The following is a 72,089-nucleotide window of genomic DNA, read 5'->3' as shown; positions in this document are numbered from 1 at the left end:
GCATGCATAAGAATATAAGACAATTATATTCTAAATGAAGTAAAGGGACATAAGGTTTCCACATTTCATCCAAACTGAGGAAATGTTGATACCAATAGACTGTGATAAGGTATGTATGTGTAATACTTAGAGAAAAAGCCTTCTCTATCTAAATAGGAGAGACATACTGTTTTCATAGGTTGGAAGACTCAACATATTACAATTATCAAATATCATATATATGAAATTTATAGAAAACTATACATAGAACAACCACATGACCCAGTAATCCCACTCTTGGGCATATATCCAGACAAAACTTTCCTTGAAAAAGACACATTCCCCGTACGTTCACTACAGCACTATTCACAATAGCCAAGACATGGAAACAACTTAAATGTCCATCAACAGATGAGTGGATTAAGATGATGTGGTATATATACACAATGGAATACTACTTGGCCATAAAAAAGAACAAAATAATGCCATTTGCAGCAACATGGATGGAACTAGAGACTCTCATACTGAGTGAAGTAGGTCAGAAAGAGAAAGGCAAATAACATATGATATCACTTATATCTGGAATCTAATATATGGCACAAAAGAACCTTTCCACAAAAAAGAAAAATTATGGACATGGAGAACTGACTTGTGGTTGCCAAGGGGGAGGGGGAGGGAGTGGGACTGGGAATCTGGGGTTAATAGACACAAACTATTGCCTTTGGAATGGATAAGCAATGAGATCCTGCGATATAGCACTGGGAACTACATCTAGCCACTTATGATGGAGCATGATAATGTGAGAAAAAGAATGTATACAGGTATGTGTGACTGGGTCACCTTGCTCTACAGTAGAAAATTGACAGAACACTATAGACTAGCTATAATGGGAAAAAATAAAAATCATTTTTAAAAAAAGAATGCATGGTATTGGCAGGGAAATATATCAATGGAAAAGAATAAAAATCAATGATAAAGAATCAAGGATCGGTGAAATAGAATTGAGAACCTATAAATAGACCCACAGAAGAATGGCCAACTGATCTTTGACAAGGTATGAAGGCAATCCAATGGAGGAAGGACAGTCTTTTCAACAAATGGTGCTGGAAAAATTGGATGTCCATAGGCAAAAACAAACAAACAAAAAACCTCCACCTAGAATGCAAACCTTATACAAAAATTAACTCAAAATGAATCATAGATTTAAAGGTAAACTATAAAACTATTAAAAGAGGAGAAATCTTCAGGCCCTAGGGGTTGGTGAAGAATTCTTAGACATAATACAAAAAGCATGACCAAAAAAAATGACAAATTATACTAAATCAAAATAAAGACTTTTGTAAAAGTCTCTTAGGAAAATTAAAATACGCATTACGAACTGGAAAAAATTATTTGCAAACCACATATCTGGCAAGGGACTCATGACTAGAATAGATAAAGAACTCTCAAAACTCAACGGTAAAAAGGAAAATCCAATTAGAAAGCAGACAAAAGAATTGAAGAGATAGCTCAACAAAGAGGATAAACAGATGACAATAAGCATATGAAGAAATGTTCAGTATCATTAGTCATTAGGGAAATGCAAATTAAGACCATAATGAGATATTATCATATACCTGTTAGAACAGCTAAAATTAAAAATAGTGACAAGACCAATGCTGGTAAGGATGCAGAGAAACTAGAGCTCTCATACATTGCTGGTGGTAATGTATAGTCCCTCTGGAAAATACTTTAGTAATTTCTTAAATAACCAAAATATCATATGACCCAGTAGTCTCACTCCTAGGCATTTATCCCTGAGAAATGAAAACTTATACCCAGACAAAAATGTGTACTTGAATGGTCACAGCAGCCTTGTTTGTAACAGCTAAATTTGGAAAGAACCAAAATATCCTCTAATAGGTGGAGAGTTAAATTGTGGTGTATCCATACCATGGAATACTATTCAGCAATAGTAAGACAAACTATACACACAATACTTTGCATGGATCTCAAAGACATACTGAGTGAAAAAAAAATCTCAAAAGATCACAAACTGTATGATTCCATTTATATAACATTCTTGAAGTGACAAAATTAAGAGATGGAGAACAAATTAGTGGTTGCCAGGGGTTAGGGATGGTGGATGGGAGGGGAGTGGGCGTGAATATAAAAGGTAGCAGGGGAGTTCCCGTCATGGCGCAGTGGTTAACGAATCCGACTAGGAACCATGAGGTTGAGGGTTCGGTCCCTGCCCTTGCTCAGTGGGTTAAGGATCCGGCGTTGCCGTGAGCTGTGGTGTAGGTTGCAGACGTGGCTCGGATCCCGCGTTGCTGTGGCTCTGGCGTAGGCCAGTGGCTACAGCTCCGATTCAACCCCTAGCCTGGGAACCTCCATATGCCGTGGGAGTGGCCCAAGAAATAGCAACAACAACAACAAACAATAACAACAACAACAAAAAAGACAAAAATAAATAAATAAATACATAAATACATAAAAAGGTAGCAGGAAGATCTTCGCAGAGATGTAACAGTTCTGTCTCTTTATTGTGGTGGTGGTTACACCAATCTACATATGATGAGAGGACACAGAACTATGCATACACATTGTCCCAATGCCAATTTTCTATCACACAGATATAAATTTGGGGGGAAATGGGTGAAGGTTATATAAAGCAACTATAATCTCTTGAAAAAGGAATTTCAAACCAAAACAAGAGGGTATTGAATTCTCAACAATTTGCTATCATGTTGTTTTTAATTAGAATATTAAGGTTTTTTTTCCCTGAATGCAGAGGTGCACAAGCATCTCCAGAGGCTCTAATAAAACTGACCCCAGAGTGTCTATGTGAGAACATGTTCTCTTCTGCTCCCCTGGGCAACACTGGTGGAATACAGAAAGCCCAGGCCTTCATCCAGGACCACAGCTATAAGAGGGGCCCTCAGCATCATGTCGCTGGACATGTCTCCACAATAAAGAGACTCAGCAGACTGACTCAGTTGTCTTCTGTTCTCTAGACCATAGGCCTCCAGCTAAGTCAGAGTAATCCATTTGAGGTTACGCCTCCAATCCAGCATAACCAGTGACTGGTGAATACTATATCTTTTTCATTTGAATATGCTTATTCATTTACACAAAAGTGACTTGTATTTTTCTTAAAAAGTGATTTGCATAAATTAAATATAACCCCACGTCTGCTATCCTGGCTGGTACTCCGCTATTTCTTGGCCACCGTGCTGTCCTGCTGGGAGGGATGAAGTGGGGAATTGGTTTATGAGGTCACACCATAGCTGAGCTTAAGCAAGGTATTTAACCTGGATCTCAAGAGCTGGAGTTGAGAGCGGAGTAGAAGGTCCAAGGGCTGCTCTTTCTGCCTATCATCATAAAGGTCTCTGTGACTTTTAGTTTACTTTTTTTTTTACTTTTAGTTTAAAAGACAACAACAAGAATTTCATTTACGTCATTATATATTCATCTTTTTAAAACATTATTTTTTTGAGTGGAAACAATAGTGGCAGCAGAACAGAACCAGGCAAGCCCTGAGTCAACAAATATATCACAAGGAAGACTTCCCATAGAATTGGAAAGATCTCTAACATCTTCACACTGTCATAGATTTGGGGAGCCCTAAGTATGCCAGAAAAAAATCTGCTGCCAAGAAATGTGACATGGAAGGGAATTCAGCATCCCGGGGGAATTTTGGAGTGTTTCACTAAGAGAGATCAACTGGAATGGGGTTTCTTAAGAAAGACTTATTCTTAGGATGAGCTCACCTGACTTAGGAGTCAGATCAAGATAGATTGCAGAGAGATGGGCAGAAGATTCTGGATCTCTTGGGTGATGACCATGTCCCTCGTGGAGAGGGAAGAAACCCAGGAAGGTTATAAACAGAGCAAGGGATCACCTTACCAGAATTTGTAACAGAGCTTACTCTTTCCATGAGGTAGAGAGAGGGAGCATGAACAAATGGAATAGAGCATAGTACAATACTGACTGATTTTTGTGGCCAGATGAAAAGTGACAGGCCAGTCATTTTTCAGGTTTTGAAGGTCAAAGGGCAACAGCGCTAACAAATGGAGAGAAAATTTTGAGGAGCTAGAAAGACAGTCTCAGTGATTCACTAGCGATTCCACCCTAAGAAATAAATGGAAAGAATTTGTCTGAAAGCGATGAGGTATTTGAAGAATGCCAAGGTAAGGGACAAATCCCTTTGATTATGGTGAACCCACCACCAGTTGTGCTTCACTAAGAGGGCAAGTCTGCACATGCATCTGTCAAGGTGAATCAACAAGGATTGCAAGGCACACAACAAACCTGCAGGAGGGAGGGAAGGACAGACCAGCCTGGGGCAAGCCCCCAAAACCCTACTCTGCTCTGCCATCCACCCACACTGAAGTGGACATTTATCACTGAAAACTTTGGAAGACCAGTAAGTCTAAGGTTTTCAAGGCCAGGGAAGGTGCCCTAAGAACTGAAAAGCTTCCCAAGTGGCTGATGGAATGAGTTAAGGGATGGGGCAACATAACACTAGAGACAAGGGGAAGTTGTGGGGGCCTTTGCTCAGACCGTTGGTTTGGAGATCTGTAGATGGAGGTCAGAGAACATATAGGAAAAATTTAGGAACTGTGTCAATTACAAGACAATGGTGAATCAAGAAAGAGATCCTCATGGGAAAGTCTTTTTGCTGGTCATCACAAGGGCTAGACACTGGACAGCAATTCCATTCAATTACAATGGAACCCTTGATCCCAGGAATGGCAACAGACATGCAAAACAAACAAACAAAAAAACAAACTTGAAAATCCAGCACTTGGTGCCAGCGAAATATGGAAAAACCATATGACTTTCCAACGATTACAACCAGAAGAACCAGAAAGTCAAAACAAATGGTTGATACCGATTACGTTCTAGAAGCCTTCTACAAAACACATTTTTGGTGGTGGAAGGCTTGGGGATGGTGAATCCCTGCAACAAACCAACAGTAGTTACTTTTTTAGAGCGGAATGGGCAGATACTAGGGAAGAATAAAAGGGCGTTAAGTTTCTTATAAAGTCAAATATACACTTACTGTGTGGCCATGCCACCCACTCCAAGGTATTTACCCCAGAGAAATGATAATTTATGTTCACACAAAAACTTGTACATGAATGTTTGTAGAAGTCCCAAACTGGAAACAACCCAAATGTTCTTCATAGTGAATGGAGAAATTGACTTTGGTATGTCCATAAAATAAAAGGACAAAAACTGTCAGCAATAAAAGGGAATGAACTATGGACACACACAATAACATGGATGAATCTCAAATGCATTATGCTGAGTAAGAGAAACCAAAATCAGAAGGCTACATGCTGTGTAACTCTATTTATATTCTGGAAAAGGCAAAACTATGGAGATATAAAACATGTTAGTGGTTGCCAGCTTCTGGGGGAAGGAGAGGGTCTGATTATCAAGGGGCACAAGGGAACTTTTTGTGATATGGAAATTTTCTGTACCATGACTGTGGTGATTATATAACTATATAAGTTTGTCAAAAGTCATGCCCCTAAACTTCTAAAAAGGGTGAGTCTTATTACATATAAACTATATCTTAATAAACCTAAATTTAAGAGATGCTGAGTTAAAACATATTTTAAACTGATTATCCAAAGAGGCTACACTGGATCAAATAGGCAAGCCTGGTTGGTTCCTGTTTGCACCCAGTTTCAGATCAAAGGCAGAGCCCCAAACCCAAAACCCATATGAATTCACCTACCATCTCTGGGAAGAGACCAGTGTCTCTACTCTTCGGGGAGAATGGGTATATTCTGGAGCACTATGATAGCAATACATTTTGCCTCCCTGTTGTTGCAAATTACACATGGGACTCTACACCTGGAGGAAAATGGAAGTAGTTGTTTTGGTTCAGAGCCAAGAATATTCAGAAACATCTGAACATCCAGCCCTTCCAATTTTCAAACTAAGAAGGCAAGAATAGTGGGTTCTCAGCACATAATTACTTCCCAAGGTCACGAGGGGTTTGTTGGGAAGAATACAGAAGGGAAGAGATACCTGGACCTTCCCACTGAATTTTGGGTACAGATGTAATTTATGTAAATCTTCTCAGTTGTAGGCATTGTTTATGGGATGGGAAAATTGGCAGGAGTACCTGAAATCCCATAAGCAGCACCCAAGACCAAACTGGGCTTAAAGTGGGCATGTCTTAGGAACCTCATGGATTTCTTTTCTCCTTTTTTTCCCTAACCTAACAGAATCATCAATTTTTGTATTAGGATGTAAAGAATGAAATTGCCACAATGCAATTAATGTTGATGGAGGAGTCAGCTGGATGGTAAGTCATGCATTCATACTTGAGCTCAAGTTGGTATAAGGACTATGGCTACCCCAACGCCAACAGATACATAACCCCAGTGTTGTTAATGTCATCAAAGAAATGAGGACAATAGTCCCAGAATTGTTGGCTTGGAAATGAAGCTATTACCAAGGTTCATTCATAATCATTCCTGCCTGGTTTGGAGGCCAAATGGTACTTGGTGAACAACTATGCTCTATTATGGAGGTTTCAATTTGTTCATAAAACCTCTGGCACTAGTACTAGCCTATAACCATTAATTGAGTGGAGAAATTCTTGGAGAAGCCTCCAACTTCTTCATGGGAAATAGCTATATCAATATCAATTGATGTGTATGTTTCTCTAACTTTTATTTTCTCAATAATCTTAAGTTAGTAGAGAACTACTAACTGCAAGGGAAAGCAAATTATACATTGAGGATGACTTCTCTGCATAAGGAAAAGGTGGATTGGGTGTCCAGGGACCTGGGATCCAAATAAGCTACCTTGGAAAAATGGAACTGGGTCTGGGAGGTTGAAATTGTGGCCTTTGGGCTTCCAAAAGAGCCATCCATTTTGAGGATGTCAGACACCACAGTAACAAAATCGGCCTATTTCTTTCTGACAGCCGATAGTTTGTTGGACTACTGAAACATCCAGCACTTAGTGAATTCTATTTGCCACCACCTCTGCCGTGCTTCCCACTAGAGGAGGAGGCAGTCTGGCCTAACAAGTGCAGTCTGTGGAGCCATTGTTACCAGTGTTCAAATCCTATCTCTGCCATTTCAGTTTCTCCATCTGTAAAAGTAGATATAGAAATATCAATGACTCCATTTTAGCATTGTTGTCATTAAAAGCAATCACAACAAGCAAGAGTTCTCATAAGTATTATCTAGTAGTATTACTATTTTCATCTCAGGGCCCCAAAGAGTCAAAGCAAGTGGAGAAATAAGAATTGGAAACACTGGATACCTTGGCCAAGTGTGCAGTGCAACTTTTAACTAGTAAGAAGACATAAGAACCAGAGACCTAAGCTTGACCTTTTCTCTGCGTTTTTGTTCCTGGCTAAGAAAACTTGGAGGGCCAGGAGCATCAAAGTATTACCTACATTCCTCTCTGATGGGTAGGTCCCAACTTTCCCCTTTATATTTCTGGAAACTCCTACCACGACGAACCAAAGTCAGTATACGGATCTATATTAGTCTCCTAGGACTGACATAATAAATTAACACAAACTCAGTGGTTTTAAACAATAGAAATTTGTTGTCTCACAGTTATGGAGCCTAAATGTCCACAATCAAGGTATCAGCAATGCCATGCCTTCTCTGAAGGCTCCAGGGGAGAATATGTTCCATGCCTTTCTCTTAGCTTCTGGTATTGCTGGCAATCATTGACATTCCTAGGCTTACAGACACATCAATCCAATCTCTATCTCTGTTGTCACATGGCATTCTCCTTGTGCGTCTCTATCTCTGTGTCTCTTCTCTTCTTATAAGGAGGCCAGTCCCACTGGATTAAGGGCCCACCCTAATGACCACATCTAAACTTGATTACATCTGCAAAAATCCTATTTCCAAGTAAGGTCGCCTTCAAATAATATACTGGAAATTAAGACTTCAACGTATCTTTTTTTTTTTTTGGCTGCACCCAAGGCATACAAAAGTTCCCAGGCCAGGTCTCGATCCCATGCCAGAGCAGCCACCTGGGCCACAGCAGTGACAACACCCGATCCTTAACCTGCTGAGCCACCAGAGAACTCCAAGAATCAACATATTTTGTAGGGGGACACAATTCAATCCATGATAAGATCTAAGATAATAAATATTTTAGTATACTTGAAACAATTATTGCCATCACACATACTGGATGGTGGAAAGAAGTAAATACTGAAGGGCAGGACTGGTTTTTCTGCCTGCCTAGAATGCTCCCTACGATGGCCCCAAACCAACCTAAGAGTTCCTTTGGGGCAACCTCTAGTTGGGGTCATAACTTTAGGTAATCTTTGAAAACTACTGTTCTTCACGATCGCTCATAGCCACTCTTGTTGAGTTGAGGCCATTCTAACCACAAAGGAGGATCCCCACTCCGGTAACCATCCTATTAAGATATTTTGCTGCTAAAGCAAGGATATTTTCAACTAAGAAATGGCCTGATAAGCCTGATAAAACATCAAACCTCATAGAAATGGACGCACAGTCCCACCTATCTCACATCCTCAGATCCATGGGCATTGCAGAGAGAATGAATCAGGTCTAAAGTTGAGCTGCCTAAGGGCTGTAATGTCTTAGGGTTTAATTGGGCCAAAGCCATTTCTTTTAGGTTGATGAGCCTGAGGAAGCAAAAACTACATATTAAGGCCCGACGCACCATCTTGTATGGAGCCCTTAATACACGGAGGGTCCCAGAGTGGCAGTCAGAGGTAAAACATAGTTTGGCAAGAGTTTCAAAAGTTTGTCCAGTGTTTTACATTTTAAAGCAATCAGCTGTATGATTAGAGTCTAAGGTCTGGGTCTCTTCTCAAGCCAAAGAGAAGGCTCTAAAATGACACAGAATTGGTCATGGCACATTTCCAGGTCCCATTCCTGTTTCCAAACTTGAGTGAGGGGTGGAAGAGGAGGGAGCCTTTCTTGGTAATGTGGAAGATTATACTAGGGGTATTCAAGTGGGACGAAAAGATCAATCATCCCTGGTTTGTCCATGGCTTGCTGTTAAAGAGGCATGGACAGAAGCCCTCAACCCTTCCCCACAGATCAAAACCAGGGACAGATGCAAGGTTTGCACCTAGAATGCCACCTTTAGCGATCATAAAAATGTACCACTGAGGTCTTCTACTGCAGGAAGCACAGTTAACTAATAGCTCCGGCTGTCACCTGACTTGGTCCACTACCAAGTTTGCATCAAGACCATGCTTCGCCCAGGCTGCCAATAGCACTAACTGAGCATAGTGCAAAACTAGTGCTGGCCCATTCTTGTGGGACGAAATATTTCTCTAACCCATCTGATGAGCTCAAACTTTCTTTGAACTGTGCTACAGACTGGAACTCTCTAACCAATCCTTTTACCTTTCCCTTCTCCTTTCACAGGTGTCAGACCTAGACTGGAATCTGGAAGCTCTCCCTGCCTACTTCTGCTTCTTTCTCTTTATCACCCACATGCATTTCTCCCAATAAGTTTCTTGCATGTCTAATCTCATCTTGGCATCAGCTTCTTGGAGGTTTTGGATAGACATAAAGTGTACTATTAATGCGATCCAAGAAAGTGGATGGTCAGATGGGTTTGGGGAGCTGGATCACTTACTACCTGCTGGGCAAAGAGGATGCCATCCTGAGTTGTAGCTGGGAACAGATGTTACTTTCTACAAGCTGGTAAAACAAATGCTGATGATTTCACCAGTAGCGATCTGGGAAAATGCCCAGTGGAAGGGAACACTCTTGCAAGTATGATATTCTGGCATTTGAAAGAAAGGTCAGCAAAGTTGGCTGGTTATTACTAATTTGTATTGATGCCCTACAAAGGGATAATGTGATAGAGGGCTGTTAACAAGCAATTAATGGCAAAGTGTTAAAAGCCAGAGGATCTTGTCGATAGCTTATAAAAACACTTTCTCCTTCGATAGAAAAGTATGTAAAAGGGAAGAACAAATCTGACTCCATATTGGATCTGTTTCTTTTACATTAACCTTTGTATTGTATTACTTTGCTGCAAATGAATCTAAAGGAATGTTGCCTATAGCTTTAAGTATACATAATGCCATATCCAGCAACCCTGCTTTCCCATGCCTGAGTGTTAAGCTGAAATACCTTTGTTTGGCTCACAGGAAACATCCTGACAGGGGCCACCTGTGAAGGGCTACCCGAAAGAAGAAATTAACACGTTCCCTCCAGAGTCTGGCCTGAACCAGGAAACATTTGCAACAACTTATCGCCTTTTTAACTCTATCTCCTCACCTCCCCATCTTTGTTCTGTAAAAGAAACTAGCATCCAAACCCTGGATAGGATGGTTCTCTGGGACACTAGCCTACCATCTTCTTTGTCTATTAGTTTTCGAATTTTCCAACTAAAGTCACTATTCCTTGCCCTAACCACTTGTCTCTTGCGTTGTTGGTCTGTTGTGTGGTGAATAGTACAAGCTTGGATTCAGTAACAAGTAGACATTTTAGAGGAACAGACTCAGGACTGGATAGTAAGAGCCTCAAGATGAATAAATGCTCATCCTGTAAGAACAAATCTGACTCCATACTGTTTCTCTTCTGACTCCATTTCTGTTTCTTTTATTTTAACCTTTGCATTCTATTGTCTTTGCTACAAGAAAGTTGGGTATAGTCTGAAATACACAGGATAGCCCATTCTCAAGGCTCTGACCTTTAAAGGTATAACACTTTTCTATTCATATGGAGATAAAAACTTGCAAAACAGGGAATAACATTTGTCTTGTTGGAGGTTTACAGGAACATCATGACCTGATACATGAACAGATGCAAAAACGAAGGATTCTGACACCAAAGACTTTTGCAACAACCAGCCTCACCTCCCCCCCTTTTACAATAAAAGAAGCCTGAATTCTAACTTGGGTAAGATGGTTCTTTGGGCCTTTAGTTTACCATCTTCTCAGTCTGCTGGCTTTCCAAATAGTCACTATTCCTTGCCCCAACAACTCCTCTCTCAATTTTACTGGCCTACTGTGAGCAGTGTGAACTTGGACTTGGTAACAAGCCTAGGCAAGTCTGATATGCTAAAGTCAGAACCCTGGCTGGAAAAACCTGGGACCTGAAAAAATGGGATGGAGATGTCTGGATGGATAGTCCTAAGATGTTGGCCCTGTAGATTTACCTGAACTCTCAGAAGTTGCAGAGGTAGCCCACCCTAGTAAGAGCTAGCATGTCTGTCATGCTGGAAGATGTTAGCAAGGCCTCACCCCACAAAACAAATGGTTTCTCTTTTAGGAGTTACCCCGATCTTTTCTCCTGGCTGCCAGGTTAATAACCTGGATTCAATAACAGAATAACCCCAGTGGAGATGTGCTGGTCCTGATAAGGAGGGAAATAGACTGTATTCTGAAGGAGCTGTAAGGATTAGCTAACACAAACTGGCATGAGCCAAGTGAGTACCCCTGAGATTGGAGTTTAAGGTGCTTGATCGAGGTAGTTAGAACATAACATTGAAAAAGCAAGAATTTATCAATTTGAGGGTACTTTCTTGGGAGGTAGATTTTAACACCCTGGCAAGGATCCCAGGGATGGGGCAGACTCACTTCTAGGGTGGCTCTTAGAAGCCTGGAGTAGGCAAAGACCCATGCTGAGTAAAGCAGAAATGCCTGTGTTGCCTGGAGGATGACAGAAGAAGGACTAAAGAAGCTAAAGGAATTGGATGTATTGAACTAGGTATACCACATGAGGTCAGAAATACTACCAGAAGATTCTGTTCCATGGGTGGGGTGGCAGGGGGCGGGGGGGGGGGGGGCAGAAAAATCACCATTCACTAAAGCCATCAGGAATGTACTGGTGAGAGGGAAACCAGCATCACTAAGAAGTTCAATGGGGAGTTCCCGTCGTGGCGCAGTGGTTAACGAATCCAACTAGGAACCATGAGGTTGCGGGTTTGGTCCCTGCCCTTGCTCAGTGGGTTAAGGATTTGGCATTGCCACAAGCTGTGGCGTAGGTTGCAGACGCGGCTCGGATCCCGCATTGCTGTGGCTCTGGCGTAGGCCAGTGGCTACAGCTCCTATTCGACCTCTAGCCTGGGAACCTCCATGTGCCTCGGGAGCGGACCAAGAAATAGCAAAAAGACAAAAAAAAAAAAAGAAGTTCAATGGTGGCTCTCACTTGCTGGCTAGGGCTGAGGGTAGAAGAGGTGGTCACGGCTCATTAATGTCCATGGGAATCATGGAGCCTTGAAGTAATAGAGCCAGGCGTCAGCAATTAACTGCCAGAAGCCAGGAGGCTGCAGTCACCATAATGACTAAAAACAATACTTTTAAGTCAGAAGAGTAGCCAAGGGGGTTAGGATCTAGGCTGTTATGGAGACGGTTAATAGAACATGGCATGCTTAGGAGGCAAAAATAGACAAGAATCCAACAAGCGCACTGCTTAGCATCCACAACCAGATAAAGCCAAGAATGGAGGAGGCGGCAGCTGAGGGTGTTTGCTCCAATGAAAAATGTAAAAGTGTGATTACCAAGGGGTAACATGAGGGGAATCTTTGTAGTGACAGAATACTTTTTTTTTTATTGTTGCTCAATGAATTTATTATATTTATAGTTGTACAATGATCATCACAATCCAATTTTATAGGATTTCCATCCCACAACCCCAGCGCATTCCCCCCACCCCCCCCAAAACTGGTAGTGACAGACTACTTCTGTATCTTGATTGTGGTGGTGATTTTATATATATATATATATATATATATATATATATATATATATATATACACATGTGATTAAATATCATTAAATGATCCACAAACACACAAAATAAATAAACACATGCAAAGACTGGTAGACTATGAGTTAAGATCTGCAGTTTAGTTAATTGTGTTGTGTCATCCGGTTTCCTGGTTTTGACTTAAGCTTATGTAAGATGTTACCATTGATGGAAACTGGGTGATGAGTATGTGGGACCTCTCTGTACTTCTTGCAACTTCTTATGAGCCTATAAGTATTTCAAAAATCAAAAAAAAAAAAGAAAAGAAAAGAAAAGAAAAGAAAGAAAGAAGGAGCGAGCTTTGGAGCAAGGTTCAACTATCAGAGGCATATTAGCACAGGGTAATAGCCACCCTCTGGCTAGAAATGGTGATCTGTGTAGCTGAGGTTTGTTATGAGGCAATAGATATGTGAAGCATGGAGGAATGATTGCAATTACAGATTTTCGTGCAGGACAACAACAAAGTGTATTTTGAGTCCAAGACAAGGAAGACACTTACAAGTAGCCGAAACTCTTGTGTTTTGTTGTTGAGATATGTTCAACAAGATTGCTTTTCACAAGTGGAACAAGTAAGCCCATGTCTAAACTTGTAGCTTGGAAGCAACTTGCAAGAAAATCCCCTGGACATTTCGTCTAAGAAATTCTGTATCTTGGAGTTCCTGTTGTGGCACAGTGGGAACAAATCCAACTAGGAACCATGAGGTGGCCGGTTCGATCCCTGGCCTCACTCAGTGGGTTAAGGACCCGGCGTTGCCTTGAGCAGTGGTGTAGGTCGCAGACACGGCTCAGATCCCAAATTGCTGCGGTTGTGGTGTAGGTTGGCAGCTATAGTTCCAATTCAACCCCTAGCCTGGGAACTTCCGTATGCCGTACGCCGTGGGTGCAGCCCTAAAAAGCAACAAAAAAAAAAAAAAAAAAAAAGCTGTATCACCAGCAATCTTGATGGCACACAGGACAATACTGTGTGGAAAAACATGGACAATTCCAACTCCGAGCTGCAAAGTGATTCAGAATAGATTATGGATGTGAAGAAAGTTTAGAAGTACTTTAAGCAATTTATATTGTTTATATTTTTAAGCACACATAAGAGTGACACATGAAAAGATACTATGTCTATATAAGAGTAAAATAACTCAGTAAGTAAAAATTTTAAATTTTTACTTGCAAAGAAAACATGACATGGTTTAATCGGCAGCCTTTTTACTTTCTTCATGTAGCGATACATAAATAGTACACTTACATCTTAGATTTGATGAGCTACAGTATCTGGGAACAGCCCTTAACTAGACCTGGGTGAATATCTTTGCCCCCTACAGCCCTGACCAAGTCACTCACCTCTGCCCTTTACACCTTGAGGATGCTCAGGCCTAGGTCAGGACCCACATATCAGCCACACCTGGAATGAGGCAGCCCACCCCAGATGACCCTCACTCACCTCAATGTGACAGCTCCGTTCCTCCAGACCAGAGCCCTGCCTTCTGCTCCTCACAACGTAAAGCACTTGTCCTCTTCGACCTGCTCTAAGCCCCAGACGAGGTATATCACCTTTTCTCCATCTACACTCCACCCAATTGATCCAGCCTTTTTGGCCTGCAGACAGAAGACATTCACAGCAAACAAAAGAATCTACAAGTCACCTCCAGGAGCCAACAAAGGGGAAAAAGGCCAACGTTGACTATCACCACCCAACTGCAACAGCCATCTGGGAGCCAAAGCAGATAGGATTTTCTTCCCATCACGTTAGTATGACCAGGCACTGCCACAGGCTATGGACAAAGCTCCTTAGTTCAATCCAGGTAGAAAGAATGCTACTGAGGTGGGGGAACCCTAGGTCTGTTTGGAAACTCTTAGGGTCTCTCTAGGGTCTTGCTGTGGACAAAGGCTATTTCATGATGTGAAGAGCAGAGCTGAGAGTTTGGGTTTGGCCAAGTTATATCATGGTGTGAAAGGCAGAAGCAAGAGCCCTGACCTTTGTGTGGAGGAAGGCCTCCTGGCCTGCTCAGCTGCCTAATTGTGTCAGGGATTTAGTTTGAATAGAATACAGGGGCACTTGGGAAAGAAGAAATTTTAGGGTATGGCATGGTACAATTTAGGCAATATTATAAATTTTTTAATTGGCTGGAAATGAAATGTTTCCAATCAATAAACAGGATCTTTCAGTAAATGTGAATGGTTTGGGGTTTGGTTTTCAATGATTTGATGAGTCAAGTAGATTTGTTTTAGGTTTTTGCAGAGCTGTTTCCTTGTTGTGGTTCTTTTGATATTATTATTTTTATTTGAATTTAACTCTAAGGTAAATAATTTTATCATTTGGTTTCTGAAGTTTTCATAAGCCTTTTAAGTTTACAAATTGGTTCAAAGCAAGTATCTCCCAACATGGGTTAATAAGACTTCTGTACCTATTGACTATATTCATTTTATTTTTATTTTTGTCTTTTTGCCTTTTCTAGGGCCGCTTCCGCAGCATATGGAGGTTCCCAGGCTAGGGGTCCAATCGGAGCTGTAGCCACCGGCCTACACCACAGCCACAGCAACGCTGGATCAGAGCCGCATCTGCAACCTATACACAGCTCATGGCAACGCCGGATCCTTAACCCACTGAGCAAGGCCAGGGACCGAACCCGCAACCTCATGGTTCCTGGTCGGATTCTTTAACCACTGCGCCACAGCGGGAACTCCCTGTATTCATTTTAGGTTACTGTTCTGGTATGAAAACATTTTTTTCATGTGTGAATTCTTAAAATTTCATTTAAAATTGAAACGATGATTTTGTGCTGTATGTTTCTTTCCTATTCGATAAGATTTTCAATTGTACAATTTTTATCAGTCTATATTATTTTGATACCATACACTGTGCTATCAGAATTGAGGATGCGCGCATTCCTCGGCTTTCCATTTGGACATTTGATTAATTTGTAAACCCTGTGTGGAATCTTCTAAGCTTCAAAAAATTATATATTTGCACGTATCGCTGAATTTGGGGAGTGATTTTAATTTTTAAAATTGAGATATAACTGACAAGTAACACTGTGTAAGTTAAAGGGATACAATGTTGATTTTATACGTCTATATACTGCAGTATCGCTGGTTAGCTAACACCTCTACCACCTCACATAATTTGTGTGTGTGTGGTGGGAATAATTACGATTTAGTCTCTTAGTAAGTATGATAATCATAATACAATATTGTTGTCCATACTTACCATACTGTACTTTAGATCTCAAGGACTTATCTACCAGTTGCAAGTTTGTACCCTTAAACAACATCTCTCCTGTTCCTCCACGCCCTAGACCCTGGTCACCACCATTCCACTCTGTCTTCATGAATTAAGCTTTTTTAGATTGTATGAGATCATAACAGTCTTTGTCTCTGACTTACATCAGTTGGCATATGTCCTCGAAGTTCATCCATGTTGTTGCAAATGGCAGGATTTCCTTCTTTCTCACAGTTGAATAATATCCCATCATACATATATGATATATACCACATCTTTATCCATTAATCCACTGGTGGGCACTTAGGTTGTTTCTGCATCTTGGCTATTAGGAGTAATGCTGCAATAAACACGGCAGTGGAAATATCTCAACGCCCTGCTTTCATTCCCTTTGGAATGAAAAGAAGTAGAATTGCTGGCTCATAGGGCAGTTCTGTATTTAATTTTTGAGGAAACTCTATACTGTTTTCCATAGTGACTGTACCAATTTACATTCCTACCAACAGTGCACAAGGTCTCCCTTTTCTCTATATCCTCACCAACCCTTATCTCATGTGATTTTGATGACATCTATTCTAAAAGGTGTGAAGTGATAGCTCATTGCGGTTTTGATTTGCATTTCCCTGATAATTAAGTGATGTTGAGCATCTTTCCATGTACCTGTTGGTCACCTGGATGTCGTCTTTGGAAAAATTCTTGTTTAGTTTCCCTGCCCCTTTATTAATCCAATTGGGGATTCTGTTACTTTTTAATAGTTTATATTTTTTAATGATTTTTATTGTTTCCATTGTAGTTGGTTTACAGTGTTCTATCAGTTTTCTACTGTACAGCAACGTGACCCAGTCACACACACACACATATGTATATACATACATTCTTTTTCTCACATTATCCTCTATCATGCTCCTTCACAAGTGACTAGATATAGTTCCCTGTGCTATATAGCAGGATCTCATTGCTTATCCACTCCAAATGCAATAGTTTACATCTATTAACCCCAGACTCCCAGTCCATCCCCCTCCCTCCCCTTCCCCCACATTTTGTTATTGAGTTGCATGGGTTCTTTACATATTTTGGATACTCACCTCTTTCTGATATATGATTGGCAAATATTTTCTCCCATTCTGTAGGTCGCAATTTTTATTTTAAAATCTAACTGATTTAAGTCATTTAGTCCTGCTCTGTTTGGCAGTGTTTTCATGAAATTTTCAGTTGCATATTAATTTAAAATGCGTGCCTCCAATCACCAGTTAACATTTTTTGGTAACTTTTATGTATCCTATTTAGACGTTACAAAAGCAGGAGTTGAATTATTCATATCACACAGATTATAGCACACTTTTATCATCAGTCAGTACAGGCTATTCTCTTTTAAATTTTTATTTTATTACTTTTTTTCCTTTACCGCAAATCCCTACTGTCATTCCCTCCTCTCTACCATAGACACTCGGCTCATGAAACGTATCCTGGATGTGTTTGCATCTTTCAAAAATACACCGTGTTGCCTGACATCACAACTCTTCGATGCATTTTTTTTCTCAAAAATCATTTTTCAAATTTTAGTTTTTTCCAGACAGTAATATTTTTATAAATTTAGGTTTGTTATAGTTTTGATTGTATCATTTACGTCAATGCAGGCTTTACTCAACATAATGTCCCTAGCCCGATGACATTATATTGCTACTTTGTTTTGCTTTCAGAATTGAAGCTTTTATCTCATTGGGCTTGTTTCACATCATGAAAGGCCAGAGTGTCAGGGGCAGGGATGAGGGCTTTTTTTCTGGGCAGGGAATGACTGGTAATGAACTCTATAGATTGGCTTGCTGAATATCTCTGCTAACCCCTCTCTAGCGCACCTTCCTTTATGATACAAAATAGAGCTAAAAGCTCTATTTTCTTACTCCTTTGAAGCAAGGAAATGGATGTAATTTAGGTTCTTCTAATCAGATATACTCCTGTGAGAATTATCTTTGAGAATTTACTCAAGTGGAGAGAGAGGTGGCAATATGAGAAGGTTCCATTCTGCTGCTCTGAATCTAGCAGGCGCAGGTGGCTCTGGAACAGATGTGATGGCAGCTTCCTGATCTCAGGAGCACAGCTAAGGTAGAATATTCCTAGAGCCAACAGTCGTGATGACAGATTCCTGATCACAGGACTGTGTGATCCTGAACCCAGCTGTCAGGAAAGAAACTTCCTGATTCCCCAGCTTCCTGACTGTGGCAGAGGTAGCAGTCTTCCTAGTGGAACAATTCATTTTGTTGTTCTAGTAGTCATTCCTGGCAGCTGAGCCCACAAGTTGCTCCTTCAGCCCTTCCAATGATTCCATAAATTCCTTATTCCCTCTGTTCACTCCATATCCTGTTAAAGTAACTCCAGTGATTTCTGTTATGGGCAACTGAACTTTGACTAATACACATGCTGATCAAAATAGTTCTCCCACACCTGTGTCCACCAATGGATGAATGGATAAAGATTTGGAGTGTGTGTGTGTGTGTGTGTGTGTGTGTGTGTGTGTGTGTACATATATATGTATACACACGCATATATATATACAATGTAATATCACTTAGCCATAAAAAAGAATGAAATTTTGCCATTTGCAGCAATGTGAATGAACTTGGAGGGTGTAGTGCTAAGTGAAATAAGTCACACAGAGAAAGAAATAGTGCAGGATATTACTTATATGTGGAATCTCAAAAATACAACTAGTGAATATAACAAAAAAGAAGCAGACTCAGAGATATAGAGAACAAACTAGTGGTTACCAGCAGGGAGACAGAAGGGAGAAGGGGCAAGATAGGGGTAGAGGAGTAAGAGGTACAAACTATTAGGAATAAAATAAGCTGTAAGGATATACTATACAACACAGGGAATAGAGCCAACATTTTATGACTATAAATGGAGTATAAACTTTAAAAATCATGAATCACTATATTGTACACTGGTAACTTGTATAATAGTGTACAGCAACTATACTTCGATACAAATTAATTTTTTTTGCAGCTTCTCAAATCTTTAGTTTCTGCCATATCTATTTCACATCACTTTTTAAAGAAACAAAACAAAGCAGGTTTAGTAGAAGCACCCTGAGTATTCCTTCCCTTACCTTAGGGAAACTACTATTCTGAATTTGGCTTTCATCATTTTGGGGGAGTGTTTTATATTTTACATATGTGTCCATGAACATACATACTTACCCATAAATAGTATACAGTTGTCCCTCAGTATCTGCAAGGGATTGGCTCTAGGATACACCCTGCCCCACAGATACCAAAATCCAAGGATGCTCTTTTCACTTGAGCATCAAATGGTGACAATACAAATTAATTTTTTTAAAATTAAGTTCTTCTGGGAGTTCCTATTGTGGCTCAGTGGTAGCAAACCCAAGTACTATCCATGAGGACATGGGTTGGATTCCTGGCCTCATTCAGTGGATTAAGGATCTGGTGTATCCATGAGCTATGGTATAGGTCACAGATATGGCTCAGATCTGGCATTGCTATGGCTGTGGCATAAGCTGGCAGCTGCAGCTCCAATTCGACTCCTAGCCTGGGAACCTCCATATGCCACAGGTGCAGCCCTAAAAAGAAAAAAGAAAAAAGAAAAAAAAAATAAGTTTTTTCAATAGGAACACTCTATTAAGGATACTAAGACCAGTTCCTTTCAGATCACCACTCCTACCACTTGTTCTTATTTTTAGGGACTTTCATTAAGGCATTGCAGGTACAGGGCCTCTTTCATTGCTCACAAATCCCAGACTAGTGACCCGATAAAAAGAGTCTATCACGTGTTGGTGGAGAAACGCCTTTGCTTGGGCAATTAGAATCCCTTATCCTCAATGGAATTTTCATTGTTACTGCATCTCCCCTCTCAGAATAAATTGACTGAATAGGGGAATGTCTCACTCTTTTTTTGCCCAGAACCCTGACACCAGAGGCTTAGTCCAAAACGGGAAGAGGTGAGGGGAGAACAGTGGGATCTACACATCATTTTTAGCATTTTAAGCTTTAAGGACTTAAGCTTTTAAGATGTGGGAGCTGGGCAGACCAGGCTCCGCCCATCTCACTGGGGCCACCTGGAACTAACTGCACAAGCTCTGGAAGGGTCAGTCTGCTGGGCCCTTCTGGGGTGACTGAGGCTGTCTACTCACCAGCCCCGGTCCCTGCTTGTCTTTCATCCTCTCACCCTCAAGTGTGTCCTATCAATCTGAGGATGAGGAAAATGCCCTGCTATGTAGAATGCTTGTTTGTCTGTGCAGTGTTTCCAGGTGTTCGCTAAAGGCTCGGTAGATTGGGAGGCCCCTGGGTGGCCCAAAGGAAAATACACAAAGGGTGCTAGACCATGCTGAGGACTCTAAAAATGGCAGTTCCACCAAATCAGCCCTCACCAGCTCTTCTCCACCTCTGCATTCATATCATCCCCAGCTGTTTTGTTACTTATCTTTCTTTTGTCTTTTTAAGCTTTGTCTAAGCTGATACCCCCGTTTAATCTATACTCTGAATTTTCTACCTTTTGATGGAATTTCCTAGACTCCTATTAACCACCTGCCTGTTAGCATTGTGTCTTTTCCAACTGATAAATTCCTGAACACCTTCCTTTGGGGCCCAGTCCTGGGTTCGCTTGTCTGTGGCCTTTCCTGCAAGAAAAAGAATTGTCACCATCACCCCAGGTGTTCTTTTTGTATGGTTTTCTGAAATGCCTTTAGTTCAAAGGTGGAGACTTTGGAAGGGCAGAGTGTATTCCCAAGGTTATGCTCTGTGTACAAGATTGATGATTGACTGGAGAAACCCTTGTACTGGTTAAAGTAATGCTAACTACTATAATAGATAAACCCTGGAATGATTTCAGTGGCTTAACATGATAGATTAGATTCTTGCTCCATTAAACCCAGTGATGTTTTTCTTGCCTGACGGTGGCCTCCCTCTAGCCTGTGACCTTCACTCTTCCCTAGGGCCCCAGCGTTCCCTCCACTTAGCTGGCAGATGAGGAAAGAGACCATGGAAAAGGCACAGCCCTTTATTTGGCCATGTGGTAATTCTCAAATTCTACTAGCAAGTACTAGCCACTTGGGTGGAGTAGAGGAATGGGGGCACTGAGAACTGAAATCCCCGACTGAGCAGCTGCTCCTAGCCACAATTCCATGGCAGAGAAAGAGTGAATGGATCTTAGGTGGCTCACCGAGCCATCTCAGCCACACACTCCCTATTCCTTTTCAAAGAATTGGCTTCTAAATGAATGAATTTTAGCTGAAGATAAACTGTGAAAGTCCATAAAAAAGGTAGTAAGGCAAAATTTCCTGAAAATAAATTGGAAATAAACCCTCTGGAGTTCCTGTCGTGGCGCAGTGGAAACGAATCTGACCAGGAACCATGAGGTTGCAGGTTCGATCCCTGGCCTCACTCAGTGGGTTCAGGATCCGGCATTTGACGTGAGCTGTGGTGTAGGTCGCAGACACAGCTCAGATCTGATGTTGCTGTGGCTCTGGTGTAGGTCAGCAGCTATAGCTCCGATTAGACCCCTAGTCTGAGAACCCCCATATGCGGCGGGTGTGGCCCTAAAAAGACAAAAGATCAAAAGAAAAAAAAAAAGAAAGAAAGAAACCCTCTTAGTATCTGAAAATTGGCCCAAAATGTAAAAGTGGACCCGAAAAGTTTTAAGACTTTTTCAAAAAAAAAAAAAAATAGCATGCTCACTCCTTGTTAACATTGAAATAATCAGGCACGAAAGGATGAAAGATAAAAACTGTTCAGAGTAAAGGTCCCCAAGCTCCTTGATACACAAGGTTTTCAAACATTTGGAAAACATGAGTGATGAAATAACTGTTGTCTCTTTGTGTTTTTTTAAGACAGAATGTATGCTTATCCGTGCTGATAAGCTGCTCTTCCAGATCTGACAAGACTATCCCCAGCAGGGGTCTGCCCCTCCTGAGTATACCTTTGGGGACCATGAAGCTTGGACCTGTTTCTGGGTGGTCAGCTTGAGGAAGAGTTTCACAAGCCTGTAGGCTCATTCAAGGAGACTCCGTACTCCTCATGCCTCTCTAGCCTGTGGTCTTCCAGCGAGGCACACTAAATACCCTCTACCCTGGCCTACCAGTGGGTGGTGAAAACTAGGTTTGCAGTTGCAGCATATGGAGGTTCCCAGGCTAGGGGTCGAATCAGAGCTGCAGCTGCCACCTACACCACAGCCACAGCAACGAGGGATCCTTAACACACTGACCAGAGCCAGGGAATGAACCCGCATCCTTATGGATACTAGCCAGGTTCATTACCACTGAGCCACAACAGGAACTCCCCACTAGATCTTTGCATGCAAGGATGTCCCTTTATTGACACAAGAGTATATATAAGCCACATGTCTGCCACCCTGACCCACAGGCTCTTTTTATCTCCATATCTAAACCTTGAAACCAGACTTTTGTTTATATGCACCACAGGCCATCTATTCCCATCAGACAGCAAGGTTTGTAGAATTAAATTGTAGAAGATTTCTGATATGTGGGGGGTGGGGGTTTGCTCCCACAGAATTTAACTAGAAAGTCCCCATTAGACATTATTTCTTCTCCCAAGACCTTTCTTTTTTTTTTTTTTTTTGCTTTTTAGGGCCGCACCTGCGGCATATAGAAAGAGGTTCCCAGGCTAGGGGTCTAATCGAAGCTACAGCTGCTGGCCTAATCCACAGCCACAGCCATATGAGATCCAAGCCACATCTGCAACCTACACCACAGCTCACGGCAATGCTGGATCCTTAACCCCATTGATCAAGGCCAGGGATCGAACCTGAAACCTCATGGTTCCTAGCCGGATTCGTTTCCACTGCGCCACGATGGGAATTCCCCCAAACCTTTCTTTTTAGTCTCTAGCTCCCAGTTCCCCCTCAACCCACCACTTGTACCGTCTCCCAACAGCCTTCCATTTTCCCTGGTGTCCTTCTCTCCTTCAAAGGATCTTGCCCAGGTCCTCTGAATCTCTCCTCTTGCTCTTTCAGGGAAATTATTGTCTCCTCTAATTTTCCCCTCCAAACTCGTACACTCCACCCACTACTGAAAGTTCCCCTCACTCCCTGTGACAGGCCATTAATTATATTAAGGTTAATGACTTTGTACCTAGCTCCCTCCCCCAAAATCTTCTGTTATTTGCCCTACCCCCACACCTGACAAAGTTGTGCGGCATTCTATCTAATTTTCTCTCCTGCTACTTGTGCAGCATAAACATCTTAGTATTATTGTTCAGCTGACCTGCAGGGGACACACTGTGTTTGGGGCTACTGTATCTGCAGAAAGCATTCGACTGGACACTGTCAGACATTGAGAGGGGAGGAAATACGAATTAGGGACCAAGTAAAATGTAAACCACAGACAACATATTTTCACCAGAAGCTGGTCAGTGTACCTACTCTTGTGACTGAAAATCAATGACTGACGCCTGAAATCGATCAGGCCATAAGGGAATTCAAACCCCCACAGTTGTTTGTTTACTCCAGCTCTCAGAATCAGACAACCACACTGATGTGCTACTAGATGAAGAAATGGTATGGTGGCACAGATTTATTTTAAAGGTGATTAATTTTAAGACTGGTTGGTGACTCATATAAAAATACTAAGGTTAATATACATTATAGGACGTGACTAAGACTATGAAAGACTATGACCAGGGCAGCATGTTTGAGTTGGGTTATGTAAAAAAAAGATCAACAAAGATAACTTTGAAACAAGAGATTGCCTCAAACAGGACATTCGCCTAGGTGTTTCCTGAGTCCCAAGTCTTCTATGGATCCTGGGAAGGTCATGGGGTCCTGGTCCTGGAGCAGAAAGGTCACAGGGGCCAGCCTGTAACAGTGGGGGCTGGGCTGCACAAGAGACTTCCTCAGCCATATCCTTCCAATCTGGGAAAACTGAAGGCCAGAAGAGCAGTCTTAAGAACTGATCTCCCTAAAGTGCTATAAAAACATACAGGAGGAGTTCCTGTCATGGCTCATGAGTAATGAACCCCACTAATATCCATGACGACTCAGGTTCGATCCCTGGCCTCGCTCAGTGGGTTAGGGATTCGGTGTTGCCATGAGCTGTGGTATAGGTTGCAGTCGAGGCTCGGATCCCACGCTGCTGTGGCTGTGGTGTAGGCTGGCAGCTACAGCTCCGATTCGACCCCTAACCTGGGAACTTCCATATGCCATGGGTGCGGCCCTAAAAGGACAAAACAATAAAAAATAATTTAAAAAAACATACAGGAGCTTATTGGGGATGCCCAGCAATGAGAAAAAACCAGGAAAGCTGCCCTTAGGGGAGGAATTAGTTCTGTACTAGAGCAGCTTCTAAAAGGCTCCTGAGAGCGGATTGTAGGCATTTCTTTCCAACTCCACATTCTGTTCATCACTGAACAGAATGAAATTATGTGCGTTCTGTTGTGTTGGCAGCCTGAAATCAGCCCCAGTAGGAGTATTTACACCATGGAAATAGGCAAATGCTACAAATTAGGGGTTTTCTCTCCCTGAGAGCCATTTTACCAGTACACCACTGCCTGCAGACACGTGTTTGTCTAGGGGAGGAGATGGGTCTCCTCCATGCAAGCCCCTCTGAAGACATAGCACCTACCCATCTACTACCTAGAGTGGGCATCTTCTATTGATATCTTCTGTCTGCTGAATCCCTACTTGTTTCCTTTTGGTACCAACACCCCCTGTTCTTTCCCTTGGTCCTGATTATTTCCAAATTCCTGTTTAAATCCATGGATTTGTAGTGGGCCCACTCATTCTATGCATAAAGCAAAGTGGAGCATAACTGTACAAATGAAATCCAACCTGACTGTGACATCAGAACATTTTACAGCAGAAGAAGGAAAGTTATAGTCCTAGCACCTCCCATCACCCTTATTAGAATAGGTTACAGGAGTTCCCTTGTGGCATAGTCGGTTAAGGACCTGGCATTGTCACTGCAGAGGTTTGGCTGTGGCATGGGTTCTATCCCTTGCCCAGAAACTTCCACATGCCGCAGGTGTAGCAAAAAAAAAAAAAAAGAAAAGAAAAAGAACAGGTTACAGCTACTGAGCCCCTACTGTGTGTAGGTGCTTTATATGGATTTTCTCCCTCAATCCTCACCAACCACTCTAGGAGCTGAATGTAATTATGCCCACTTTACACATGGAGAAACTGAGACTCAGATTGGCCTAAGTGACTAGCTAAAGGATGCATCGAGCCAGATCCCAAGCCTGAATTCGAACCCAGGTCTGCATGATTCTAAATCTCATGCTCATAACCACATCACTGCTCTGCTCTCAACGCATTTACCAGACATCATGGTAACAGCGCTGTGGGGGAAGATAGAAAGCACTCGGGGACCATTATCCTCCTTTGCCCAGCCTTGGTCTCATTATACTTCAGACAGTGTGTGGTGAGAGTGCTGAGGAAAAAGAGCCAGCTGACGCGTGGGATTGCCAAGCAACAGCTTATGAAACGAACTCAAACCATGGCAACCAAACACTGCGGACCCAGCAATAGCCTCATTTCATTTACAAGAGTAAGAGGAGGGCTTTGTCAACAACTGATGAGATAAATGAGAAGACTACCGGCTACGCAAGCACAAGGAATTAGCATCACCATCAGCAGCAGCAGCGTTATTATTTTTAAGGCACACAATACCAAATAATCGATGACAATCCTTCCTTGAAAAAAAAACAAAGGATTAAACCCATCATTATGTCACACGTAGACTGCGTACACATACATCTTCTAAAAATGTGTATCTCTGATATAAAAAAAAAACAACCTCAAAAAAAAAATCTCAACCGATGGCCTATTATTTATTTGGGGGTGGTAAGGAGGGCTAACACATGAATACCCCTCAGTTAAAAATCAATTTATTTACAAAGCACCTTCTAATTAATTCCTTACAATAACTCCGTGTGCTCGGTATTGCTTTTTCTACTCCACAGCCAGGAAAAGCATGACATGGGGATTGTAAATGAGTTTTTGTAGGGTGCACAGATGATAAAGCACAGATCCAGGACGCCCTCCTGCAAAAAAGTCGTAAGTCTCAGAACCCCCAGAGAATCTGATCACATCCTCAGCCCCTCTTCCTTGAAAAATGCACAAAGATCAACATCTACACCACAGTTTGGCCATAATTTGGTGGGACTCATGGTTCCTCCTGATGTACATCCATGCAACCCAGCTGGAAGAACAACATTCATTTGTTCATAACCATGCTACACAGTCCTCTCAGGGCCTTTTTCTTTCTTTTCTTCCATGGTTCCATGAAACCTACCCAAAATTCAGAGAGTTATTAGTTAGAAGCCATGGAGGGTTAGTAGGGACTGGACATCACTGAATTGTTAATAATTTCAATCTGCCCCAATGTTGGTGCCTCAAAATTCCATCCTGATAGTGCCTTTTGCGTGCCGCCTTGGGTAGGCACACATCCACCAGAAATGGGGGTACCTGACATCTTTCGGTGAACACCTAATCCCAGAGCAAGTGGCTCTGGCTCTGTCAAAGGGTCTTTTGTTCACCTGTTGTGACTTGGACATTGTCGCCTTGCTGTCAGGAAACCTCATGACTCTTCTTCGTAATGGGAGGAACGGAGTCTTTACCTGATGGGGACCACCATGCCAGCAGGGTGATGTAAGCAGGTCTCAGAGGACCTAAAGTGGTTTGCTGAGGACCTGCCGCCCAGGCAAACGCTAAATCTGTAATAATACAGGCCTTTGGCCGCAAACCCCTCCTACCAGACAGCGGGTGCTGGACCTTCTCTGAAAACCACAGACTCTTTTCCTCTCTCCATCCTAAGGCCCCGACTAAAAGCTAATGGAGTGGCCTTTCTGATCCTTTCTGTCATACCACTGTGATATCTGGAGATGAGAAGGAAGCCAGATCCTGGAGGGGGAGGGGGAGGGAGGGAAGAGAGAGAGGGAAAGAGAAAGGGAGAAAGAGAGAGAGAGCAAGAGCGAGAGCGAGTGAGAGTCTGAAATGGAGGATGGCGTTTCCTGACCTTGAATGTCATCCGTGTCTCCCTGCCTGCCTCTCAGCCCTCCCTTCAGTCTGTGGGATTTTCATCTAGTCTGGGGTGGCTGGAAGTCTTTGGACAGACCACATATTCTTCTATGACTGTAGATAGGCCAGGTCCTTATCTCTCAGGATTCAGAAGCCCTAAGATCTCCTGTTTCCTCTGGGTCAATTTTCTGAAATCTCTTCTGAAAACTCAAAAGCTGATCTTGGGCTCTTTGAGTCTATTTGCATTTCTGCTACAATAACTCTACCCTGGGGCAGAAGCCTTGGACGTGCTGAGTGTGAGGCAGGGACAGGAGTACAAGGGCAAGCTGGAGCAGGGGGTAAAAAACAAAGGTTAATAATTCACAATGCCACACTTTCCCACGGAAAGAAAGAGAAATAAGTTTGTCAATAAAGAGCTAAGGTTTCCAAAGGAAAAAAAAATAGACCAAGGTAGATCCTAAAAGTAGTTCTCTACCTCTTTTATTTCCCCCCCAAGAGGAAGAAGCGCCATGTGGAAAGAGGCGATTTTAATCTTGTTTTTACTCCCACTGGGTGGTCCATCTCCTAGCCCACTAGCCATTAAGATCTGGAAGGTATTATCCTATACATGCCTGGTGTGCATTCTCTCATTTAAATCTGGAAGCCAGTGCTGTTATATCCATGAGCAGATGAGGAGATGAGAATCAGAGAGATTAAGTAACTTGCTTTTGGCACATAGCTAAGAATTTCACCTGGAATCTGTTTTCTGCGAAGCTCAATGCTAATAATCACCACAGCCTAACAGTTTCTTTGACCTTGGCTCCTCTCAGGGTTGAAGGGGTGGGGGAGGAGACAGCCTCATGCAGCCCAGAGGTTAGAGTGTGTCTGGAGCATAAGGGCCTCTTTATGGGCTGAGCCCTGGGTCCAGTTGTCTACAAAGTCCAAGAAATTACAAGCACTAGAGGGGCCACACATAATTGGAAGGTGGTGTCACCTATTACTTATAATATCCCCTAATATCCCCTTCCTTTAGTATGTATGTCTGTACAAAAAATAATTATAGCAGACCTGAGTCCCTGAGTTGACTTTAGACAACCCTGTTTTTTGGGGGGTTTGTTTTGTTGGTTGTTTTTTTGTTTTTTGTTTTTTGTTTTTGTTTTTTTTCTTTTTAGGGCCACCCCCATGGCATATGGAAGTTCCCAGACTAGGGGTTGAATCAGAGTTGCAGCTGCTGGCCTACACCACAGCCATAGCAATGCCAGATCCGAGCCACACCTGCAACCTACACCACAGCTCATGGCAAGGCTGGATCCTTAACCCACTGGGCGAGGCCAGGGATCAAACCCGCAACCTCACGGCTCCTAGTTGGGTTTGTAACCTGCTGAAGCACAAGAGGACCTCCTGAGTTGTCTTTAGAAAGGCTGCTTTTGAGGTTGGCCCCTGACTCGCATCTGGGAACTTGGCACTTGAAGGTAGAATTCTAGCTACCTAAAGCTGTCCATGTCCTAATCCCTGGAACCTATGATAACATAGTCAACATATATGGCAAAAGGGATTTTGCCAGTGTTATTAAGGCTTTAAGATGAGGAGATGACTCTGGATTAGCTGAATGAGCCTAATCTAATCACACGAGTCCTGAAGACTAGAGAACCTTTTCCGGTTGCTGTCTGAGAGATGAGATAATGGACGAGGGGTCAGAAAGGTGTGCCTTGAGAAGGATTTGACTCACTGTTCTGGCTTCCTAGATGGAGAAAGGGGCCATAAGCCAAGGAGCGTGGTGGCCGCTAGAAGCTGGGAACAGCCCCCAGGTGATACAGCCTCTAAGAAAACAGGGACCTCTGAACTGAAGTCTGCCAACAACCTGAGTAAGCAGGAAACAGATCCTCCTCTAGGGCCTCCGAAAAGAATGCGGCCCTGCTGACACCTGGAATTTAGCCTGGTGAGACCTGTGCTGGACTTTTGACTTACAGAACTGTAAGATTGATAAATTTCCATAAACTTCTAAGCTTGTGAAAATTTGTCACAGCAGCAATACCCAATTATCCCAGCACCCTACCTGTTCCCTGATTGCTAAGTGTGATTCTCTGTGCATAACCTGTTTGTACAATGTCATTTCTGCCAAATGCCTTCTTTCCTTCTGAGTCTGGAAGGTTGGTATGTGCTGGGCAGAGGGTACCCAGTCCCCATCCCCTAGAAAGTAAACTCATGGACACTGAGTGAGCTTCCTAGGGTAAAACATCACCCGCATATTGTGCGTTTTGTTTTTGTTTCTTTGGGCCACGCCCCATGGCACGCGGAAGTTCCCAGGGACCGAACCTGTGCCACAGCAGTGACCCAAGCCGCTGCAGTGACACCAGATCCTTAACCCACTGTGCCACAAGGGAACTCCTCCACATGTGTGTTTTCATTCCTGGGGAAGAGTGTACTTGGTCTGCCCCATCAAAGGCTGGAGAGAGACGAAGGAAGCCTCCAGACCCCACCTGTGTCTTTTTTTCCCTTGCTGATCTTATTGTATAGCCTGTTGCTATAATACACCTTAGCTATGAGTACAATTATATACTGAGTCCCTTGATCCCTTGCAGTGAACTCAACTGAATGTGTGGGTGGTTCTGGGGATCCCCCCAAAAATGATGAGGGGTGACAGGTGGCATTTTGAGTGGCTAGTAAGTTCCAAAGGGCTATAGAAGATGGGATCTGAAGGCAGGCCTTTATATTCCATGTCTCACTTAGGGCTGGTGACTGGTAGAGGCAGGGGCCCTGCACGACTGGTTTCTCTGTTGCTGAGCAACAGTGGTATTTTTCCAGAGCAAAGGGGGTGGTGGTGGGGGGGGGGGGTCCAAACAGGAAGGGCTATGATCTGCTACAGCAGAGGCACACCTGCTCCCTCTGGTGGTCTGTGCCTTTCAATAGTCACAATCAGGGACTCACTCGACTCAGTGCTGGGTGATGCAAATCCCATTTGAGCCTACTACCATTCCAATAGGCCTTCGGACCTAGCAGCCTTGAATTCCCCTGAATACTGTCGGCATTCCTCCTGAAATATGTTTTTTTGTGAAATCAGTTCACATTTATTCAACTAATTTTTCACAAGAGTGCCAAAGAAATTCAATTACAAACGAATCAGGAGTTCCCATCATGGCTCAGTGGAAACGAATCTGACTAGCATTCACGAGGATGCAGGTTCAATCCCTGGCCTCCGCTCAGTAGGTTGCAGATCCAGCGTTGCCGAGAGCTGTGGTGTAGACCACAGACATGGCTTGGATCTGGTGTTGCTGTGGCTGTGGTATAGGCCAGCGGCTACAGTTCTGATTCGACCCCTAGCCTGGGAACCTCCATATGCTGTGGGTGTGGCCCTAAAATACAAAAAATAAAAATAAAAAGGAATCATCTTTTCAACAAATGAGGCTGGACAACTGTTGTACAGAAAAGAGGGAACTTCAATACCTGGAGTTGCCAGTTTCCCCAGAAATTATGTTCTGAATGCAGAATTTTTTCAAAAAAGTATCAAGTTTGACAGTAAAATCTGGTGGCACCCACTTGGCCGTCCATTCCCTCTGAACGGAGGCACTGAATGTGTCTGCTTGGGCAGAACCTTCCTGGAAGAAGTCAGAAACCTTACATGAGGTTGTTGGTTTGGTGTGAGCGGGACGACCTCTCTTTGCATCTCCCTTATCTAATGAGACATCCTCAGAGCAGCATCTTTTAGGCTTCTACTGAAATTAAAGGCCGTAAGTGTCAGTGAAAATTTACCACTACATAAGGAAAGTGGCCAGCTTAATTGGTTCCTTCACTGCACCTTCCCTTCAATCATATATTGAGGCACCAAGTTAGCTGCCAGGGAATACAACAGTAAACTGGACAGACATGGTCCCTCCCTGGCAGCCATGGAGGACCCAGCCTAAAAGAACCCTCCCTCATGGTCTTGCCATGGTCTGCCCCCTGGACGATCAGTACGGACTCTGAACACAGACTCAAATCTAAATTCCTAGTAGTGCCTGGACCATATCTAGAAACTGCTGCTAGACAGGAAGGGACATAGGTTTTCTGAAGTACACACACATATACACACAATATCCTCTCCCCAGGGGTAGAGCATCACCCCCTGCCTTATCCAGCCTCTTCTGAAAAGCCTTTCTAAGTCAGCACAGTGGCCGCATTAAGAGTTCTGCCTCCATAAGGTGGAAACCATAACGCAGCCTAGGGCAGAAGCAGAAGCCCTGGGCTCCACCGATCAGATGTTCCCCATTGAGACTCTGGGTCAGGGTAAACAAGTAAGGAGACAATCATCCAGTGGAATCCATGCTTGGTGAAAACAGCGGAACATGGCTGAGAGATGCCGAGTTTTCACTAGCAACTGTAGATGTCCCAATGGCACAGACCCGGGTTCAGCCTCAGCAGTACCTGTCCCACAGGGGAGGTGGATTGCACCAACTTCTGAGTGACTAGCCCCCAGAGCCAGTTCCTTTGTTGGAGAGTTCCTTGAACTCCACCTCATAGCAGTTTTTAAAAATCTCTTTTCTGCTTAAAGAAGCTGGAATGGATTCTGTCACCTGCAATGAAGAAGCCTAAATGGATGAAGAGAGACTCGAAAACAAACAGGAAACCAGTCAATGACAATGTTTCTCGTTGACACATTCAGGGCTAGGCATCTGAATCGGAAGCAATGAGTAGAGGATTATAAGCCTCATCTGGCTACCTATTTATAAAGTTATTTATTTAAACTCTTTTGCAATTTTATTATTTATTTATCTATTTATTTGCTTTTTAGGGTCACACGCACAGCATGTGGAGGCTCCCAGGCTAGGGGTCAAATCAGAGCTGTAGCTGCTGGCCTACACCACAGCCACAGCAACGCAGGATCCGAGCCATGTCTGTGGGCTACACCACAGTTCACGGCAACACTGGGTCCTTAATTCACTGAGCAAGGGCAGGGAATCGAACCTGCATCCTCATGGATGCTAGTCAGATTCGTTAACCGCTGAGCCACGATGGGAACTCCTAAGCTCTCTTGCAATTTTAAAAGTCATAGAGCCGCCAACCCCACTAAGGCCAACTCATCCACTCTTCTACCAAGAAGGCTGAAAAGATGCTTCTTATTGGCATTGATGTTCCTGCATGACGTACACTGACCACAAGGTGGCGAAAGAGATTATCACATCCAGCCAGCCTCTCTTCCTCCACACTATTACTGCACTAAAGAGAGCATTTATTGAGCACTTAGTGTGTGCCAGAACTGTTCCAAAGGATCGAATGCACTCAGTCATTTACTCCTCGTGGTAATCCTGTGAAAGAGATACTATTGCACATATGAGAAAACTGAGGCACAGAGATATGTGTGTGCCTGTCTCCCTAGCTCATCCTTTTTTTCCTTTATTGGCCACGCTGCAGCATATGGAATCCACAAGTCAGGAATCAGATTGGAGGCACGGTTGTAACCTATCCCACAGCTGCAGCAGCGTGGGATCCTTAACCCAGTGTGCTGGGCCAGGGATCAAACCTGCATCCCCGCGCTCTGGAGATGCCACTGATCCTGTGGCACCACAGCAGGAGCGCCTCTAGCTCATCTTTCATCTCTATACCATTTATCTATATGCATTTTCTATCATCTGTATCTACCTGGAAACCTATCATCTATATCTTTTGATTTAAAGTTTATTCTTTTATAAAAATAGCACAGGCTCATGGTAAAAATATTCAAATGATCATGACTGGTAAGACTCTTTTAAGTCTCCTCTGCTCCCTTCCCACCATCCCAGTTCCACTGCCTAGTGACAACCACTGTGAACAGTTTCTTGTGTTCTTGTCCATAAATTTTCATAGAAATGAAAATTGTACTTTCATAGTCACATAAAATAAATATGCAAGCATATTTTATGTCTATCCTACACACACATGGGACCATATCCCACATGCTACTCTAGAGCATATATCTCTGCTTAGCTTTTCATCTTGGACATTAAGAGGCGAGTGAGCCACTTACCTGAGGGCCTCATTTATAGGCCTTGGGTGTGACCCTGGCTGCACTCTCCTGGGCACTAGAGAGCAAGTGGTGTGGTCTGGTGCACTGGAGCCCCAGGTGACAGTTGAGTACTGGAGAGGAATCGAGTTGACAGGCTGTGGGGGGTTAGGAGACGTGATGGCGTGGAAGGTGGGTCTGTGGATAGATCCCAGGTGGCTGTCACTTCTAGTGTAGTCCAGCCTCTAGCCCTTGTCCTAGACAAATTGAGGTTTGGCTACAACCAACATGCCCTGTGCCTTTAGAATGGGCCTAGCTTTCCCTTTGAGCGTTGCCATTTTTCATTTCATTTCATCTCTGCGGAATCCCTGTGAGGTAGGAATTATTTCCAGTTTACAGGCAACAAAGCTGAGACTCAAAGAGGATCATCTACATGTTCCATGTAGACACATAGCTTTTAAGTAGAAGGATGAGCCAACTCAGTTCCTTTGATTCTCCTCCAGGGCACTGTCCTCTGCACACCAGCAAAGGCCTCTGGGGAGAGATTGCCTTGCATCTCCTGGGGTACTCCCGGAGTATAGGCTTTTTGCCCCCTTACACAACCCTGATCCTCCCGTCCTTCCCTTCGTCCATGCAGCCTCCCCCAGCACTGCAGGGCCAGGGACCGAGGGATGGCCGGGTCCAGAAACGTCCCCGAGGCTGGGAAATGGCCCCCCAGAGGCCCGGTCCTGAGGAGCGCCGGCAGAAGCTGTCATAGGCCATCATCTCCGCGGCTCAGCCCGCCCCAGCCCTGTCCCAGGCTCCCCGCCCACCCTGGGTTCTGCCCTGCCCCATAGGCACCAAGACCCAGGGCCAGGCCTGGACCCCAGAGCCACAGGGGCAGAGCTCCCAAGGCCACTGGGCCCCAACAGGCATGTGCCATGTCCACCCGATCCGTGCTCTGCGGAGTCTGTACCTGCTCCTCACCTCCTCCTCGGGCCCCCAAGGCCAAGGGAGGTTTGGCAGCCGGCCTTGCAACCCAGCAGACGCTGAGCCCCCTGGAGGGGGCGGGGTGGGGCAGCGGGAGGGACAAAGCACGACAAGGCTGTGCCTCCTGCTGGCACCTCCCCTACTGCTGAGAGAGGGGCCTAAATTGCAGGACACTGTCCCAAGACCCTCGAGCCTTAGCAGAGCCCCAGGCGGGCAGCAGGCGGGAGGGGCAGGGACGCCGCTTCCACCAGAGCAGCTACCTGTGGGGGGAGTGGGAGGAGAGGGCGGCCATGCGGCTGGGGGGCGCTCCTGCGCTGAGAGCTGCTGGCAGTGGGCAGCAGCACCGGGGGGCCCACAAACACGGAGCCCAGAACAAGTAGTTTGGGTCTTGGGCAGCTGGGGGATGTTGGGAAGCAGCCACAGGTGCGGGTCCCAGGGAGTGCAGCCAGGGCAGGCATCAGGACAAGGCTGAGGAGCAGCAGACTCCAGGGTCAGGGAGAGTGTGTTCTAGGAGAGTCTGGTCCCTGAGTCCTGGTGATGGCTGGCCTTGGCCCGGTACACACAGCGTGGCCCTTGGGGGCTGTGGTCCTGCCTTGATTACACTGGGGCAGAGCTCTCCGTGGGGAGCGCAGGACAGCACCCCTCCACCTGGCCCCTTCCTCCGGGGAGGGGGAGGTGCCTAGGCCTCCTGGGGTCAGCAGCAAGAGGTGGCTGTTGCTATCTGGAGCCCTTAAGGAGGATAGGATGCTGGTCCCCATGAGGCTGCCTCTATGCTGGTTCTCCCAGAGTGCCAGCAGAGTTGCCACCTCTCAGGTGAATTAGACAGAGCGTACCACATCCTCCATGCTCTGGGGTTTTGTTTCACACAGCAGGGCAAGAAGGCAGAACCACTACAGGTGAATCCCCGGAGCTGCCTTGGTGTCTCCCCTTCCTAAGCCAACTCTTGCTTTAATTCCTTGAAGTACCCCAGCATCTTTCCAATGCCTGCCCTTTGTGGCCTGCAATAAAACACTAAAATTGGTCCCCTGCTGTCATGAGCCACCTAGTTTAAAGGACTCTTCCGGAGTTCCCGTCGTGGCGCAGTGGTTAACGAATCCGACTAGGAACCATGAGGTTGCGGGTTCGGTCCCTGCCCTTTCTCAGGGGGTTAACGATCCGGCATTGCCGGGAGCTGTGGTGTAGGTTGCAGACGCGGCTCGGATCCCGCGTTGCTGTGGCTCTGGCGTAGGCCGGTGGCTACAGCTCCGATTCAACCCCTAGCCTGGGAACCTCCATATGCTGCGGGAGCGGCCCAAGAAATAGCAACAACAACAAAAAAAAAAAAAAAAAAAAAAGACCAAAAAAAAAAAAAAAGGACTCTTCCCATCCATCTGGCATCTTTCTCCTGTCCACAGATGACACTTGCAAAAACTGACCATACTGTCCAGGTTATATGAGGTTTCCTTCTATCTTTTTTTTTTTTAATTGCTCTTTAGGGCCACATCTGCAGCATATGGAGGTTCCCAGGCTAGGGGTCTAATCAGAGAGACAGCTGCCCACCTACACCACAGCCACTCGGGATCCAAGCTGCATCTGCGACCTACACCACAGCTAACGGCAACGCTGGATCCTTAACCCACTGAGCGAGGCCAGGGAATGAACCCGCATCTTCATGGATCCTAGTTGGGTTAGTTAACCGCTAAACCATGAAAGGAACTCCTCCTTGTATCTTACAGCAATCCAATACATGTTGAAAAGTGGGTAAAAGCCCAAAGGAAGGACCGGATTCAGTGCAAGGTGATCCTAAAGGCCAACTAAACAAATGTTTTAGGTCACCAGCAGGAAGGGAGCTCCCAACGATGAGAGAGAGATTGTTGGTAACATTTGATACCTGAGTTTGATATTCAAAGAAACTACAAAATCAACATCATTGGGAAAAGATAAAAAATTTACCATTAATTTTTATCATGATATATATACATGGCACGTGGAAATAAGGGCATGCCGTAATCTTCCTGAGGCTCAGAGCCTCTAACGATCCTAAAGTGACCCTGGCAGAAGGAGAATCAAATGAGAGCTTCTGCTTCTCCTGATAGGGGCTCATGTGCACCTCAGAGTACATCATGGCTACAAAGTAAGTGACCACAAGCTTCTCTTTGAAAACATCTTAAATAACAAAATCTTACTACTTTAGAAAAGCAAATGTCGTCATGGTCAAAATTCAAAAATCATAAAAGGGTATAAAGGAACAAGTAGAGTCCTCCTGTCTGCTTTCTAATCTTACCCATTTCTCTACTCAGGGAAATTTATACAGCCTTCACCTAACTGTGGAAAGGTGTCCCTGTTCCTCTCCAAGGCCAACCCCTCCAATTGGGCTTGGATCCCTCCCCTACGGGTTTATCAGAGTCTTTCATCCTCTGCTGGACCATTCTCAGTAGCACACAAGTATGCCTTAATACAACTCCACCAAAAAATAATCCTCCCTTGACCTCATGCTGGCCTCTTAGCTAAACTTCTGTTTCCTTCTTCTTCACCATCAAAACTCTTCAAGAATACTCTTCTGTAACATAGACAAAACAAAAAGATAACCTATTGAATGGGAGAAAATATCTGTAAATGATATGACTGATAAAGAGATTAATATCCCTGGTACATATATATAATAGAATATTAGCCATAAAAAAGAACAAAATAATGCCATTTGCAGCAACATGGATGAGCCTAGAGATTATCATATGAAGTGGAGTCAGCCAGAGAAAGACAAATATCATATGATATTACTTATATGTGGAATCTAATAAAAATGATGGAAAGGAACTTATTTACAAACAAATGGACAGATTTTGAAATCAAACTTAGGGCTACCAGAGGAAAACCATAGGGAAAGAGGAATAAACTGGGAGGATGGGATTGGCACATATCCACTATTACATATGGAACATATAACTAGGTAACTAGTGGGGAGGTCTGCTCAATGTTCTGCAATAACTTATATGGGAAAAAAGAGCGGATATATGTACACAGCTGTTTCACTTTGCTATACACCTGAAGCTAATACAACATTGTAAATCAACTATACCTCAATAAAAATTCTCTTAAAAGTTTAATATCCAAAATATATAAACTCATATAACTCATCATAAAAAAAATAACCCAATTAAAAACTGAGCAGAAGAGTTCCCGTTGTGGCTCAGCAGTAAGAAACACGACTAGTATCCATGAGGATGTGAGTTTGATCCCTGGCCTTGCTCAGTGGGTTAAGGATCCAGTGTGCCACAAGCTGTGGTGTAGGTTACAGATGGGGCTTGGATCTGGCCTTGCGTTGCCGTGAGCTATGGTGTAGGTCAAAGATGCAGCTCAGATCCAGCACGGCTGTGGCTGTGGTGTAGGCCAGAAGCTGCAGCTCCAATTTAAGCCCTAGCCTGGGAACTTCCATATGCATGCCACACATGCAGCCCTAAAAAGCAGAAATAAAAAAATTTTAAAAAGCAGAAGACCTAAACAGACATTTTTCCAAAGAAGACATACAGATGGAAAACAGGCACGTGAAAAGATGCTCAATATAAATAATTATCAGAGAAATGCAAATCAAACTATCACCTCACACCTGTCAGAATGTCTATCATCAAAAAGATCACACACAGGAGTTCCCTTGTGATGCAGGTGTTAAGGATTCAGTGTTGTCACTGCAGCCACTCAAGTCACTGCTGTGGTGAGGGTTTGATCCCTGGCCCAGGAACTTCCACATGCCACGGGCATGGCTAAACAAACAAAAATCAAAACAAAAAAAAAAACCCACAGGAGTTCCCATGTGGTGCAGTGGAAACAAATCCAATTAGGAACCGTGAGGTTGTGGGTTCAATTCCTGGCCTCGTTCAGTGGGTTAAGGATCTGGTGTTGCTGTGAGCTATGGCTCAGATCTGATGTTGCTGTGGCTGTGGTGTAGGCTGGCGGCTGTAGCTCTGATTGGACCCCTAGCCTGGGAACCTCCGTATGCCAAAAGTGCGGCCTCGAAAGGCACACAAAAAACAAACAAACAAAAAACCCCACAAATAACAAATGTTGGCAAGGATATAGAGAAAAGGGAACGCTCATGCCCTGTGGGTGGGAATATAAACTGGTACATCCACTATGGAGAATAATATAGAGGCTCCTAAAAAAGTTAAAAATAGGTCTTCCCTGGTGGCTCAGTGGGTTAAGGATTCAGTGTTGTCACTGCTTGGCTCTGGTTACTGCTGTGGTGCCCATGCAATTCCTGGCCCAGGAACTTCCACATGCCATAGGCATGGCCAAAAAAACAGAATTATCATATGACCCAGCAATTCCACTCCTGGGTATGTAACAGAAAAAAATGAAAACACTAATTCAAAAAGATACATGCACATCACTGTTCATAGCAGCATTACTTATAACTGACAAGATATGGAAGCAATCTTAGTTACCATTAATAAATGAATGGATAAGGAAGATGTGGTGTGTGATACATATATCACACACACAATGGAATATTACTCAGCCAAAAAAAAGAATGAAATTTTGCCAACATGGATGGACTTGGAGGATTTTTTTGTTTTGTTTTGTTTTTTGCCTTTTAAGGCTGCACCCAAGGCACGCGGAAGTTCCCCGGCTAGGTGTCCAATCAGTGATGCAGCTGCCGGCCTACACCACAGCCACAGCAATGTCGGATCCTTAACCCACTGAGCAAGGCCAGGGATCAAACCTGCATCCTCATGGATACTAGTTGGGTGTGTTTCTACTGTGCCACAATGGGAACTCCTATGAGGGTAGTAATCTTAGTGAAGTAAGTCAGAGAAAAACAAACTCTGTATGATTATCTCTTATATGTAGAATCTAAAAAATACAACAAACTGGAGTTCCCTTTGTGGCTCAGTGGGTTAAGAACTCAACTAGTATCCATGAGGATGTGGGTTCGATCCCTAGCCTCCCTCAGTGGGTTAAGTATCCAGTGATGTCGTAAGCTGCAGCATATGTTGCAGATGCGGCTTGAATCCCATGTTGATGTGGCTGCGGCGTAAGCCAACAGCTGCAGCTCCAATTTGACCCCTAGCCCGGGAACTTTCATATGCCATAGGTGCAGCATTTAAGAAATAATAACAAAAATTTTAATTAAAAATTCAACAAACTAATGAATATAACAATAGAAAGAGACTCAGACATAGAGAACAAACTAGTAGTTACCAGTGGGGAGAGGGAATGGAGAGGGGCAAGACCGGGTAGGGGATTAAGAGGTACAAATTACTATATATAAAATGAATAAGCTAGGAGTTCCCGTCGTGGCGCAGTGGAAATGAATCTGACTAGTATCCATGAAGATGTGGGTTTGATCCCTGGTCTTGCTTAGTGGGTTAAGGATCCGGCATTGCTGTGAGCTGTGGTGTAGGTTGAAGATGCAGCTCGGATCTGGCATTGCTGTGGCTGTGGGGTAGAACGGCAGCTCTGGCTCTGATTGGACCCCCAGCCTGGGAACTTCCATATGCCATGGGTGTGGCCCTAAAAAGCAAAAAAAAAACAAACAGACAACAAAAAAGAAGCTACAAAGGTATATTATACTGCACAGGGAGTATAGCCAATGTTTCAACTATAAATGGATGGCGTATAACCTGTAAAAATTGTTAATCACAATGTTGCATACCTGAAATTTATACTGTGTATCAACTAAACCTCAATTAAAAAGTACATTTCTGGAGTTCCTGCTGTGGCACAGCAGAAACAAATCTGACTAGGACCCATGAGGATGCATGTTTGATCCCCCCTGGCCTCCCTCAGTGGGTTAAGGATTCGCCGTTGCCATGAGCTGTGGTATAGGTCACAGATGCAGCTCAGATCCTGCGTGGCTGTGGCTGTGGCTGTGGCCACAGCTCCGATTCAACCCCTAGCCTGGGAACCTCCATATGCTATAGGTGCAGCCCTAAAAAGCAAAAAAATAAAAAATGAATTCTATAATTACTCTTTCCACTTGCTCACCTCCCATTCTCACTTAATCCTCTTCAGTCAAGCTTTCTTCTCCACAACCCCATTAAAATGGCTCTCATCAAGGTCTCTGGTGACATGTCTGATCAAACTAACACTAAATTTCCTATACCTCTTTTGCATGACCTCTCAGCAGCATTTTGTTATTTTGTCTTTTCAGGGCTGCATCTGCGGCATATGGAGAGGGGGTCGAATCGCAGCTGTGGCTGCTGGCCTACACCACAGCCACAGCAACATGGGATCCGAGCCATGAGCTGTGACCTACCTACACCACAGCTCATGGCAATGCCGGATCCTTAACCCAGTGAGCGAGGCCAGGATCAAACCTGCATCCTCTTGGATACTAGTCAGATTCGTTTTCACGAGCCATGACGGGAACTCCTCACCAGCATTTTAAATTACTGACCACTTACTAGCTTAACTTTATTTCACTTAAACATTTTATTGAAACATTAGATTTTGATACCTTTCTAGTGGTCCTTTTTTCCAGTCCTTCATAGGTTCTACCTTTCATAGAGTGCTCCAGGGCTCTATCCGTGGCTCTCTTCTATGTTCTCTCTCCCTAGGTAATTTCCTGTGGACTCATGGCTTTGAATGCTCTCTATGTCCTTAAATTAATGTCATATTTACTGTATTCATTATATCCAAATGCTTACTGACAACAGGATAATCGGCAATAAGTAACATCATATTTTAAAGAGATGGGGATAATTTATTCCCTCACTCTGCTGGCCTAACCAGTCTATATAAAGATAAGATCAGTAGAAGTTTGAAAACTCCTTAAACAGAGGTTTGTTGAAAATAAAATGCCTAAATAGTGAGTTATCGACTCAGTTAGGGCTGGTCTGAAATAAATCCTCTCTTACACTAAGCTGGAGGGAGGAGTAAATTCAATTGTTTTCAACATGAAGTATCCCTTATTTCCAGTAATTCCCATGCCCCTTTGAAACCAAATGAACTGGGATCTAAGAGAGCCCCTGAAAGATGATTGAAATATATTTAAAAGGGAAGACTGGCATCTCACCAGCTGTATGCTCACTGAACTGTGGGAGAATCAGAGACCCATTCTAGTCCTGCACCAGAATGAGGTATGAGGACTGAGATTTTAGAGCTTGACATGTATTCCCTGAAAACAGGTACCTGGTTTTTGCCTGAAGTTTGAAAGAAAGACTTGTAGAGCTGCCTGTGACAGTTGGGAGAAAAGAAACAATAGCATAGGAAAGGAACTTGAGCTACTACCACTATGTGGGTATGGCAAGAATGAACTAGTTTCCTAGAGGCCAAGGGAAAGCTGAGGAAGGCAGCAAGCCTGGAACCATTGCCCGAGGGGTCCTTGCCTTGTCGGGGCAACCAGACTAGAGCACTAAAATCTTATACAACTGCAGGACAGGAACACAAAGTTAGGCAGAGTACGTCACTCACATTCAACAACTGAATACATATTCTTTTCAAGTACATATGGAACTTTTTATAAAAACTGACAACATGCTGGGTCAAAAACACATCTCAACAAACTTCCGAAAACTGAAATACACAGTGTATGTCCCCTTATGAATAACTGCACTGAAAAGAATATGTACTGAATATGTAGTGGAATTAGGCAAAGTTTGTTAATCATGATGTACCAATCTGACATTATCCTCACTGATTGCTCCTTGTGGTTCTGCCAATTTTTCCATTACATTTTGAAGACATGGTGTTAGGTTCATGCTTAAAACTGTTAAATCTTCCTGATAAATTCAATTGTTTTCAACATGAAGTATCCCTTATTTCCAGTAATTCCTGTTCATCTTAAAGCCTATTTTCAGTTATTTTGTATGGAATACTGGTCCATCCTTTTACTTTCAACTTTTCTGAATTCTTATGTTTTGGCTGTCTCTTCTAAACAGTTATATCAGTTATGTGTGCTACATAACAACAAATTAGACAATGTTCAAATGTTTAAAAGTTAAAAGAAATACACTTAGCAGTAATCCATAATTCAAAGAAAACAAGCTGAAAATTAGAACATATTTTGAGCTGAATAACAAAATTACTGCCTATCAAAACTTGTGAGATGAAGCTAAAGTCCTATTTGGAGAAAATACTATAATTTAAAAGTATATGTTTAAAAGGCTGAAAATTGATGAGCTAAATATCTCAAGGAGTTAGAAAAGAAGAAAAGAAATGATAAAGGTGAGAAATGAAACAAAACAGAGTAGGATCAGCACAGCCAAAAGCTGGTTTATTTTGAAAAGACAAAAAAAAAATTGGTAAACCTCTGGTGAGACATTAAAAATGCAAGAGAGAAGGTACAATTTTATCAGTACAAAGAATGAAAATGGCAGTATCACTACAGATTCTGAAGACATTAAGAGGATAACGAGAAGATACTATGGACAATTTTGTGTAAATAAAGATTTAGATAGGCCAAAGTCCTAGAAGAATAAAAATTATCCAAACTGACTGAAGAATAGGTATTGAATTATTAATTAAAAACTTTCCTAAAAAGAGAACTCCAGGCCCAGATAACTTCACTAACAAATTCTATCAAATAATTAAGTACTTCCAACGTTAGATGAATTCTATCAGGTAATAGAAAACGAGGCTATTTAACATCAACTCACTTTACCCAGCCAGAATAATCCTTGATATCAAAACCCAACATGCAGGGTACTTTTAAAAAAGTATGGGCCAAGCTAACTCATAAACAAAGATGCAAAAATCCTACACAAAACATTAGGAAAAGGAATTCAGTAATACAGATGAAGGACAATATATCATTTCTCAAATTGAGTTTTTTCTAGGAATGCCACATTTAGAGATTAACGGATGGAGTCCCCGTCGTGGCTCAGTGGTTAACGAATCTGACTAGGAACCATGAGGTTGCAGGTTCGATCCCTGCCCTTGCTCAGTGGGTTAAAGATCCGGCGTTGCCGTGAGCTGTGGTGTAGGTGGCAGACGTGGCTTGGATCCCGTGTTGCTGTGCCTGTGGCATAGGGTGGTGGCTACAGCTCCGATTAGACCCGTAACCTGGGAACCTCCATATGCCATGGAGCGGCCCAAGAAAATGGCAAAAAGGCAAAAAAAAAAGATTAATGGAGAAACACGGTAAGATCACCTCAGCAGATGCAGAATGAATGTTTGATAAAATTCAACAAATACTCATGGTTAAGTACTCAGGAATAAAAAGGCACTTCCATAAATCTAATATAAGAGGTCTAATAAAAAATTTACATTATACATCATAGTGAGATACTGAAAGTTTTTCCTTTGAGGTCAGGAATATGACAAGGATGTCCACTATCATCACTTCCAGTCAACACCGTACTAAAAGGGTCTGGCCAGTGTCATAAGGTAAGAACAAGAAATAAAGATTCAAAAAGAAGTAGTAAAACTGTCATTATTTGCATACAGTATGATTGGGTATGTAGAAAATCCAGAAGGATGTAGAAGCAAAGTTACCAGACACAAAAACATTACACAAAATAAGCAGCACTTCACACCAGCTCTAAACATAACGTGAAGAGTATTTTTCTTTTTCTTTTTTCTTTTCTTTCTTTTTTTTTTTTTTTTTTTGTCTTTTTAGGACCACACCCACGGCCTACGGAGGTTCCCAGGCTAGGAATCGCAGCTGTGGCTGCTGGCTTACACCACAGCCATAGCAACTCGGGATCCAAGCCACAACTGGGACCTACACCACAGCTCATGGCAACGCTGGATCCTTAACCCACTGAGTGAGGCCTGGGATCGAACCTTCGTCCTCATGGATACTAGACAGATTTCGTTTCCGCTGAGCCATGCACGATAGAAACTCCACGCAGTCTTTTGAGATACCACTTATCAAGTTCTTAGAAACAGACTGAACCAAAGATGTACATGATTTCTTCTCAGAAACTGAGAACTTTATTGAGAGGATTTAACAAGCCAAATTATCAATATAACAACAGCATGTATGGCTTCAGCTTGTATTCTTTTTAACTTATGACTGGCCATCACCTAAAACATAAACATAACAGTTGTACATTACTTCACAGAACATTACTTAGACAATAAAAAAGGTACACAACGGACACTACAGTTTTTGTTTTTTGTATTTTCTTTTTTAGGGCCTCGCCTACAGTATATGGCAGTTCCCAGGCTAGGGGTCAAATTGGACCTAAAGCTGAGGCCTATGCCACAGCCATGGCAAGGCCAGATCCAAGCCCCATCTGTAACCTACACCACAGCTTGTGGCACACTGGATCCTTAACCCACTGAGCAAGGCCAGGGATCAAACCCGCATCCTCATGGATACTATGTTGGGTTCTTAACCAGCTGAGCCACAACAGGAGCTTCCAGTTTTGGTTTTATAAGATGAAACGGAAAACAGAACTCTAACTACTGCATAGGTTTCCATGCTAATGTACATTTTCAGGCATATGAGCACAAATTTTTTTTCTTCTTTTTTTGGGGGGGGCATTTCTTGGGCCGCTTCCTCGCCATATGGAGGTTCCCAGCCTAGGGGTCTAATCTGAGCTGTAGCCACCGGCCTACACCAGAGCCACAGCAACGAGGGATCCGAGCCGCGTCTGTGACGCACACCACAGCTCACGGCAATGCCAGATCCTTAACCCACTGAGCAAGGCCAGAGATCGAACCCGCAACCTCATGGCTCCTAGTCGGATTCATTAACTGCTGAGCCATGACGGGAACTACAAGCACAAATATTTTTAATGCATGATTGGTTTGGGTGGTATGAAGAAACAGATTTCTCAAGTCTAGAACAGATTAAATCCTATTTGGCTACTTAAAGACTATTTATTCTTTTTTTTTTATTTTCCCACTGTACAGCAAGAGGATCAAGTTATCCTTACATGTATACATTACATTTTTTTTCCCCACCCTTTGTTCTGCTGCAACATGAGTATCTAGACATAGTTCTCAATGCTACTCAGCAGGATCTCCTTGTAAATCTATTCTAAGTTGTGTCTGATAACCCCAAGTTCCCGATATTTTTATTTTTTTAGGGCCGCACTCGTGGCATATGGAAGTTCCCAAGTTAGGGGTCAAATCAGAGCTACAGCTGCTGGCCTACACCACAGCCACAGCAACGCCCAATCTGAGCCACATCTGCGACCTCACGGCACAGCTCACGGCAACACCGCATCCTCAACCCACTAAGCAAGGCCAGAGATTGAACCCGTATCCTCATGGATACTAGTCGGGTTCGTTACCGCTGAGCCACAACATGAACCCGAAGATAACTGAAATAGTAGAAACTGCCAGTGATTAATAACACCAACCAAACAAAAACTCCAAGAAGCAAAACAAGCAAGCAAACTCAGTGTTATTCAAGACCACTGACTTTAAGTATCCTTCTAATTATATGTATTAGCCAAAATTATGTCATACTTGGAACCGTTCAAAGAGAGGACAAAGAACAGCATCCTGTTTGGTTTGCCTCTTTTGTGCAAAGTATTTCACTGGTCTAGCTCAGCCTTTATATGGCCTATTTATAGTAAGGTGGCATTTGCTGCAATTTGCACCTGTGATCCTGGAGTTGCGTAGTCATGGCACTCCCTCTAACTCTCAAGAGTATCCCAGTTTGGACGATAAAAACTACATGGTCACACATTAAAATGTGAGGGAAAACGCTACTATTTCTCAGCCCAGCTCACAATTAAAAAACCACCACCAACCAACCTAGAAAAGCCAAAACATACAGATCCATTATTATTCTTTGGCAACTAAAAAGATAATGATTTTTGAGAAACAGTTCTGGCAAATTTAAAAAAATCAATACTGGAGTTCCTGTTGTGGCTCAGCAGGTGAAGAATCTGACATAGTGTCCATGAGGATGCAGGTTCAATACTTGGCCTTGCTCAGTGGGTTAGGATCTGGTGTGGCTGTGGTTGTGGCACAGGACTGCAGTTGTAGCTCTGATTCGACTCCTAGCATGGGAACTTTCATATGCCACAAGTGCAGCCATAAAAAGGAAAAAATCTCAATACTACTGTATTGTTTAGATATCTAATTAGTACTAGGGTATGTTTATTAATTTTTATTGAAGTATAGTTGATTTACGATGTTAGTTTTAGGTATAAAGTATATATAGTTTTTCAGATTCTTTCCCATTATAGTTACTACAAGATATATATAGTTTTTTCTTTTTAGGGCTGCACCTGCGGCCTACGCCACAGCCGTGGCAACACCAGATCTGTGCTGTGTTTGCAACCTATGCTGCAGTCTGCAGCAATGCAGGATTCTTAACCCACTGAGTTAAGAACCTGCATCCTCAGAGACAGTGCCAGGTTCTTAACCTGCTGAGCCACAATAGGAACTCCTGGAGTATGTTAATTTAAGTGCTTTAAAAAGTATTTGATCACTTGCCTTGGATATTAAAGGACTTCTACTCCAAAGTAATAATACTTTTATGTTTTATAACTCAACAACATGGACTTGGCAATTAATTTTCCCGACATTGTCTGTGAATCAAGCATGTGGCGTCTGCACTACCTTTTAAGTAATGTGTGTATGTGAGATTTATTGTGAAAGTATAATAGTGTAGAAAAGAACAACTCCATGAATTACTTTCTTAAGAGGTAACATACCTGCTTCCGGATTTTTCGCAGGCATTAGATTAGGTGGAATCTTCCCTTTCACATCAGGGCCATCTCCACGCTCACCCCCAGTCTTTTCCAGACCCGTTTCCTGGCTTGCACCTTCCAACTTAGGTTCTGCTATAAATAGAGAGTTACTAACATAAGCATTAAACCATAAATAAATGTTACTAGATAAAGCACCGTAGGTGAGTACTGTAATAAACGTGTGATGCGTAAGAATACAGTGAGCACTAGAGAATTTTTTGCTAGAAAATGGAGAATCTCCTATATTACCTCTTCTCTGAGGCATATTTTATTCTAACACTGTTGAAAACACAATCGGTTATCACCTTTGCAACCCATACACATGTCTATCATTGCACGTATCTCATTAGATCAGCTACTTGATTACATGAATTTCTCTGATAGGATTGTGAACTCAAGATAGAATTCATTCTCATTTGTGTTTACACCCTTAGCACCTAGTACATTACCTGCCACCAAGCAGACCTCAATAAACAAGTGAAAAAAGTCTTCAAAAATAGTAAGATGAGACAAACACAAACTAAAGAACATTTTACAAAACAACTGGTTTGGACTCCAAAAGAGGTCAATCATGAAAGACCAAGATTGAGATACACTTCCAGGTTAAGAGAGTCCAGAGAGAGATGAGTAGTCTTGGATTGAATCCTGGACCAGGAAAAAAATGGTATAGAGAACATTAATAGGCCAACCAACAAACGTGGATATTACAAGCCAACTGACTACATATTAGATAATAATGTTTCCTCAATGTTAAATTTTCTGAATTTGACCACTATACTGGGTTATGAAATATCCTTGTTTTTAGGAGATACTTACTGAATTACCTAGAGAGTAAATAGTTGTATTTGAAATTTGGTGGTTTAGCAAAAACAATACTAATACCCAAAGAGAGGGCAAAATGTTAGCAATTGGTGAATCAAGGTAAAAAGGATACAGAAATAGGGAGTTCCCGTCATGGCTTGTGGCGAAGTGGAAACGAATCTGACTAGTATCCATGAGGTTGTGGGTTCGATCCCTGGCCTTGCTCAGTGGGTTAAGGACCCGGTGTTGCCATGAGCTATAGTGTGGGTTGCTGACACAGCTTGGATCTGGCGTTGCTGTGGCTGAGGTATAGGCCCGCAGCTGTAGCTCTGATTCAACCTCTCGTCTGGGAACCTCCATATGCCGTGGGTGTGGTCCTAAAAAGCAATTAAAAAAAAAAGGATGCAGTAATATACTGCACTTTCTTTTAACTTTTCGGTGCATTTTAAACCTTTTCTAAGTAAAAAGTTTAAAAAAAGATTATGTGACAACTAGATTATGGTTCAGGAAGACAAAAATATTGAAGACTTTAATAGCAACTAGGAAAGGAGTTCACATTTTTTATTTCTCTGTATTATGAAAAAAATTTAAATTACAATCTAAGAGCTAACCAAAATACATCTAGCATTGCTTAAACTTTCGATGCAATGATTTAAGAAACCCTGAAAACAGCATTCCAAAAATAACAAGTTTAACTAGAAAAACTGTGTATAATTTTGTCTAAATTTAATGTTGCTTCCTTTGATTTGCTAATTTAGAGCCCTGGCAAGGACTGTGTTTTCCAAGCATGCCAAATAATTTAAAACATGGATGGGAGTTCCCGTGTCATGGTGCAGTGCAAACGAATCTGACTAGGAACCATGAGGTTGCAGGTTTGATCCCTGGCCTCGCTCAGTGGGTTAAGGATCCGGTGTTGCCGTGAGTTGTGGTGTAGGTTGCAGATGCAGCTCGAATCTGGTGTTGCTGTGGCTGTGGTGTAGGCTGGCAGCTGTACTTCCAATTAGACCCCTAATCTGGGAACCTCCATATACCGCGGGTGTGGCCCTAAAAAGGCAAAAAGACAAAAGAAGAAAAAAAAGGATGGGTAAAATGCTGAAAGAAGGAAAATTTATCACAGAGAAGGACTGAAATGAGCTGCAAACTACACCTTTCCCTTACCAAATAGGTTTCCACTCAATTTTCAGGGAACTCTTTATACCTGTTACTAGTAAAATACCATAAATGCAATACAAATTGTCCACCCCTCTTCACCTTGAACCACAGATGTTCCTCCTTTCTCTTGTCCAGGTTCGATATCCAGATTCTCAGTTGGTGGTTCCTTTTGTTGAGACTTCTTGCCACTTAATTTCGGGGTCTTAGAGGACAAGAGGCGCAAATAAAAAGTATTGTGATTAACACAATGACAAGAGAAGGCACAAATACACATACTACATAGACGTAACTAACCATCCATCTAAAGAAGATTTTCCTATAACTTTCTCTGTAAGTACTCTCAATAAAGTTACTCTTCCTATATAGAAAATACTCTAAGAAAGGAGTTATCTCCAAGGACCAAATAATTCTAGAAACCATTTTAATCTTTTCTGGGCTGTGTGTTTCTTATCAATAAGCTCAGCAGGGAAGTCATAGGGATGATTTCCAGGCTCATATCAATATATATATATATATCTCCAGGCAATATCTGAACATAAGTCTCTTTGCTCAATGTCTCAGTTACGGAATTTCATTTCCCACCCATTCTCAGCAAGATAATCCTTTATACAACATATCTGTATTGGTTCAAAAATGTTTTCGATTTTATTTCTGCCAATGGAAATAAGATGTTAAAGCACTCACAACCACAGGTTCAACCGAATCAGAAGACTCCTGACCATCTCCTCTTCCTCTAGATCTCGATCTTACCCGAGCACTCATAATTCACACTGAAAGCAGAAAATGGTGAGCTGAACAATGCGATTTTTTTTTTTTTTGCTTTTTAGGGCCGCACCCACGGCAAATGGAAGTCCCCAGGCTAGGGGTCGAATCAGAGCTACAGCTGCCAGCCACAGCCACAGCCACACTGGACACGAGCAGTGTCTGCGACCCACACCACAGCTCATGACAACGCTGGATCCTTAACCCACTGAGCGAGGCCAGGGATCGAACCCGCATCCTTATGGATCTTAGTCGGGTTCATTAACCACTCACCCTGAAGGGAACTCCCTGAAGGATGTAATTTTAAAAAGACTATACGCAGCATTATTTCCATGGCCAACTGCTGATTGGAAATCCTTTTTTTACATCTGATGATAGTTCCAAAGTAAGTCTTGAATTAATAATAACGTTATTGCCTGTTTTCCAATCACCTCAAATAAGGCTGTCAGCAAACCCCTCTGTTTCTCTCACAGCCAATATACAGAAAAGGAACCTTCAAGCATTTGATGAAAAAACGAATGGCTTTCCTAAAAACACTGTTTCACTGCTGGACTCTCCAATATGTTGAGATTTTGTAATCTAACAGCCACGTCCAGCTCCCATTACAGACTCTGGATTCTGTGCTCTGTCGGCAGATCCAGGCACCTCCAGGACCCAGACCCCTCAAATAACGCCCCCAAGCCTCTCCCCACCTTCATCGGACCCCCTGGCCTCCGCCGCCCGCCCTCCTCCCTTTCCCGCCACCACAACCAAAGCCACGGTGGCCGCGACACCTGTGAAAAAGGACGACGACCTCGAGGACCTTCCTCCTCAGAGGCCACAGAGCAAACCGCCTGGCCTGCTGGCTCCACACACACACACACACACACACACACACACACGCACAAACTGCCGACAGGACGCACATTTAAACTCTGGGGACTTACCTGGAGAACCTCCGCCAGATAGAAAGAACCCAGACGCTAAGACGCTAAGAGGCGACCAGCACAGCTCGGCACCCCAGACCTTGTTGCACGGCACAAGCCAACTGCTGATGGGAAGGCCCGCAGCCCTGGACATGCGCATTGCGTCTAGCTTGGGCCGCGTGGGCTGGTGTCGCCGCCCCCCCGCCACGGGACCGCCACGGGACCCCACGGAGGACTTCAGGCTCTGTACTCTGTCAGCAGTTTCTGGTGCCTCCCGGACTCTATTCCATCAAAGAAAGCCCCCCAAACGCGCCCCATCTTCACCTGACCCCCTTCTCTCTGCCGCCCACTGTCCTCCCTTGCCTCCCCACCGCCAAGAGCCAAAGCCACCGCGACGCCTGTAAAGGGAAAAACAACGAGATCGAGGACCTTTTGGAGCAAGTTATCAAGCTGCACCCATTCACCTGAATCCCCCCTGGCTCACACTCTCTCGCTAACACCTATTCACACTCATACCTGCCGTGAGACATCAGAGAACCTGGGGGAGAACCAGAAAGGGTATGAAAATGCTATCTAACCTTTCGTCGCCGCCAAAACACGACCTCTGCAGAGCTGACTCCACCAGCCAAGCCCAAGCCTCGGAGGTGTGTGACTAAGTCCTGCGCACAGGCGCAGTAATGTGTGTGTCACAAGGGCTGTGGTTGCAGCCCTCCCTGACCAGGTAGAGGCTCCACCCCGCCTGGAAGAGGGCGTTGCTGACCAACCCCAGAAGGGACTTGTCCTTCTTCTCTCCATTCCAAAATATTTCCCTCCTTCTGTATCTAGAACGTTCTCAGTTGTGCATTTCACCTGCCGATTGAACCCTCCAAATTCTCCTCTCGGGGCAGCTGTCTCAGTGGCTCTCAAGGGAATCTTTCGTTTCCCCCAGAGATGTGTGAAAGCTTTTAGGTTCTGAAAGCATGAAAAGGCATTTTAAACATGAGAGTGTAAAGGAAAGGATTGATAAACCCAAATGCATAAGCCTTAAACCTTAAGCCTTAAATCATCCTGTGACCGAGTATTTCTTCTTCTAGAACTTTATGTTAAGGTAGGCGTCTGGGATGTGAACAAAGATTCACATACAGGAGACCTCCAAAGCAGCTGAATTTATAAAGGCATGGTCACGGACTTGCTATGTGTAAGTAAAACTGAGGCACATTTGAAAACGAAGTATGGCTGCCCATCAAAAGGAATGCACAATGTTTGCTGTCTTAGGGGTGCTGGTCGCATTAAGTTATTCACTGTTATTAACAGCTGGTTATGTAGCATTGTGTATGTGCAGCGTGACCCCAGAAGAAGTCGAAGGCTTTAGAGAAGTGCACCAGCACCACCACACCACCACCACCCCCCCCTTCTCAGACTGTAAATATGCTTTGTTGTCCTGAAGCCGGCAGCTTCCAGGGCTCCAGAGACAGCTGGTTCTCCAAGGGTAACCCAGCAGATAAAATGCAGCCCTCCGGGTTGTAGGTCTTCTGCACCCGGTGCACCTCCCCGGTGAAGGGTTTCAGCATCCCCCAGGTGATCTGGCCCTCTGCTGTCGGGGGAGGGGTGGGCAAAGGGAGGTGGGAGAGGACAGCAGCCCACTGTTCTTGCTTTAGGCAAACAAAGGTAGGTGGCCACCTGCAGGATAGGAAGGAGTTTGCCCTGCCTTTTCCTATACCAACCCCCCCCCCACCACCATCACCAAAAAAAAAAAAAAAAAAAAAAGGCCTTTCTGTATTTGCATGTCCAGGATAGTTCCCAGACCCTGAAGGTATCTTTAGAGAAGCACATATTCTTTGAGAGTTAGAAAGATCCCCTGTGGCAAAAATAGAATTGCCACATCTCTCCCTTCCTCACTCTCTCTCCTCTATCCTCTCCTACCGACGAGACAGAGTCAATTTAGAGCCAAGTGTAAATATATCATCCTTCCTTGGTCTCACTGATCAAGGATAACCACTTTTAATGTCTAATCGGGAGCTGTTTCTAGGACTCAGATCTTTGTGTGTACGAACTAGACTTACGGGGAAGGGCTGAGTTCTCACATTGGTTAATTAGCATAAACTGCGGGTGCTAACCTCCGTCTCCAGTATCTCATGCAGCATGCTTTCCTTGGCTCTTGGTCATTTCTTGTTATCTCCTTGAAAGGCTATCTGCAGCCCAGCTGTCTCCCTGACCTTGCTGCTTTGAATGCAGCAGCTGTGTTCTCTAAGTTGGAGCAAGTTTCTCCAGGATGTCGTGAAGAAGTTGGAGGGAAGATGGGGTCCTTTCTCTATGCGAGCTTGAAGTATGAATTGAAAAAAAAAACCCTGATTTGCTCAGCGCAGCAAACCTTTCCAGGACACCTCATCCTCAGGCAGGGTTAGTTTGGAGTGAGCCCTCTCACCAAGGACAATCAGGGACTCCCAAGCCCTTGTTTGTAATCATGATGATGATTGTAAATATCATGTCGTTTTGTTTTATGGTACAGTAATACCTGCTCCTTCATGAAGAATTGGCCAGTCCCACTGTCTTTGTCGTTATTTAAATCCCCATATAAGGTCGCCCAACACCTGGCAGTAATAGTATTGCTAAGAGCACTGAGGGGAGCTGCAGAGCATCGCTCCTGCCCCTCCCCACTCCCCTTCCTCACATTAGCAAAGGGAAAAAAAGACCCTTAGTTCATCCACCTGCTACAGAGATACTTATCAGGAGTGGGAACTGGCGACTGTGCCCGATGTGAAGTGCAGCAGGTGTCAAGGTCAAGGCCCACCCAGGTGGTGCATGGGCCAAAGGTGAGCTCTGTGCAGACCGTCCAGAAACCCAGTGGGAGAAATGTGGGAAATGCTGCCTGGGCCAGCTGTGAGCAGGATGCGCAGACACGAGGCTTTGGTGAAGCTGCGGTGAAGTGGCAGCTGTGGCTGTGTGGTGGATGGGGTGACACCCCGACGCATTGCCAATACCTGGAGGAGGGAAAGATTCAGGGTTCCATGCTGACGAGAGGCACATGCTCCAGAGGGAGGCGATGGTGGTGGGGAGTGCTCTGGTCTTCTTCTGACCTGGGCTACTGACCCTCTAAGGTCTGGGGATGGGCCAGACCTGGGAGAGTTCCTACAGACCACCTGGGTGATGCTGGGAGAAATCCCAACAGCCAGCCTCGGAGAGAGACCAATAGAGGGTGCAGCTGGGATGTATGGGGGATGTCTTTGTTGAGCCCCAACAGCTCTTGCAACCCATCTCCACCTCTCTGAATAGTGGGGAGGGAGCAGGTTTAGAGGTTCCTGAGAGACTCTTGCTACTCTCAGTGTCTTTCAGTTAGTAATGCACTAAGCACCCTTTCCCAGCAGTCTGCCTTTTGGAACCCATCCTAGAGGTCTGTTCATCTAGGTAGACCGCAATAAATACATAACAGTTGCAAACGCGAAAACTCAAAAGTGCCAGTGTGTTCAGTAATGTGCTTGCTCATATGAATTGCAGTAAAACTGGACAGTGGACGCCTTGTAGCCCCTCAAGAATTAGATAAATTAACGCGTATTGCTATAGGATAATGCCCACTAATTAATGTTAAATAGTACCCCAAAAAAGCTGTGGAACACTCTAGGATGATTCTATGGTTGTTTGAAGCAGGCATGTGACTGTGTGTGTGTGTGTTTATGTTGATTGTTCATGAACGTTTTAATATTGTAAGTAAAATTGGAAGGAACCTCTTATACTCGGGCTGTAGCACACTTTTCTCATATTTTCTTAGGATTTATTCCTGGAAATTGAATTGCTGGGTGAAGGGAAAGTGGATGCTTAAAGGCTTTTAATGTATATTGCTAGATGATTGTAGGATATAAGAAACCATTTTATATTCCGGCTTGTGTACCGGAAGTCCTGTTTTCTTCCAATCTTGCAGTTGTTGGGTGTAACAGTTCTTATCCTGCTATTTTGATGGGAGAAAATGATACCATGCAAGTTTTTTGTTTGTTTGTTTTTTAGGGTCACACCTGTGGCATATGGAGGTTCCCAGGCTAGGCGTCAAATCAGAGCTACAGCTGCCGGCCTACACCACAGCCACAGCAATGCTGGATCCTTAACCCACTGAGCGAGGCCAAAGATCGAGCCTGCATCCTCATGGATACTAGTCGGGTTCGTAACTGCTGAGCCATGATAGGAACTCCCCATGCTAGTTTTTGAATTTGCATTTTTAATAAATAATAAGGTTTAACATCATTATTCAAGTAATTTATACCCATAGTAAAAAAAAAAATCCATAAAGTCAGAAACAGGAGAATTAAGAATCAACCTTATAATTCAAGCATTCATTAAAAACCTCTCTTGGGAATTCCTGTTGTGGAGCAGTGGGAACAAATCTGACTAGGAACCATGAGGTTGAGGGTTCAATCCCTGGCCTCGCTCAGTGGGTTAGGATCTGGCGTTGCTATGGCTGTGGCGTAGGCTGGCAGCTGTAGCTCTGATTAGACCCTAGCCTGGGAACTTCCATATGCTGTGGGTTCGGCCCTAAAAAGACAAACAAAACAAAATAAAACTCTCTTGGAGTTACAGCTGTGGTGCAGTGGGATCAGTGGCATCTCTGTAGCACCAGGATGCAGGTTCAATCCTCAGCCCAGCACAGTGGGTTAAAGGATCAAGTGTTACCGTTTCTACAGCATAGGCTGCAACTTCGGCTCAGATCTGATCCCTGGCCCAGGATCTCCCTATGCTGCAGGGTGGCCAAAAATGGAAGGGAAAAAAAACCTCTCTCTGTCATTTTAGTGCATATAGTTTCATATATATGTCTCACACATTTATTCTCAGTTATCATCCATGTTGCAGCAAACATCCTCATGGATCACTCCCTGCCCACTTCCGTAATTATTTCTTTAGGGGAAAAAAATCCTGCATAAAGGAATAGGAGCCCAAGATTATTTCTAGCTTGTCCAACATCACACCCTTGGCAAGGTCTTCCAGGAATTAAACCTGTGTCTTTCTGCTCCCACTGCCTTTGCTTGTTTCTTTACCTTGCTGACTCATGGATTTGCCGGTATCCTTGAATCCCTTAGCTCAAGAAGAAGCTTAGCAACCCCATGAGCACCCCATAACCACCATCCACGAGAAGTGATGTGGTGTAAGTACCCCCATGTGCAAGAGGCAGCACTCCCGGAAGAAACATCATGAGCTAAGTCCATGAAAACTGCTAGGCCATGACATGCTTAGCAACCGCATGAGGTCACTGAGGCTGGAGATTCAGGCTGTGGGGTGAAAGGGGAATCTCTTCTTTGGTGTTCCCGACCACTAGCAGGCCACAATAAGTGTGCAAGTAGATTGTGAGTGTAAATATTCCGTGAGGTAAGTTTTTCTAAAGCACTGCCTGGTAAACATAAAGGGAGTCTATGTAATTGCAAAGGAGTCTTCATGTAAATCTTATTGATAAGGTATATGCTGCGTTTTTTTGTTTTTTGTTTGTTTGTTTGTTTTTGTCTTTTGTCTTTTTAGGGCCACACCCTCGGCACATGGAGATTCCCAAGCTAGGGGTCTAACCGGAACTGTAGCTGCCAGCCACAGCCACAGCCACAGCAACGCCAGATCCGAGCCGCGTCTGCGGCCTGCACTCATGGCTCGTGGCAACCACCAGATCCTTAACCCACCCAGCGAGGCCAGGGATCGAACCCAAAACTTCATGGTTCCTAGTCGGATTCAGTTTCCACTGCGCCACAACGGGAACTGCAGGTATATGCTGCTTTTAAACTTTGACTCCAACAGTCTGTAAGCTCCTTCAGATACTACTCATGCACATTTCGGTATCGCACACACACTCGCATATATCCAGATAGCCGTTACTTAGTGTTGGCATACCTGGGTGGTGCATCTGAAGCCGTGGAGAAGAAGGAAGGCTCTGTCCCTATTGGCAGCTCTCCCCCACCCCTCATACAGAAGCCTCCACGTTTGCCTTTCTGTGCCAACTGGTCCCGAATTTGTAATTGTGCTTTCAGTCTCACCTGTCCTAGAAAGCTCATCTGGCTTTGGACTTCTCTCTTTTGGGTGACTTTCTTCTTATGCACACATCTGCCAGTAGTTTTAGGCAATTAATTGGAAAGGTGCCAAGGTCATGCCGGCTTCCTCTGGCACTTATGCCCCTACCTGTATGCCTTTGCCAAAAATCAGTTGTCCATATAGGTGTAGGTTTATTTCTGGACTCTCTGTTCCATTGATCTATTTGTCTATTTTAATGGCAAGCTGTTGTGATATAGTTCTATAATAATGCTTAAAATCTTGTTTTGTCTAATCTAGGTCCTTTGTATTTCAATGTCACCTTTAGAATCCGCGTGTCAATTTCTCTGAAAAAGAAAGAACTGGGATTTTGATTGTGTTAGAATTATAGATCAATTTGGGGAGAAGTGACATGTTAACAATTTTGAGTCTTTACTTGGGTCTTAATTTCTCTTGGCAATATATTGTAGTTTTCACCTCTTCTGTCCGATTCACCCGTATGTATTTCACCTGTTTTAATGCTCTCGTAAATTATATTGGTTTTTATTTCAAGTTTTGATTGTTGCTAGTATATAGAAGTATACCTCATTTTTTTTTTTTTTGCATTGAGCTTGTTTCCTGCAGCTTCACTAGAATCACTTGTTGGTTTTAGTAGCTTTTAATTAAATTTATTCACACTTTCTATGAAAATGATTGTGTCATCTGTGAATAGACAGTTTTACTTCTTCATTTCCAAGGTGGATGTATTTTAGTAATTTATCTTGCCTGATTACACGATCTAGAAACCTTGAGTACAATGTTGAATACAAGTCGTAAAAGGGGACATCCCTGTCTTGTTCCTGATATTAGGCCAAAAGCATTCCGCATTGAGACAATCACATGTTTTTTTTCTTTTTTAGTTTGTTAATATGGTGAATTTCGTTTTTTTTTTTTTTCAAATATTAAACCAGCCCTGCTTTACTGTGATAAATTCCATTCAGCCATGATCTATTAGTCTTTTAACATGTTGTTGAATTCAACTTGTTAAAATCTTATTTCTTTATGAAAACATTTTTTCACTGCGTTTTTAATTCCTTTACTAGATAAAGGGCTATTCCAGTTACCTGTTCTTTTTTTGCTTTTTCCTTTTTATTATTCTTTTATTATAATTGATTTATAGTCAATTTCTGCTGTACTGCTAGTTATCTATTTTTTTCTTTCAGAACTGAGATTTTACTGGTTGTTTTGAGAATCGGTACACAGACATTTCAGTTTGTACACAACTCTTAACATACATACCAGAGTTCCCGTCGTGGCTGAGTGGTTAACGAATCTGACTCGGAACCATGAGGTTGCGGGTTCAATCCCTGGCCTTGCTCAGTGGGTGAAGGATCTGGCGTTGCCATGAGCTGTGGTGTAGGTGGCAGACACGGCTCAGGTCTGGCGTTGCTGTGGCTCTGGCATAGGCCAGCAGCAACAGCTCCAATTAGACCCCTAGCCTGGGAACCTCCATGTGCCTCAGGTGCGGCCCTAAAAAGACCAAGGAAAAAACATACATACCAAAAATCTAAAAAATCATATAGTTGTGATTCTTTTCTCAACCATTATTCCAGTGACTTTACAGAAAATTTGGAGGCAAATTTTCCTTAACAGGATATCAAGTACCAATATCTTCAAATGCTGTTATATCACAAGACCCATTAATTCACAATTTAATATCATATATACTACGTACTCAAATTTTCAATCTTTCACAGCACATTAACAAAATTACTAGGAAAATTGGACTACCACGACCAAAGATGTTGCAGAGTGCACAAAATTCTGACTAGGAGAGCCAAGATCAAGGAGTGGTATGCTTTAGGAAACAACATGAGAAGAGAAGTAATTTTTTTCGTCTTTTTAGGGCTGCATCCGTGGGATATGGAGGTTCCCAGGCTAGGGGTTGGCTGCTGGCCTATGCCACAGCCATGGCAACCTGGGATCCGAGTCATGTCTGCGACCTACACCACAGCTCATGGCAATGCCAGATCCTTAACCCACTGAGTAAGGCCAGAGATTGAGCCCACATCCTTATGGATACTAGTCAGGTTTGTTAACCACTGAGCCATGACGGAAACTCCGAGAAGTAATTTAAAGTGTTCAAGAGGTTAAATGCACAACTGACTCCAAATTGCTATTTAGTATGCTTTGTATTACAGGATATAAAAGCTACTCCATCTATGGAATGTTAAGCTGACACCCAAGACAATTGAAGCCTCCCATATTCAATATCCCACTATTTTCTGGTTGTACCAAAAAATAAATAACCAAATGATTTCACCTCTTAAAAATAAGCATTTACACTTAAAAAATGGACTGAGGTGGGATTCCCTCCTTCTTATAAATGTTTCTAGGAGTTCCTGTTGTGGTGCAGCAGAAATGAATCCAACTAGCATCCATGAGGATGCAGGTTCAACCCCTGGCCTCGCTCAGTGGGTCAGGGATTCTTCATTGCCGTGAGCTGTGGTGTAGGTCACAGACGCAGCTCAGATCCCGTGTTGCTGTGGCTGCGGCGTAGGCCAGCAGCTGCAGCTCTGATTCAACCCCTAGCCTGGGAACTTCCATATGCTGCGGATGCGGCCCTAAAAAGACCAAAAAAAAAAAAAAAGTTTCTAGAGCTACTAAAAAACTTGCATTTACAAAATAGTTGATAAAAATACTCCTCTGGGTTGTACAAGAAGGGGGACAGGAACCACTGATGGGACTGGGTGTGTGTGTGGTATTAATCGGACTTGGCTTCTTTCTCTCCTGCTTCATCAGAGGCTGGGCTCTCCTAATTTTTAGTTTCTCTGTTTTCTGCAGGTAAATCCTCTTTAGTCTCTGGTTAGTCACTTCGGCCTGTTTTCCCTTTGCTCCCCTTTTCCCTTTTGTTTGTACTTTTTTGTCTGAAGATTTATCCTTTGCAGCCACCTTTTCTGGCTTCCTTTCCACTTTTGTAGGAGCAGGTTTAGCTAGCAGTCTCCTCTTGGGCTCCTCCTTTACCACCCTCTCCGTGGAGCTGACCTTCCTCTTGGGCATCCTGGCAGCAGGGTGGGCACGTGCTGGGTGCCTGAGGGCTGCAACTGGAGAGGCTTCTCGAAGCTGGGCTGCCTGGCCACTGCCACTAGTTACCTATTCTTAACTGAGCTTTGGTAGTTCGTACCTCTCAGATTGTCTATTGCATCCTTGTTGATATTCTGCCTAAATGTCCTATCAGTTATCAAGAAAGGGATATTGAAATCTCAGACTGTTTTTTTTTTTTCCCACTGTACAGCAAGGGGGTCAGGTTATCCTTACATGTATACATTACAATTACATTTTTCCCCCAGCCTTTCTCCTGTTGCAACATGAGTATCTAGACAAAGTTCTCAATGCTATTCAGCAGGATCTCCTTGTAAATCTATTCTAAGTTGTGTCTGATAAGCCCAAGCTCCCGATCCCTCCCACTCCCTCCCCCTCCCCTCAGGCAGCCACAAGTCTCTTCTCCAAGTCCATGATTTTCTTTTCTGAGGAGATGTTCATTTGTGCTGGATATTAGATTCCAGTTATAAGTGATATCATATGGTATTTGTCTTTGTCTTTCTGGCTCATTTCAGACTGTAATTGTAGATTTGTCTATTTCTCTTTGCAGTTTTATCAGTTTTAGCTTCATGTATTTGGTAGCTCTGTTATTAGGTATGTAAACATTTATGATTGTTGGGATTATCATGAATATAAATGTAAACATCCTCAACAAAATATTAGCAAATTGAATCTACTGATATATAAGAAAAATAATGCACTACAACCAAAGGAGGCTTATTCCAGGAATACAAAGCCAGTTCAATATGCTGAATCAATCAATGGGGAGTTCCCATTGTGGCTCAGCGGGTTACGAACCCGACTAGTATCCATGAGGATACAGGTTCAATCCCTGGCCGGCCTTGCTCAGTGGGTTAGGGATCTGGCATTGCTGTGGCTGTGGCATAGGCTGGCAGCTGCAGCTCCCATTCGACCCTGGGCCTGGGAACTTCCATGTGCTCCAGGTGTGGCCCTAAAAACAAAACAAAACAAAAAATCAGTCAATGTAATGCTCCATGTTAACAGTCTAAAGAAAACCACACGCCCATGTCAGTTGTCCCAGTGGAAGCATTTGACAAAATACATCCATGAATCATGAAAATTCTCAGGAAACTAGGACTAGAAGGGAACTCCCTGAATTTGGTAAAGGGTATCTACAAAAAACCTACAGCTAACGTCATATTTGGTGTTGAAAGACTGAATGCTTTCCTCCAAAGAGCAGGAATGAGGCTAGCATGAGAATGTGAAGCTCCCAGGGGACTCAGGCCCATGGAATTCTCACCCTCTTGTGGGCTTTTCCTCTAGGAGTACCACTAGGCTCACAGAGAATCCAGAGAAGTTCTCTTGCGGTGTTAGCAAGAGTCAAACAGCAACTGCCAAAATCCCACCAGACCTATTTCCCCATCTCCCCTGTAGAACAAAAAAAGCTTAATCTGCAAGCACTGGTAGAATTCTACTTCAACTAGGGGAAAACAGTGGAAACCATCATGGAAACTTGGCCCAGACCCATCTTCAGGAGCCAGGGCACCAAACTGTCACCAGAGTACATGGGTAGATACCCATGCAGCTGGAAGAAGCCAACGGGGGGGAGAGAAAGCTCTACGCAGGAGTTCCCACTGAGGTGCAATGGGATCAGTGGTGTCTCTGGAGCGCTGGAACGCAGGTTCAATCCCCAGCCCAGTGCAGTGGGTTAAAGGATCCAGCATGGTACAGTTGCAGCATAGGTTGCAAATGTGGCTCAGATCTGATCCCTGGCAAAAAAAAAAAAAAAAGCTCTTCCCATAGACGAAGGACAGGAACATTCTAAAGCCCACTCCACCAAGTCACATGTTCATAGTGCTTACCTAAGAATGAGGCTTAATCAAAACCCCAGGGAAGACTTTCTTTCCCACCCCTCCTTCCATCAGAGCCTTTAACATATTAGCTACAATTATTTTAAAGTCTCAGATAGTCTCCTGTCTGTGTTATATCTGAGTTTGGGTCCAATGATTGTTTCTTTTTTTATTTTTATTTTTTTGCTTTTTAGGGCCACACCCGTGGCATATGGAGGTTCCCAGGATGGAGGTCTAATCGGAGCTACAGCCGCCGGCCTATGCCAGAGCCGTAGCAATGCCGGATCCAAGCTGCGTCTGTGATCTACACCACAGCTCACAGCAATGTTGGATCCTTAACCTACTGAGCAAGACCAGGGATCGAACCTGTGTCCTCATGGATGCTAGTCAGATTCATTAACTGCCGAGCCACAACGGGAACTCCATGATGATTGTTTCTTTAGACTGTGTGTTTCTCGCCTTTTTGTGAGCCGCATGGGAAATCCAAGACTGTGTGTTTCTAACCTCTTTGTATGCATAATAATTCCATGATGAGGAGTTCCTGTTGTGGCTCAGTGGGTTAAGAATCTTACTAGTGGAGTTCCTGTCATGGTGCAGTGGTTAGCGAATCCGACTGGGAACCATGAGGTTGCAGGTTCAATCCCTGGCCTTGCTCAGTGGGTTAAGGATCCCGCGTTGCTGTGGCTGTGGCATAGGCTGGCGGCTATAGCTCCGATTCAACCCCTAGCCTGGGAACCTCTATATACCATGGGTAGTGGCCCTAGAAAAGACAAAAAAAAAAATCTGACTAGTACCTATGAGGATGCAGGTCCCATCCTTGGCCTTGCTCAGTGGATTAAGAATCGGGCATTGCCACAAGCTATGGTATAGGTCGCAGATGCAGCTTGGATCCCGAGTTTCTGTGGCTGTGGTGTAGGCTCCAGCTGCAGCTCTGATTCCACCCCAACCCCAGAACTCCCATATGCCACAGGTGTGGTTCTAAAAAAGGGAAAAAATTTCCGTGATCAAAGTCTGACATGTTGAATAGGATAATAGATACTAAGGTAAATACTTGGTATGTGCACAGTTATTTCTCCTAGAATTTTAGTATGTGTACTTCTCCTAGGATTTAGTGCTAATTTAGCAAAGACTTGTACTGAGTTTGAAGTTTGCTCTTGCTATGGTTTAGTCTCTCTGTTTAGTGAGAGCTGTCTCTGAAATCAATGGAATTCTGTTTCAAGTCTAAGTTACTTGGGGTCTGTGTTCAGTATGTGAAATCTCTGATCTTTTAAAGGATCTGTGTCCCAAGTTTTGAATGCAAGGTGTTTGGGATCTGTTTTCAGAGTGCAAAGTCTAAAATTTTAGAGGGTCTGTCTCCCAAGGATTCGGCTGGAGTTATTTGGGGATCCATAGTCAGAGTTCAAGGCCTCTGAAACTTTGAGAATCTCTGTTCTAAGATTTGATTCTGAGGGGTTTGAAGGTCTGTGATCATGGTGTGAGCTCTGTGACCTCTTTGAGGTCTGTGAACACAAGGTTTTGACTCCAGAGTAGTGGTTTGTGTTCGCAGTGTGAAGTCTTCGGGGACTTAGGTTGTTAAGATTTGAATCTCAAGGCATCATGGTCTCTGTTCAGGATGAGAGGTCTCTGAAATCTGGGGGGAATCCATTTCCAAAATGTAAGTTTCATGTATCTGGAGGTCTGCATTCATAGCCTGAGGTCTCCATACTTTTAGAGAATCTGTATCCCAAGGATTCAGTTTGAGTTATTTAAGGGTCTGTAATCAGAGTTGGAAGCCCCTGCAATATCTAGTTTCTGTTAGGAGGTTTTAGTCTTAGGGATTAGGAGTCCTGAGTTCAGGGCGTATGAGTCTTTGAGCCTTTAGAAGGTCTGAGTCCCACATTTGGGTCCAAGCTATTTGGGGGTCGGTGTTCAGGAAGTGAGGTCCGTGGATTCTTTGAAGATCTTCGTTCCAAGTTCTTTGCCCAAGGTGTTTGGAAGCCCATGTTCAAGGTATGAGATCTCTAATCTCTCTAAAGGCATAAGGTCCACGTTTTGAGTCTGAGATACTTAGAGATATATGCTCATGTTCTCTGACATTTTTCAGTGTCTGTCCAAATGTTTGAGCCTGAGGTAACTGCTGGTCTGTTTTCAGGTGTGAGGTCTCCGAAATTTTTCAGGGTCTGCACTGTAAGCTTTGGATCTGAGGTAATTGGGGACCTGTGATCAAGTTGTGAAGTCTGAAATTTTAAGCTTGGATCTCAGGTTTCAGAGGTATTTTTGCTCTGCATTCAGAGTAAGGTCTTGAATCTTTTAAGTTCTGGGTTGCCACTTTTATTTGGTCTGAGTTGTTTAGACATCCTTGTTCAGGGTGTGGGGTCTCTGAACTCTTCGAGGGTCTGTGTTAGCAGAGGTCCTAGGGGGTCTGTGATCAGGGTGAGAGGTGTCCGAACTTATTAACTACGTTCCAAGGTTTGATCTGAGGTCTTTGAGGGTCTGTGTTGTAAGACTTTAATGAGGTACTTGTGGGTCTCTGTTAGTTTATGAAGGATTAAGTCTGAGATATTTAGGGGTCCGTGTTCAGGAAGAAGGGTGTCTAAAATTTTGAAAGTCAGACTTGACTGTGAGGGATTTGAGGTCCATGTTATGTGGGCACATTCTCTGAACTCGTTGAGGTCTCTGTCCCTAGGTTGAATACGAGGTATGTAGGTATTTAGGGAATTAGTGTTCAAGATGTGACGTCTGAACTCTTTGAGGGGTCACATCCTATGTTTGCTTCTATGTTATTTGGTGTGAGGTCCAAATAATATAGAGCCTGAGGTCCTTGATTGTTTTTGAGGTTCTGTGATCCAACATTTGGATCTGAGGTATTTGAGACTCATGTTTAGAGTAGGATGTCTCTGAACCCTGAGGGTCTGTGTCTTAAAGTTTTGTTCTTTTTTTTTTTTTTTTTTTTGCCACACCATGGCATATGGGATTCCCAGGCCTGGGATCAGATCCCGCAGTCATGACCTAAGCTGCAGCTGCAGCAACACCGGATCCTTAACCCAGTGTGCTGGGTCAGGGGCTGGGGATCAAACCTGCATCCCAGCACTCCCAAGAGGCCACTGATCCCATTGCACCACAGCGGGAACTCCTGTGTCGTAAAGTTTTAGTTGATGTACTTAGGGATTTGTGTTTAGAGTGTGAGGGCTCTGAAATCGCTGAGGGTCTTTGGCACAAATTTTGAATCTGAGCTCCTGAAGTCTGTATTCAGGGTGTGAGAGTTTTGAACTCTTTGAGGATCTGGGTGTGATGTGTCCAACTTTTTGAAGGTTGTTTGTTTTGTTTTGTGTTTAGTATAGGATTGAGTCTGGGGTATTCACACATCTCTCTTTGGAATATAAAGTCTTTGAAGTCTATGAGGGTCTATATCCCATGATAGTAAATTTGAGGTATTTGAACATCTGTGTTTAGAATTTTCATTTTGTGACATCTTTCACCGTCTGTTATGTATTTGAGGTGTTGTATATCTGTGTTCTGAGTGTAAGCGTTCCCAAGTCTTTTAGGGTCTGTGTCTTAATGTTTGTATGACATTTATGATTTATTTTTTGAAAGAAGTAAATTCTCTAAATCTGTTGAATGTCTGTAGTCCAAGTTTGGAGTCTCGGGTATTTGTAAGGTCCCATACCTTGTAAGGGCATGAGGTCTATGAATTCACTGAGGATCTGGGTTCCAAATTGAATCACTGGTATTTGGAGGTTGGGACGATGCAGAACCCTCTCATGGTATGTGTTTGAGGTGTGTTTGAGACATTTTTTTTTGTCTTTTTGCCTTTTCTAGGGCCACTCCCGCAGCATATGGAGGTTCCCAGGCTAGGGGTCAAATCAGAGCTGTAGCTGCCAGCCTACACCACAGCCACAGCAACACGGGATCCGAACCCTGTCTGTGACCTACACCACAGCTCACGGCAACGCCAGATCCTTAACCCACTGAGCGAGGCCAGGGATCAAACCCGCAACCTCATGGTTCCCAGTTGGATCCATTAACCACTGCGCCACAACAGGAACTCCAGGACCTTTTTTCGAGGTTGGAAGTATCTGACCTCTTTGACGGTTTGTTTCCGAAGTTTACTTCTGAAGTTCTTTTTTGGTATCTCAGTTATCTAAGCTCAAAGTGTGAGGTCTCTAGACTTTAGAGGATCAGTGCTCCAAGAACTGCGCGTGTGGCTTTTGTTTTGTTTTGGCCTTGCCAGAGGCATGTGGAAGTTCCCAGGCCAGGGATCAAACCCGCACCACAGCTATAACCAGAGCCACAGCAGCAGCAACGCTAGATCGTTAACCTGATGAGCCACCGGGGAATTCCTATGTGTGGCTTTTGGGTATTTATCTGCAGGTATGAAATCTCTGAAATCTTTGAGGGCCTGTGTTCCAACTTTAGAATCAGATGCGATCGAGGGTCCCTGAGCAGGGGGTAGAGGTCTTTGAACTAGTTAAGTGTGCTCTGATGTTTGAATGTAAGTTATTTTGGGATCTGTGTTCAGAGTGTGAGATCGGTGACTTTTGGAAAGTTTTTTTTTGTTTGTTTTCATGGGACTGAGCCTGAGGTATTTGGTGTTCCGTGTTTAGAGTGCGAGGTCTTGAACTCTTAAGGGTCTGTGACATAAAATTCTGAGTTTGATGTCTTTGTGGTTCTTGGTTTAGGGTTTTGCTCTCTGAAGTCATATGTGTTTCAGGGTTTGAGTCTGAGGTTTTTGGGGTCTATATTCACAATGAGCATTTACAAATAAGCATATGGGTCCTGGGTTTAAGGCGCAAGATCTCTGAATTTTTTGAAGGTATATGTCTGAGGTGTTTGGAAATTTCTATTCTGAGTGTGAGGTCTATGCACTCTAGAAGGTCTGCAATCCAAATATTTGCACTCGAGATATTTTGAGGTGTGTATTCAAGTTTACAAGGTGCAGGGCTCTTTCTGGCTGGTGTTCAAAGGTTAGCATCTGAGGTGTTTGAGTCAATGTTCAGAGCGTGAGGTCTCTTTTCGGGCTTCTGTCCTAAGTTTGCTTCAGAGGTTTTGGTGTCTCTCTTCGGGGTATGAGGTCTCTGAATTCTTGGACGTTCTGTGTTCCAACATTTGAGTTTGAGGTGTTTGGGGGTTCATATTTAGGGTGTGAAGCCTCTGACTTGTTTGACGTTCTATGTTTGGGGGTTTTAACTCTGAGGTATTTGCAGGACTTTATTCAGGGAGTGCGAAGAGTGTGAACTTATTGAGTATCTATGCTCCAAGGTTTGAATCTAAAGTATTTTGGGGTCTGGCTCAGCGTATGAGGTCTCTGAACTCTTTGAAGTTTTGTTTTGTTTTGTTTTTCCCCCCAGTAGGAAATGAGTCTGAGGTATTTGTGATCTGTGTAAAGTCTTCGAACTCCCAAGTGTTCCTGAGTCTGAGTTTGAGATATTCGGGTTTGCATTTAGAGTGTACACATTCACAGATCTTCAGGGTCTGCGTTTTCGCATTTGAGGATGAGATACATGGGTTCTGTGAGCTAGAGTGAGGTCTCTTAATTTTTGAGGGACTGTGAGCAAAATTTGAATCTCAGTTATTTGTGATCTGTGTTCAGTTGAGCGGCCTTCTGAATTCTTTCAGGCTTTGTGTCACAGCATTTGAGTCTGGAGTGTTTGGAAGTTCATGTTCTGGGTCTGAGCTGTAGGTTAAAAATTTGGAACTGGGTTCCAGATATTGGTTCTGAGGTGTTTGGAGGTGTGTGAAGAGGTTGAGTGGTCACAGAACTCTTTCAGAAGGTGTTCTCCAGGGTGGAGCCTGAGGTGTCTGAGTGAGTATTCAAGGTGAGAGGTCTTCGAAATTTTTGAGAGTTTGTGTCCTAGGTTTTCTTCTGAGGTTTTTTTGGTCTCTTTGCTCAAGGTGCGCGTTTTCTGAACTCTCGGGGGAGTCCATGTGCCAAGATTTGAGTTTGCGGCACTTGGAGATTTCTGTTTAGCATGTGAAGTTCCTGAATTCTTTGAGGCTCCAGCATGCGAATCAGATATTTGCAAGTCTTTATATTGCGAGGTTTGCAGGGAGTGAGAGATGTGGGAACTTAGTGTCTGTGCTCCAAGGTTTGCACCTGAAATATTTGGGAGTTTGTGGGCAGGAGGAGCGACCCCTTTGAGGGTGTCGTCCCAGGGTTTGATTCTGATGTGTAGGGGCATGAGTTCACGACTCGAGGTCCAAGCACACTGATGATCTGTGTTCCAAGTTTGAGTCTGGGGTATTGGGAGGTCTGTGTTCAGTGTATTCAGTTTCTTGTAATCCTTGTCTCTATTTCAGGATTTTAGTCTACTGTGTTTCAGGATCACTGTGCAGCGTGTTGGGTCTGAACACCCTGAGGATCTGTGTCCCATATTTTCTGAGATAGTTGGGAGTATGTGTTCAGATGTGACATCTTAGAGTGTATGGGTTTCAGGTTTTGAGCGTGAGTTTCTGGAGGGGGCTGGTATACAAGATGGGCGATCTCTGAACTCTTTGATGGTCTGTGTTCCAGGTGTTGAGCCAGTGGCATCTGAGGATTTGTGTTCAGGCCGTGAAGTCTCAGAAATCTTACAGAGCCTGTGTTGAGTTGGAGGTGTTGGTTGTCATTGTTCAAGCTGTGAGGTGTGTGAAATTTTATTGAGTCTATTTCGCAAGGGTCTGTGTTCCCAAGGGTGAGCGTGAGGTTATTGAGAGTTTAGCTCAGAGAGTGAACGATGAGTTCTTAGAGAGTCTGCCTGTGTTCTGACGTTTGAGTTTGAGGTAGCTGAGGATCTCTTTTCAGGGTGTGACCTCTCAAATCTTTGAGACCCTCTCCCAAGATTTGAGTTTGAGGTATTTCTTTTCCGTTTGTAAAGCTGAATTCTTTCATGATCTGTGTTCCAAGGTTTGATTCTGAGGTAATTGGGGAATTTTCAGGAAACGAACCTCCTGAACTCATGTAAAGTCCTTGAGCCTGAGATACTTAGGGACTGTGTTCAGAGTATTGCTCTTTGGACTTTAAGAGGGTCCATGTCCCAGATTTGAGTCTGTATTCAGGATACAAGGTCTCTGAAATCTTTGAGAGTCTGTATTTTAAAGTTTGAGTCTAAGGTCTTGGGAGGAGTCTGTGTTCAGGTTGGGGGAATCTCTGAAATCCGTTGGGGGTGTCTTTGTTTCAAGATTTGATTCTGAGCAATTCAGATGTCTTTATTCGGAGTATGAGGCCTCTGACTTTTTTGAACACCTTTGTCACATCCCAGGGTTTCAGTTCTACGTAACTAGAGGTCTGAGATAATGGCATGTTGTACCTGAACTCTTTGAAAGTCTGTCCTAAGATATGAGCCTGAGGTCTGTGGCAGTCTGTTTTTTTGTTTGTGTGTTTGTTTGTTTTGTTTTTGTCTCTTTTGCCATTTCTAGGGCCGCTTCTGCGACATATGGAGGTTCCCAGGCTAGGGGTCGAATCGGAGCTGTAGCCCCCAGCCTACGCCACAGCCACAGCAATGCTGGATCCAAGCCACGTCTGCAACCTACACCACAGCTCACAGCAACAACGGGTCCCTAACCCACTGAGTGAGGCCAGGGGTCGAACCCGCAACCTCATGGTTCCTAGTCAGATTCGTTAACCACTGAGCCACGATGGGAACTCCTGTGGCAGTCTGTTTTGAGTGTGTAATGCCTCTGCACTCTTTCAGGGTCTGTTTTCCAGGGTTTGATTCTGAGGTTTTGGAGGTCTGTATTGGGTCCAAGTTCTCTGAGCTCTTTGGGATTCTGTGTTCCAAGGTGTGATTCTGAGGTAACTGGGAATCTGTTTGTAAAAAATGAGGTTTCTGACCTCAGTTAGAGCCTCTTCCAAGATTCAAGTCTGAGGTATTTAAAGACTCTGTTCAGGGTGAAGTCTCTGAACTTTTAGAGGATCTGTACCCTCTAGATTTGAGTCTGAGGCATTTGGGGTTTGTATTCAGGATGTGTGGTCTCTGAAGTCTTTGAGATTCTGTGTTTCAAGGTTTAGGTATGAGGTAATTGGATATAATGAGGTAATTCAGTGTAGGAGGTGTCTGAACTCTTGAAGGGTTTTTGTCCCAAGTTGGGTTCGGAGGTTTCTGGAGTCTAAATTTAGCATGTGCATTGTCTTTGGGTTTCTGTGTCCCAAGTTTCTAATCTGAGGTATTTGGGAGTTATATCAGGGTAGGGGGTCTCTAAACTCCTTGAGTATTTGTGTTTTAAGATAGAGTCTTTAGTATTTGTGGGTTTGACTGTGAGGTTGAATGCGAGGGGGTCTGTATTCAGGTATAAGGTCTCTGAATTCTTTGGGATTGTGTCTTCCGAGATTTGTATCCGAGGTAACAAAATGAAGTACCACTTCCTATTGAGGGGTCCTCTATGCATAGCGAAGGGGTCGAGGGAACTTCATTTTTTTTTTTACATCATAAGCACATTTCCAACATTGTGTCTATAAATTTAAAAAATCCTAAATAAACCTTGCTTGTTATAGATTTCCAGTATATCTTCCAAGAAAAAAAAAAAGTGTTTGTCCTGAAACTATTGTAATAGTTGTTTTTATTTTATTTTTTTAATTTTTTTCAGCATATGGAGGTTCCCAGGCTGGGGGTCTAATTGGAGCTATGGCCGCTGGCCTACACCACAGCCCCAGCAACATGGGATCTGAGCCACGTCTTCGACCTACACCACAGCTCATGGCAACACTGGATCCTTAACCCACTGAGCAAGGCCAGGGTCGAACCCACAACCTCATGGTTCCTAGTCGGATTCGTTTCAGCTGCACCATGACGGGAACTCCGTAATGGTTGTTTTTAAAATGCACATAATTGGCAAGAAAAGTTTTTCCGGAAAAAATATATTGTTTATGGTAACACAGATATGTCTTCCATTAGCAGTTGTTTTAGAAAAAGACCGCTTGTGTATATCCTATGTTTCTAAACCAAATTATATTCTAACTCTGAGTGCATTAAAAAAAAAAAAATCAGGGCTATGTTTAAAGAACACCTCAAATGCCACATCCTGTACGAAACCTTCTTGGTCTCATAGATGCTAAAAAAGTTACCTAAAACCTTTCTGGAGATCCAGCCTCCCCCTCACACACACACACACACACACACACACATACCACCTCTAGCCAAAGCAGACCGAATTGTTTACCCTTCTTCACTGCTGTGGCATTATCATAACATATTTCCTGTGAGATTTCATTTCATGCTGTCTGCTGTGCCTCCTCCCACCAAGGGCAGGGGCAGGAGCTCTATTTTCTCCCAGTATCTTTGATTCCTGCCCTGGTGCCTGACCTAGAGAGGGTGGTAGATATTAATACTGTTATTTTTTTCATCCATTATTCTCATAAGTCATCCTGCCCTTAATCCTCTTTACTTCAGTCCACTCTATCATGTCGCTGACAGCGTAGATCTAGATTAAAAAGAAATGTTCCTAAAGGGACCTGTGATGGACAGTGTGATGCATCAGCGCAGATGCCCCTTCAGTGTAAGGCTCAGTCCTTCAGGCGCTGTTGGCAGAGAGCTGTCAGCCCCTTCAGGGATTGTCTCAACGGCAGAGAGCCGCTTCACTCAAGGTTACACTCTTTCTCTGGGTTGGTGGGGGGCATGCTTATGACTGATGGATGTGGGGTTATCAAGGCAGGACCATCTAGACCCAACGTGGGGTAACTCTTAACGGGCCATTCACGGGCTCCCCAGGGAGTCAGCCATGGCAGTATTTGGGCCTGCATCACACTTCGACTTCTCCCTCCACCCATCCATCCCATCTACGTTGTCAAATTTGTTGGCTGAGAGGTGTTCATTCTATTTTCTTATTATCCTTCTAATGTCTGTAGGGTCTCTGTAGATAATTCCATGTATGTTCCTGATATCAGTGATTTGTTTCCTCTCCCGGGTCATCTCGTGCAGCCTAGCTAGAGCTTTGTCGATTTTGTTCATCTTTTGCAAGATCAGAATTTTGGCTTTGTTAATTTTCTCTGCTGCCTATTTCCAATAAAATTGGTTTCTGCTCTTTATTATTTCCTTCCTTCTACTTACCAAGTATTAACTTTGCTCTTCTTCTAGCTTCTCCAGGGAAAACCTTAGGTCATTGATTTTATGTACTTCTTTTCTAATATTACCATTTAAAGCTGTAAATTACCCTCTAGGCATTCCTTTAGTTTAATCCCATGAATTTTGATCTGTTCTACTTTATTTTTGGCTCAAAATATTTTCTAACTTCCCTTGTGATTTCATCTTTGACCCTTGAATCATTTAAAAGTATGGTGTGTAATTTCCAGATATTTGAGAGTTTCCAGTATATATATATCACATTATAATTAATTTGTAATCCAATTCAAGTGTAATCATAGAATATAATCTGTATGACCTTGATCCTTTAAGATTTATTGAGAGATGTTTTACAGTGCAGGCTATGGTCTATTGTGGTGAAATGTGCAGTGTGAGCTTGAAAAAATAACTATGTATTCTGCAATTATTGGATGGAGTATTCTACGGATGTCAGTTAGGTCAAGGTGGTTGATACCTTCTGTGTTCAAACATTCTGCATCTTTACTGATTTTTTTTTTGTCTAGTCATTCCATCAACTAAAGAGGAATATTAAAATTTCCTACTATATCATGGACATGGAAGACAGACTCGGGTTTGCCAGGAGGGAGGAGGAGGGAGTGGGATGGATTGGGAGTCTGGGGTTAGCAGATGAAAACCGTTGCATTTGGAGTGGATGGGCAGTGGGATCCTGCTGTATAGCACAGGGAGCTATTTATCTAATCACTTGTGATGGAACATGATGGAGGATAATGTGAAAAAAAGAATGTGTATGTATATGTATAACTGAGTCATTTTGCTATACAGCAGAAATTGACAGAACGCTGTAAATCAGTTACAATAAAAAATAAATAAACTTACCATTGCGTATCATGCCATAACAATGCAAAAAAAAATTCCTACTATGACTGTCAGTTTTTGCTTTGTGTACATTGAGACCTTATGATTAGGCGCATCCATATTTATAATTATTATATCTTTCTAAGAAACCTTCCCTGTTATCATTATGACATTTCTCTTTTATCTGTGGTAACACTGTCTTCAAGTTTATTTTGTCTGATTTATAATATCCACTCTATCCTTCTTATGTTTTTTGTTTTCATAGTGTAACTTTTTCCGTTCATGTACTTTTTTTTTTCTTTTTTGGCCACCCCACAGTATATGGAGTACCTGGGCCAGGGATCAGGTCCAAGCCACAGTTGGGATCT

General features: G+C 43.4%; 1 protein-coding gene and 1 pseudogene across 2 annotated transcripts; both read right to left on the bottom strand.

The window, feature by feature from the left end:
* Positions 1 to 43,636: 43,636 nt before the first annotated feature.
* On the bottom strand, positions 43,637 to 50,660 carry LOC125118936 (P antigen family member 4-like). Of its 2 annotated transcripts, none has more exons than XM_047765849.1 (5): positions 50,588 to 50,660; positions 49,027 to 49,112; positions 48,442 to 48,544; positions 46,354 to 46,482; positions 43,637 to 43,759 (listed from the first exon to the last, which is right to left on the bottom strand). In XM_047765849.1, the coding sequence occupies exons 2-5, from the start codon at positions 49,102 to 49,104 to the stop codon at positions 43,743 to 43,745; spliced, it is 327 nt and encodes a 108-aa protein (XP_047621805.1). In that variant the 5' UTR covers positions 49,105 to 49,112; positions 50,588 to 50,660; the 3' UTR covers positions 43,637 to 43,742. The 2 variants fall into 2 exon arrangements, with proteins under 2 accessions (XP_047621805.1, XP_047621807.1); XM_047765851.1 differs by having other exon boundaries at positions 46,354 to 46,479.
* Positions 50,661 to 58,722: 8,062 nt separating this feature from the next.
* LOC125117896 (non-histone chromosomal protein HMG-14-like) lies at positions 58,723 to 59,018 on the bottom strand (annotated as a pseudogene).
* Positions 59,019 to 72,089: the final 13,071 nt, after the last annotated feature.

The sequence above is a fragment of the Phacochoerus africanus genome, chromosome X (genome assembly GCF_016906955.1).
Source record: "Phacochoerus africanus isolate WHEZ1 chromosome X, ROS_Pafr_v1, whole genome shotgun sequence".
Lineage (NCBI taxonomy): Eukaryota > Metazoa > Chordata > Mammalia > Artiodactyla > Suidae > Phacochoerus > Phacochoerus africanus.
The sequence above is the reverse complement of the archived record's forward strand: the minus strand, read 5'-3'. Positions and strand labels throughout refer to the sequence as shown.

Excerpts from the sequence above, each read along its gene's own strand:
- LOC125118936 (XM_047765849.1), bottom strand. The coding sequence starts at position 49,104 with ATGAGTGCTCGGGTAAGATCGAGATCTAGAGGAAGAGGAGATGGTCAG. Across the intron at positions 48,545-49,026 it reads ATTCGGTTGAACCTGTGGTT|ACCCCGAAATTAAGTGGCAA; the intron begins GTGAGTGCTTTA and ends TTGTCCTCTAAG. Across the intron at positions 46,483-48,441 it reads AGGAACATCTGTGGTTCAAG|CAGAACCTAAGTTGGAAGGT; the intron begins GTGAAGAGGGGT and ends CTCTATTTATAG.